Raw genomic sequence first — 60,105 nt, forward strand, 5'->3', positions numbered from 1 at the left:
CAAGGTGTACCCTGTTTTTTTTGTCCAGGGTGTACCCTGTTTTTTTTGTCCAGGGTGTACACTGCCTTCCTTGTCCAGGGTGTACCCTGCCTTCCTTGTCCAGGGTATAAAAGCCTTCCTAGTCCAGCGTGTGCCTTGTCTTTTTAGTCCAGGGTGTACCCCGCCCGAATGCAGCTGGGATAGGCTGCAGTCCCCCACGACCCTGAGAGGGACAAGCGGTAGAAAATGGATGTAGTTGTCCTAGCTGTTTACTGAAGCGACTCAGAATGTAGTGTGAGGTTTGGGGTCATTAAACGTTACAAATGAAATGAAGTTGTGAGGTGTCAAGTTGACCTCAGAAGTGTGGACTTGGTGGAAAAGGGATGACCAACAGTCAACAAGTCAGGGTTCACGGGTAACATGCTTCCTGGACTAGGAAGTGATAATTAGATGCAAGGCCAAACAAATGCAGAAAACTGAAATAGTTGCTGTTTTGGTGCAACTTCATAGAAAACACTTGCCTTGCTGAGCAGCTCAAAACTAGCTTTGTGTTGGCAAGTAACAGTTGACAAGGCAGGTGTCTCAGGTGTTAACACTACAATAGATCTTTAATGCATAATATTTATTTTGAGGGCAATTTGCTAATAAAGAGTGCGTAGTAAAGGAAATATGACTTTAAAATGCAGTTGTAATCAAAGCAAACATGGTGCCAGTGTTGTCTATACAGTGGTGCACCACGGACCGGTTTAATGTTGGCATTATTTTCAGGGACCGGCTTTCCACTTGTGCCAGATAAATACAGCGAACATAAGTGCATGAGAGATACAACTCACTATAATGCTGAATTAGTGGGAGCTTGTTTCTTTGCAAAGAGATGCAGATGGAAATCAGCCTTTGGCTACAATCTGTCACATTTATATTTGGTATGTTGGTAAATGTGCATTGTGTCATGTCACAAAGTTATAACAACTTGTTATGAGCAGTTTATTGTACATCTATAAACAAGCTTATGGTGTGTCTAGTGGCACAGGCCAAAGTCAATGCAGTCCTCTATAAATGATTTCATGTTTCTCTGGGCCTGGTAGTTGGCGACCACTGCTCTTTAGTCCATTGACATACCGTCTGGTGACATCTGGTGGTGAGTCAGTAGATTCTTCACAGGAATTTGACTCCGCTAAGTTGTCCACAGTAATATTACATTCATTAGAATACAAACCCTACAAAGGCTTGGAACATGTGTTTAAAGACAGATCCAGCAGCAGCGGCCACCTTGCAATGTGTGATGAATACATCTCAGAGGTGCAATGTGATGATTTGACCCTAAAGTTTGGTCACTTTCTCAACGTCTTCTCTCGTCCCCTCAGGGTGTGCAAGTCCTGGCTTGTCGGCTCCCGTGTGAAAGTGTGGGGAATGCTTGAGTTTTTCCCCTGATGCCTGTAGTGGATGGACAGGTTAGTCAGCCACACCTTTATATTTGGAATAATTGCAATACAAAATAGGGTCTGTGATCTCTACCTGGGATTTTCTGTTGCAGCCAAAACACAGAAAGTCACTTTTCCTCACAAAGAGATCGGGGTTGAGCTTTTTTTGCTTGCAGCCACCTAAAAACAACGAAAGTGTAACTTAATGCTGTCTTCTCTAATGCTGTGTAAGGTTTTGTGACCATGGGTAGTTCCTACCTGTGATCATGCTCACCAAGAGGCCACTCACAACTGTGGTCAGCGTGCCCAGCAAAGAGATGTAGAGGTAGGACAGAGAGTACCAGGAGTCTGCTAATGGAGGCCGAACACTGCTAAACACACAGGAGATCCTCCTTAATCACTCCATCATTAGTACATTTCTTTAAATCATTCACAATCCTTATGTAGGATAAGAACACATGTTTTTCTTTTTTTATGCATTCTAACTCGTAAATAAAAACTAGTAAGAGTCAGCTAACAATGGAGCCTATGGAAGTTGCTCTATTCCGCCCATAAAACGCTCTAAAAAACATCCAAACACCTCCATTAAGGTTTATATACACGCTGTAAGTATATATGTAATGTAGTAACATTTATAATCCATCCATTTTCTACCGCTTGTCCCTTTTGGGGTCGCGGTGGGTGCTGGAGCCTATCTCAGCTGCATTCGGGCGGAAGGCGGGGTACACCCTGGACAAGTCGCCACCTCATCACAGGGCCAACACAGATAGACAGACAACATTCACACACTAGGGACCATTTAGTGTTGCCAATCAACCTATCCCCAGGTGCATGTGGGTTCCCTCCGGGTACTCCGGCTTCCTACCGCCTCAAAAAAAAAAACATTCATAATAACATGTAATATATACATGATGTAAGTATATATGTCATGTAGTAACATTCATAATAACATGTGATATATATACATGATGTAAGTATATATGTCATGTAGTAACATTCATAATAACATGTAATATATACATGATGTAAGTATATATGTAATGTAGTAACATTCATAATAACATGTAATATATACATGATGTAAGTATATATGTCATGTAGTAACATTCATAATAACATGTAATATATACATGATGTAAGTATATATGTAATGTAGTAACATTCATAATAACATGTAATATATACATGATGTAAGTATATATGTCATGTAGTAACATTCATAATAACATGTAATATATACATGATGTAAGTATATATGTCATGTAGTAACATTCATAATAACATGTAATATATACATGATGTAAGTATATATGTCATGTAGTAACATTCATAATAACATGTAATATATACATGATGTAAGTATATATGTCATGTAGTTACATTCATAATAACATGTCATATATACATGATGTAAGTATATATGTCATGTAGTAACATTCATAATAACATGTAATATTTATGTATTTTGGTCATTTTAAGCATAAGGCGATGTAATAATTTCAAAAATGCATCACATTTGCTTTTTCCTTGACAACATCACTGATTTTTACTCACTGAAGACTTCATTAGAGACAACAAACATAACATAACATCACTTACTGTACAATGTCTGTTGTCAATTTATCGGATTGTATCCTCGTCCTTCTACTATCCAGGTGAGAGGCATGATTTATGATGAAGAATAAACAAAGCCTAAAATGTCAACACACAAGCTAGTTAGCGCCCTCTGACCACTGTGCCGCTAAAACTAGTTTGTCTGCTTTAGCGCTTTAAAACCAATATGACTAATACTTGGTGAGTATTCCAGTCAGGAAATGTAAATGGAGTATTGTTGGTGCTTTTAGATGGTTATTTAGAGGGCTTCTGTTAGCTCCACTGTAAGATGACTTTTATTTACATATATTTATGAGTTAGAAGGCATTCAAATAAATATATGTCTTCCTGTCTTACAGAAGGATTGTGAATCATTGGCAAAATTCACCCTAATAAGTCTAGTTCCCCTTTAAGGCAGTTGAAAAAAACCTGCATGATTTATAGGACTGGTCACTGGACTGGTTCAGTACTTAGTACTCACTCAGGTGGCATTGTCACTGGACTGGTCCAGTACTTGGTACTTAGTACTCACTCAGGTGACATGGTCAGTGGACTGGTCCAGGGAGCTGTTGTGGTGGTGTTGTACTGGTGTGTGCTGTTGCATCCCACAGTGCTGACTGGCAGAGGGTTTGTCTTGGCAGTGGTTGCCGGGTAAATCTGACCTCCGATCCCCACCCACAGGGTCAACACCAGGCCCAGGACCATTCCTGCCAGGCCTCCCTGCAGAGTCAACAGGTTGTCAGGTTGTCAGCTCAGTGTCCATGCATACTTCATACTCACCATGGAGTTGGATGTGCGGAACAGCATTCCTAACAGATAAAGGCCAAGAAGAGGCCCGCTGACCATGCCAAATATAGAGAGAGCGGCCTGCACACAGAAAAGTGTCAGGACATGTGTGCTTTGAAGAGTCCGTGGTAAGGCATGTCAGCATTACCTGCAGAATACTTCCCAACAGTGAAGCCACGCCAGCCATCCCGATGCACAGAGCGCCAAAGAATACACCTTGGTAGGAAAACAGCTTTCTTGACTTGGGTCAGACTTTGTGTACACTATAGTTTTTGTCAGGGAACCGTTTTATGAGGCAAGTAGATGGATGATTTGCTATTTTAAAAGGGTTCAGCCAGCGGGCTAAGTGCGGCCCGCCGACGTCTTCAGTTTAATTCGCGAGATGTCCCTAGTCTACTTAATTTGAACACTACACATGTGTCCAAATGCTGCAAGTGTGCCTCCATCTCTTAGACAACGCCAGTAAATCAGCTCAATGACCATGAAATGTAGTGTGAAGCCTGCTTAGCACACCATTGACTTATATGACCCGATCCAAACTACCTTTGCCACTCATGGCGCAAATTAATTGCAATCAAAACAAAAAGTCAACACACATAACACAACCTGCTCACTGAACTTTGTGGATGCGCTGTACTTTCTCTCTTAATATATATATATAACCCGTTAAGCTTTTCAATCTGACCCGCCGGACATTCCCAAATCATTTTTTTTAGATGTTTAAGATGTAAAGTGTAGCTGCCATTATGATGTGCACTCATCTTTTCTAATGACCGTAAGTCTTCAACTATACTAAGTCTGTCCATGCTTGGAATATGCGTGATATACTAGTTACTATGGTCATCCAATTAGTTACTATGGTCATCTAATTACTTACTATGGTCATCTAATTACTTACTATGGTCATGTAATTAGTTACTATGGTCATCTAATGAGTTACTATGGTCATCTAATTAGTTACTATGGTAATGTAATTAGTTACTATGGTAATCTAATTAGTTACTATGGTAATCTAATTAGTTACTATGGTAATATTAGTTACTATGGTCATCTAATTAATTACTATGGTCATCTAATTAGTTACTATGGTAATGTAATTAGTTACTATGGTAATCTAATTAGTTACTATGGTAATCTAATGAGTTACTATGGTGATTTAATTTGTTACTATGGTCATGTAATTAGTTACTATGGTGATCTAAGTCACAGCAGCTCAGACGAGGTACCAAGCAGTGTTTCCAGAGTGAAATGTAGGTGTCAGGGACAGATGTGGAAGGAGATTTTTACAACAAAGTTCTAAAGCTTAGTGATATATAAGATGTATCAGACAGTAGGTGTTTTTTTTTATTACCCTTCGTGTTCATATTTCGCCGTGTTTGTTGAATTTTTGTTGCATTTAGCTTTATTGTAAAATATGTGTGACAATCTGTCACTTCATTTCTGTTTGTGCTTCCTTGTTTTGCGTTTATTTCCTATCAGTGCTCTTATTTTGGTTCTATTTCCTGCGTGTCCCGCTGAGCGCTGTTTTCCCCTCACCTGCTGTTGATTGGCAGCCAGTCCACACCTGCTGCCAATCAACATGTTTCTATTTCTGCCTGTCCCGCGCACTCCTCGGTGCTCGAGAATTGACTTATGTTTTGAGAACTGTTACATGCAAGACTGCTTTATCTCTGTTTGAGTGAATTACGGTAAATCATCTTACCTGATCGTCACTCTCCTGGTTCCTGCATCTTGGGGTCACTACAATTGCAGCCATGCGAGTTCGCGACAATATGTGGATGGAGATATGTTGTCAATATTCAGTGTTTTAGTGAAGTGAATTATATTTATATAACGCTTTTATCCTTCATAGTTAATATTGTAAAACCCACATTCATTCTGGGTGTCTCATTCAGTAAAATAATGTAAAATTCCATTCTGTTTTTTAAAGCGGTCTGTCATAAAGTTTTTAGCATTCAATCAGACATTATTGTGAGGTATTAGTATTCCTAAAAATCAGATATTCGGCCCCCAGACACATGTTATTCTCTAAATGTGGCCCCCCGAGTGAAAATAATTGCCCAGGCCTGTTCTAACATGAGGATGACATACATATACATACTGTACATCAACTTGTGTAAGAGCTGTCATCTCTCCACACATGATTCACCTTGTGCTAGTTTACTCACAGAAGCTTCCAGAGATGACATTGTGAACACTTGTCACTTTATGACAGCCTGCTATGTTTCACTCACATTTTAACATCCTTGTGTTGTTTCAGGTAGCCAGGGCACCTTTCAACACAACTGATCTCACACTCCACTGTTGCCTTTATGTTGTGCTTCTTATGGTATGTGAAGATTTCACTGGGATTTATGAACATGTCAGCTTAAAGTGCACATCAGGCTGCTCTCCAAACAATTTGGACACGTTTGTACAGAGCAAAGTATGTGATTTCTGTCGTATTTGTGAACAAGGTTAGATAAGACTTACTCAGGCCCATGTTCAACCATGTCATCTGCTTCTGTGTCAGGTTCTTGCATATGGGACGGATGAAGTCTTCCACAGTGACAGCAACAAGAGCATTGATGCTGGAAGACACTGTGCTGAAGAACCCACGTGGAAGTTGGTCATATTTCTTAGGAACTGACTTGGTGAGAGGGAATGAACCACTCCCACACAAGTAAACATGCTGCATTGTTCTCTCTGACAGCACCAAGTAAAGCCTATACCCAACTGTTATGTTTGCTTGTGCAGGCGTGCATAACGTGTGCTCACCTCAGGGTTCCGCTGTATGCAGCAGCCACAAACAAGCCAGGGATTCCTGGGTAGACTGCCAAGATGTCCATGACAAGGTAAGGCAGCAACTGTTCTTATGAAGACAAAGCAGTTAACACACGCTTCACAGGTGACACTTGACTGGTTACCTGGTCAGTGGAGTTGATGTCATCATTGGTGAACGGGTCGCACTTCTTGTAAATGGAGAACATGGTGAGTCCGGCAAACACAGCCAGGCTCACAGTCACCCACAAACCCACCATGTTTACATACAAAGACCTGGGCGCAGTAAGCGAGCTGTCACAAAGATGTTACATAATGGTGAGGATGTGCGTGCAGGAATGCTCACATCTTTGCATGGCCCAATGTCTTGCAGGAAATGTAGCGCTGCACCTGGGACTGGTTGATGGCGTAGATGGATACCCACATCACGCTGCCACCGATTGTGATGGTCCAGAAAGTATGCCGCTTCAGTGGATCAGGGTCAAAGCTAAGTCCAATTACAACATTTTCATGTAGAGAATCAGCAAATTGAGTTTTTGCTATTTTGTTTCATCTTAAAGTTGGTTGTAGAGATGAATATATACTGTATAGGCCTGATTTACTCAGATCCAAAACACCACACGCTAAACAGCGTGTGCGATCTATAAAATAATGTGTACTTTTAGTGGGCGTGTTGCGTTTGATTTACTAAGACTACAACTAAAAAGTGGTGCAAAACGCCTTATTTAAATGAGGATTTTGCATGTACCAAATAATAGGCAGACTCATTTACTGCACATTCATGTGATCATGCTCATAACTTTGGTGTTTTACTATGTTTTCACAAAAGCAGCAGACATCGACCACTTTTTATGGGCGTTGTAGAAGCAGTCGTTCAGTGTACTCACATTGACATTTAGTGCTGAAGGTGCATGGCAGGATGGAGGCTGCACTGCTGTGCTCATGTTGCAAAATATGCATACTTCAAGAAGTTTTTATCGCAAAGGATTTATGTTAGTAACATATATTCTATGTGAGAAAACAAATGTCATTAAAACAATTAAATGACACCAAAACGCATTATTTAAATTTGTTTTAATTAGCCCCTTAAAGGGGAACTGCACTGGTGTTTGGAATTTTGCCTATCATTCACAATCATGAGAAACAAAAACAAACATGTCTTTTTATTTTAGGATTCTAAAAATAATTAAAAATAAACTTGCAAAATGTGGCTAATAAGAGTCACCAATGTAGCCTTCTAAGTCTGACCGCTCTCGCTGCTAACTTTATGTCTGTGTGCTTCTAATCGATTTACAGCTTTCGTTATTCCTTCTCCAACATATTTAACAGTCTTATCAAACTTACACTCTCTGTTTCAGTGCCTCACTTTCAGCTAGCTCGTTACTAAGCTAGCGAAGCTAAACTAGGTACAGTCCGAAGCTACTGTGCTCCAAAGGCAACAAAAACTTGACTCAGTTACTTTGTGCACCTTACTCATGGATAGCTCTACTCCAGGACCGTGTCCGCCAGTTACAGCAGAGTAATTTCATTACTTTAGACGTCGCGGACACATCTGCTAGCGTTAGCTGTAGCGAGCTAACTAGCCCAGCTTATAGCAGCCCTAAGCGGCCTATAAGCAACGGTGAACCGGTTGAGACGCATATTAGTTTTAGCCTTTTAGCTAGTCCTACACCCCAGTCTACCGGGAACCACACCTTAGTCATAGGGGACTCCATCACCCGAAACATAAAGCTTAGCAAACCAGCCACAATTAAGTGTATTCCCGGGGCCAGAGCACCTGACATTGAAGCTAATCTTAGGCAGCTAACTTGCTACAGGCCCAGTAAACACATACGACAGGCTAATCGCACCACTGGCGATGCAAACATAGTTGTACACGTTGGCTCCAATGACACTAGGATGAGACAGTCAGAGATTACAAAGAGGAACATAGCTAGAACTAGAAAGATGTCCAGGCATGGAGTACTTGTCTCTGACCCCCTGCCTGCGAGAAGCAATGTTGAGAGGTATAGCAGATTAGTCTTGTTTAGTTTTTGTAGAAAACAGGGACTAACGTTTATTTATAATTAGTCCTCTTTCTGGGGCAAACCCGGCTTGCTGATGAGGGACGGCCTGCACCCTAACCGGGAAGGCCCCATCATTCTTCCTAGTACATAGATTACTGTTTGGGTCACACTTGACTAACTAGACTAGAGCAAGCGTGGACACAGGCAATTACAGTGTCTGCTTGTCCGGGTGAGGAGTCAGTTAAGCTAGAACTAACCAACACCAGACTGGAAAATTCCTGCACATATAGCATTTCTCCTAGGATAATACACAACTCACATAATGTTTTTTCTGCAGTGACTGTGCCAGAGGTGGACATGCATTTTGAAGCTGAACATACGGAGGATGAACTACTGCTTATAGAAGCAGCACAAAGAGAGGCTGGAACCTTGGAGCAGACGGAAGCCTGTGTGACTCCGATGTTGTAAAAGTGGAGCTTGGAGGCAAGTTATGCCGACATTAGTTGTGTGCTTACCCAACTGTCCATGGAATGACTCACTATAATATTGATCATGATACATGTCATGCGCGTTAGTACAACTACATACACTGTCTGGATAGCTGTGTACAAACAGAACATGAAATAATAATTAGTTACTCCTCTCTGAGCTTCCACCTTATCGTGGTAGAGGAGTTTGCGTGTCCCAATGATCCTAGGAGCTATGTTGTCCGGGGGCTTCTATGCCCCCTGGTAGGGTCTCCCAAGACAAACACGTCCTAGGTGAGGGATCAGACAAAAAGTAGCTCGAAGACTTCTATGGAAATAAACCAACCAAGACTCAGTTTTTCCTCGCCCGGACGCGGGTCACCGGGGCCCCCCCTCTGGAGCCAGGCCCGGAGTAGGGGCCCGGCCAGACACAGCCCGAAGAGGCAACGTGGGTCCCCCCTCCAATGGGCTCACCACTCATGGGAGGGGCCATAGAGGTCGGGTGCAATGTGAGCTGGGCGGAAGCCAAAGGCAGGGCACTTGGCGGTCCGATCCTCGGCGACATAAGCTCGCTCTTGGGACGTGGAATGTCACCTCGCTGGGGGGGAAGGAGCCTGAGCTAGTGCGCAAGGTGGAAAAGTTCCGGCTGGATATAGTCGGACTCACTTCGACGCACAGCAAGGGCTCTGGAACCAGTTCTCTCGAGAGGGGCTGGACTCTCTTCAACACTGGCGTTGCACGCAGTGAGAGGCGACGGGCTGGAGTAGCAATTCTTGTTGCCCCCCGGCTCAAAGCCTGCACGTTGGAGTTCAACCCGGTGGACGAGAGGGTAGCTTCCTTCCGCCTTCGGGTGGGGGGACGGGTCCTGACTGTTGTTTGTGCTTACGCACCAAACAGCAGTTCAGAGTACCCACCCTTTTGGATACACTCGAGGGAGTACTGGAAAGTGCTCCCACGGGTGATGCCCTTGTCCTACTGGGGGACTTCAACGCTCATGTTGGCAACGGCAGTGAAACCTGGAGAGACGTGTTAGGGAAGAATATCCGCCCGGATCTGAACCCCAGTGGTGTTTTGTTATTGGACTTCTGTGCTCGTCACAGATTGTCCATAACAAACACCATGTTCAAACATAAGGGTGTCCATATGTGCACTTGGCACCAGGACACCCAAGGCCGCAGTTGCATGATCGACTTTGTAGTTGTGTCATCGGATTTACGGCCTCATGTTTTGGACACTCGGGTGAAGAGAGGGACGGAGTTTTCTACCGATCACCACTTGGTGGTGAGTTGGCTGCGATGGTGGGGGAGAATGCCGGAAAGACCTGGCAGGCCTAAACGCATTGTGAGGGTCTGCTGGTAACATCTAGCAGAGTCTCCTGTCAGAGAGACTTTCAATTCCCACCTCCTGAAGAACTTTGAACATGTCACGAGGGAGGTGCTGGACATTGAATCTGAGTGGACTTTGTTCTGCACCTCTATTGTCAAGGCAGCTGATTGTACCTGTGGCTGCAAGATAGTTGGTGCCTGTCGTGGCGCTAATCCTGGAACCCGCTGGTGGACACCAGCAGTGAGGGATGCCGTCAAGCTGAAGAAAGAGTCCTATCGGGTTCTATTGGCTCATAGGACTCCGGAGGCAGCGGACAGGTACCGACAGGCCAAGCGGTGTGCGGCTTCAGCGGTCGCGGAGGCAAAAACTCTGACATGGTAGGAGTTTGGGGAAGCCATGGAAAAAGACTTCTGGACAGCTTCGAAGCGATTCTGGACCACCAACCGCCACCTCAGGAAGGGGAAGCAGTGCACTGTGAACACCGTGTATGGTAAGGATGGTGTGCTGCTGACCTCGACTGCTGATGTTTTGGATCGGTGGAAGGAATACTTTGAAGACCTCTTTAATCCCACCAACACGCCTTCCTATGAGGAAGCAGTTCCTGGGGAATCTGTGGTGGGCTCTCCTATTTCTGGGGCTGAGGTTGCTGAGGTAGTTAAAAAGCTCCTCGGTGGCAAGGCCCCGGGGGTGGATGAGATCCGCCCGGAGTTCCTTAAGGCTCTGGATCCTGTGGGGCTGTCTTGGTTGACAAGACTCTGCAACATCGCGTGGACATCGGGGGCGGTACCTCTGGATTGGCAGACCGGGGTGGTGGTTCCTATCTTTAAGAAGGGGAACCGGAGGGTGTGTTCCAACTATCCTGGGATCACACTCCTCAGCCTTCCCGGTAAGGTCTATTCAGGTGTACTGGAGAGGAGGCTACGCCGGATAGTCGAACCTCGGATTCAGGAGGAACAGTGCAGTTTTCGTCCTGGTCGTGGAACTGTGGACCAGCTCTATACTCTCGGCAGGGTCCTTGAGGGTGCATGGGAGTTTGCACAACCAGTCTACATGTGCTATGTGGACTTGGAGAAGGCATTCAACCATGTCCCTCGGGAAGTCCTGTGGGGAGTGCTCAGAGAGTATGGGGTATAGGACAGTCTGATTGTGGCAGTCCGCTCCCTGTACAATCAGTGTCAGAGCTTGGTCCGCATTGCCGGCAGTAAGTCGGACGCGTTTCCAGTGAGGGTTGGACTCCGCCAGGGCTGCCCTTTGTCACCCATTCTGTTCATAACTTTTATGGACAGAATTTCTAGGCGCAGTCAGGGTGTTGAGGGGATCCGGTTTGGTGGCTGCAGGATTAGGTCTCTGCTTTTTGCAGATGATGTGGTCCTGATGGCTTCATCTGGCCAGGATCTTCAGCTCTCACTGGATCGGTTCGCAGCCGAGTGTGAAGCGACTGGGATAAGAAACGGCACCTCCAAGTCCGAGTCAATGGTTCTCGCCCGGAAAAGGGTGGCGTGCCATCTCCTTGTTGGAGAGGAGCCCCTGCCCCAAGTGGAGGAGTTCAAGTACCTCGGAGTCTTGTTCACGAGTGAGGGAAGAGTTGATCGTGAGATCGACAAGCAAATTTGTGCGGCGTCTTCAGTAATGCGGACGCTGTATCGATCTGTGGTGGTGAAGAAGGAGCTGAGCCGGAAGGCAAAGCTCTCAATTTACCGGTCGATCTACGTTCCCATCCTCACTTATGGTCATGAGCTTTGGGTTATGACCAAAAGGACAAGAATATGGGTTCAAGAGGCCGAAATTAGTTTCCTCTGCCGGGTGGCGGGGCTCTCCCTTAGAGATAGGGTGAGAAGCTCTGTCATCCGGGAAGAGCTCAAAGTAAAGCCGCTGCTCCTCCACATGGAGAGGAGCCAGATGAGGTGGTTCGAGCATCTGTTCAGGATGCCACCCGATCGCCTCCCTAGGGAGGTGTTTAGGGCACGTCCGACCGGTAGGAGGCCACGGGGAAGACCCAGGACACGTTGGGAAGACTATGTCTGGGCTGGCCTGGGAACGCCTCAGGATCCACCGGGAAGAGCTGGATGAAGTGGCTGGGGAGATGGCAGTCTGGGCTTCCCTGCTTAGGCTGCTGCCCCCGTGACCCGACCTCGGATAAGCGGAAGAAGATGGATGGATGGATGGATAGATACTGTAATATGATTGTTCATGTTTTTCACTCAGTACAGATTGTGTTGTGTATTACTAACTCAAAAGGCATTCAGCTGCTGACGTAGAAGCTAGTTTATGACTAATACTGTAGCATGCCGTCTCAAGGTGATGTGTTAGTATACTAGAAAAACAGTTTCTCAGTGTTCGCTCTTACAAAAATAATGTTGCTACAGTTTGGTTATAATGCAGGTTACATAATGTAAAGGAAGTATTGTTGACGGTTTTTTAATGCATTTTAAAGTGATTTAGAGGCAGAATGGATTGATCCCATTAGCTGCATTGCTAGCCACCTACAACAAGCTGATTATTACAAATTAGAATGCAAAAATAAAGCATGTTTTCTTCAATCAATCAATCAATCAATGTTTATTTATATAGCCCTAAATCACAAGTGTCTCAAAGGGCTGCACAAGCCACAACGACATCCTCGGTTTTCTTCTCTCTCATTAGGATTGTGAATGATAGGCAAAGTTCCAAAAAAGTGCAGTTCCCCTTTAAGTCATCTAGTAGCTAAAATGATAAAATAGTGTTACTGAGTAGAATAGTGATTAGTGTAATATTTGTATTTTATTTCTGACCATCCAAATATGTTGAAACGCACATGTAGTACATCCATCGTGTGTCTTTGCACTCCTCTCTCACAGCCATGTGTGTCCTTCTCACATGCGCTCAATAAAACTCCTAGTGCTGATGAGTCATGTAATCACATTGTGCGTGCTAGAAAATGAGAGTTGCATCTTCTCCTCCCCGTATTGTGGTTGTTTAGATGATCAGTATACAGTACAGGAAACACCTTCTCCTCATTCATTGTGTTTTCTTTATTTTCATGACTATTTACATTGTAGATTGTCACATCAAAACTATGAATGAACACCTGTGAAGTGAAAACCATTTCACCTCTTAAAGCTCATGGAGAGAATGCCAAGAGTGTGCGAAAAAGTAATCAGAGCAATGGGTGGCTATTTTGAAGAAACTAGAATATAAAACATGTTTTCCGTTATTTAACCTTTTTTGTTAAGTATATAACTCCACATGTGTTCATTCATAGTTTTGATGTGACAATCTACAATGTAAATAGTCATGAAAATAAACAAAACACATTGCATGAGAACTTTTGGCCTGTACTGCATATTTTGCATACTAATGAAGACAAATGCAAAAGCGTTTGCACACCTTATTCTGCTCACTTAAAAAATGCAATCTACTTTGCACACGTTTAGTAGATCACTTTGTGTGCTAAAAAGTTTGCACGTGTTTTAGTACACGCAAAGCTTCAGTAAATCATAGACTCCTATAAGTGCTTCAAAACATGCAGTTAAATCATTAAGTTTTCATACCCTGGCCAGTTAAAGTTATTTCATTTTATTTCTGTCTGATTGTATTTACTGTATTTACTGGCTGGAAGTAGGCAGAAGAAATAATTATTTGTATATATATACTGCACTATAAAAGCTTATTTTCATAAACTCTCCAGATATAGAATATCACTGGTGTGTCCAAGCCTAACTATGTATGACAAGTTGTGATCTTACTCAAAGGCCTCCAGCCTGCCTCCTCGCCTGGCATCTTCCCAGATGTTGGCCAGGCCCCCCTGCAGCACTGCCCCTCTCGCTATCACAGCCACAAAACCTGCCAACATAATCACCATCTGCAGCACGTCGGTCCAAATGACTGCTTTCAGGCCGCCCTAGGGACAAGATGAGCACACGTGTAGCATGAGCATCTAAAATGCAATGCTTGGAATAGATCATTAGTTAAACAAGGTTTGCACACAACTGCTGTGGATTGAAACAGTGTTTTACTTACCAAGGTGCAGTAGAGGATGCACACTGCCCCTGTGGCCACCAGCACTCCCCACAGGTCCAGTCCAGTGACTGAATCAGAAGAAAGTTTGGATATTGAGTCAGCACAGAGTCTGTCCTAGTTCCAGTTGCTTCCTTGTGTGTCCACATGTAGTGAAGTGAAGTGGATTATATTTATATGGCGCTTTTCTTTAGTGACTCAAAGTGCTTTACATTGTGAAACCCAATATCTAAGTTACATTTAAACCAGTGTGTGTGGCACTGGGAGCAGGTGGGTAAAGTGGCTTGCCCAAGGACACAACGGCAGTGACAGAAGCAGGGATCGAACACTCAGTAAACGTTTGGGAACTGAGGAGACACATTTTTGAAGCTTCTCAGGTGGAATTCTTTCCCATTCTTGCTTGATGTACAGCTTAAGTTGTTCAACAGTCCGGGGGTCTCCGTTGTGCTATTTTAGGCTTCATAATGCGCCACACATTTTCAATGGGGGACAGGTCTGGACTACAGGCAGGCCAGTCTAGTACCCGCACTCTTTTACTATGAAGCCACGTTGATGTAACACGTGGCTTGGCATTGTCTTGCTGAAATAAGCAGGGGCGTCCATGATAACAACATATGTTGCTCCAAAAGCTGTATGTACCTTTCAGCATTAATGGTGCCTTCACAGATGTGTAAGTTACCCATGTCTTGGGCACTAATACACCCCCATACCATCACACATGCTGCCTTTTACACTTTGCATCTATAACAATCCGGATGGTTCTTTTCCTCTTTGGTCCGGAGGACACAACGTCCACAGTTTCCAAAAACAATTTCAAATGTGGACTCGTCAGACCACAGAACACTTTTCCACTTTGTATCAGTCCATCTTAGATGAGCTCAGGCCCAGCGAAGCCAACGGCGTTTCTGGGTGTTGTTCATAAACGGTTTTCGCCTTGCATAGGCGAGTTTTAACTTGCACTTACAGATATAGCGACCAACTGTAGTTACTGACAGTGGGTTTCTGAAGTGTTCCTGAGCCCATGTGGTGATATCCTTTACACACTGATGTCGCTTGTTGATGCAGTACAGCCTGAGGGATCGAAGGTCACGGGCTTAGCTGCTTACGTGCAGTGATTTCTCCAGATTCTCTGAACCATTTGATGATATTACGGACCGTAGATGGTGAAATCCCTAAATTCCTTGCAAAAGCTGGTTGAGAAAGGTTTTTCTTAAACTGTTCAACAATTTGCTCACGCATTTGTTGACAAAGTGGTGATCCTCGCCCCATCCTTGTTTGTGAATGACTGAGCATTTCATGGAATCTACTTTTATGCCCAATCATGGCACCCACCTGTTCCCAATTAGCCTGTTCACCTGTGGGATGTTCCAAATAAGTGTTTGATGAGCATTCCTCAACTTTATCAGTATTTATTGCCACCTTTCCCAACTTCTTTGTCACGTGTTGCTGGCATCAAATTCTAAGTCAATGATTATTTGCAAAAAAAAAATGTTTATGAGTTTGAACATCAAATATGTTTACATCTAACACAATTTCCCAACTCAAATGGAAACGGGGTTTGTAGCTTCCATGCTATATTCACTTTTTATTTCCTTGTTGCGTGCCTTGCAGCAGTCCTCACCACCTTATCTCAGCTCCATTCCTCGTTGAACTCTAAACCACCTCACTGCACTTCTTGCTTTTCTGCGTGCACCTACCATGGTACTTGATTGCAGATATGGACTTCACCTCACCTTGGGTTTTTTTAGATGTTCTAGCCTTGTTTTACTGAGAAAAGGCATCACTGGGACATGTAAACGCTTGACAAAGTTGTTCTTTGTTGACTTACTCTGATTCAGTGCCAGGGCAGGAGCGTAAATGACCAGACCAGTGTACAGGGCCTGATAAGAGAGCTGCCATTAGTTGATTGGTTGATGCTTGTTATTCACATTCACACAAGATGTCCTTTTCCATAAAGCAAGAGGGGAACAGACAGATGTTGTTTGCTGTGCTTTTTTTCCAGTCTTAGTCCACATTCTCACAGGAGTAGTTTTAGGTCACTAACCGTCTGCACAATGTACATTGAAGTCCCTAATACTCGAATGGGCCGGCTGAAACGCAACTCCAGGTACTAGAAAGGATCAAACATTGTAAAGCATTTTAATTGATCTGTCCACGTGATTTGTTTTTCATTTCATTTATCAGCTTTGTTGTGATATTCAGGGATCCCAGATGTCCTCTATTTAATGACATTCTGCTATTCTTCTAGCCCAGTGATTCTTAAACTGTCGTGGTCGGCCATTCAATAAACGGCTCTTTTTTAGGTACAGGTATGGGAGAGTACTTGTAACTATGTCTCTGATACCATACTAATGTGTGTTGTGTACGAGATAAATAGAGTGCACACAAGCTAATAAGTCCGTTAGCATGCTAATGTTGTTACACAAAAATGACTTATTCTTCGCCTCTTTAACCTCCGGAGTGCGCGACCAGAGCAAACATCATGATGAATGACAGTGTGGCAATATTTCAAAGTGGAGTAGCCAACAAGTCGCACTGCAAAATGCAAACTTTGCAATGTTGTATCTCTGTATGGAGGGGTGGGTGATACAAGCATCTTAAGGAAGCACTTGACGCACACAATGAAGTTACCCTGACAGATTCATGCCAAGTTTACACCAGAGTCCCAACATTTGTGGTAAAGTAAAGGAATTCATAGTATTGTACGATCAAGCTAGTGAAGAATGTGGGATTTCACCGCTGGCCTCCTCATAAATACACTATATTGCCAAAAGTATTTGGCCACCTGCCTTGACTCACACATGAAGTTGAAGTGCCATCCCATTCCTAAGCCATAGGGTTCAATATGATGTGGGTCCACCTTTTGCAGCTATTACAGCTTCAACTCTTCTGGGAAGGCTGTCCACAAGGTTGCAGAGTGTGTTTATAGGAATCTTCTACCATTCTTCTAAAAGTGCATTGGTGAGGTCACACACTGATGTTGGTGGAGAAGGCCTGGCTCTCAGTCTCCGTTCTAATTCATCCCAAAGGTGTTCTATCAGGTTCAGGTCAGGACTCTGTGCAGGCCAGTCAAGTTCATCCACACCAGACTCTGTCATCTATGTCTTTATGGACCTTGCTTTGTGCACTGGTGCACAGTCATGTTGGAAGAGGAAGGGGCCCGCTCCAAACTGTTCCCACAAGGTTGGGAGCATGGAATTGTCCAAAATGTTTTGGTATCCTGGAGCATTCAAAGTTCCTTTCACTGGAACTAAGGGGCCAAGCCCAACTCATAAAAAACAACCCCGCACCATAAATCCTCCTTCACCAAATTTCACACTCAGCACAATGCAGTCCGAAATGTAGCGTTCTCCTGGCAACCTCCAAACCCAGACTGGTCCATCAGATTGCCAGATGGAAAAGTGTGACTCATCAGTCCAGAGAAGGCGTCTCCACTGCTCTACAGTCCAATGGCGACGTGCTTTACACCACTGCATCCCACGCTTTGCATTGGACTTGGTGATGTATGGCTTAGATGCAGCTGCTCGGCCATGGAAACCCATTCCATGAAGCTCTCTGCGTACTGTACGTGGGCTAATTGGAAGGTCACATGAAGTTTGGAGCTCTGTAGCAACTGACTGTGCAGAAAGTCTTTGCACTATGCTGACCTCTCTGTCAGTTTACGTGGCCTACCACTTGGTGGCTGAGTTGCTGTTGTTCCCAAACTCTTCACTTTTCTTATAATAAAGCCGACAGTTGACTTTGGAATATTTAGGAGCGAGGAAATTTCACGACTGGATTTGTTGCACAGGTGGCATCCTATGACAGTTCCACGCTGGAAATCACTGAGAGCGGCCCATTCGTTCACAAATGTTTGTAGAAACAGTCTCCATGCCTAAGTGCTTGATTTGATACACCTGTGGCCAGGCCAAGTGATTAGGACACCTGGTTCTCATCGTTTGGTTGGGTGGCCAAATACTTTTGTCAATATAGTGTATTTGAGCCAAACATCTTTATAAGACTGTTAGCCAACTGGTCTCTACAAAATGACAAGGCTTTTTGCTTCACTACAAGACATTTGGAGCAGTTTAATCAGTGATTATCTTAACGGCACATTGGGTCGTGTTTTTCTACACATGTAAGATAGGACTTCTAAAGCATCTTAAAAATGGAGAAATATCTTCCACCCCCAAAAGGGCCCTCTTGACCCCCAGTTGATATTTTTCAATAGTTTTTTACCTCGCTGGGATCCCTGAATATTGCAACAACAGTATTTGTGAAGTTGATCCACGGTCTCTTACCTCGTAGGCACTGGTGATCTCCAGTCTGTAGAAAAGGGGCACAAAGATCTCGGCAGTGAGGGTGGACATTATGGCGTAGGAGAAGCCAAACAGCCAGAAGGATGCCCCAAACAAGTACGCCTCGGCAGGTGTGCCGATGACGGTGATGCCAGACATAAAGCTGGCCGTTAAAGACATGGCCACCGGTACCGCCGTCATCTGCCGCCCGCCCAACAGGAACTCTTCGCAGCTGGTCTCCTTGCGACCTCGGATGGCTTGAAAGAGGCCGATGCCTGCTGCTCCCAGGATTGTCCCGGCAAACACCACATAGTCCCATACGGAGAAGGTGGCCACTGGACCACCTGTACCAACCATGGTTGGTTCAGACGAGAAGGTGCTGTGTGCCTTTCTACTTGAGGCTGCAGTCTTGTAGAATAGTCCAGTTAAACAACAACAGCTAAACTAAATCCCCATGTGGTTTACAGTGGCCAACACTGTTCACACTTACAACAGAAGCCGAGTCCGCCTGAAGTGCTCCAAAGACCATAAAGATCATATCCCTTTGTTAATAATCCATCAAGGACACTTGAGTGTCAGCCAGCATTGTAAAAAGCTGTTGTCAATGTTCTGATACAGCAGCTTGACAGTCAGACGTTTCCTGGAGTGGTCAATGAACAGCTTCAGTGTGCTCTCGACCTGCCGCTTATCTCAGAAGGCAGGGCAGGTTTATGCAGCCGGACCATCACATCATAATCACTCCTAGTCATGTCCCTGTCTCCAATGATGGAGACTTTATTGCACTTGACAGGAGACTATGGCAGGAAATCATGTTTATCAGAAGGACCTTTGGGTTGGCGTGTAATATTTGTCAAGGGCAGAGATTTGATGGGTGATTGATTTCAACGGACATAATGAGGAGAAACTCAATTGTTATTGTTTGTTGGTGTAAAATCGACTTTACTGTACAGGTCTGTCCATCTTCATTGCACAGAAATATACCACAACACTTTCCTATGTTGGTATTTGAGCAGGACAATGACGGAGTATGTGTGGCTGTGAGGAAAACCAATTCTACATTATCTTAGTGGACGAGACTTTGACTATCCTGGACAATCATTAAACTAACTCCCGTACAGAAGATATCCAGTAGCTCCATTGACTTTAAAACACTGGCTGATGATAGTTAGAATGGAATTGTGTTTGTGAGTGTGTGTACTTTTTACAACGCTGTGGTCTTTACTCACATTTGTAAGGTGACGTTATATGAAGACTACAGTTAATGTTTACACATGGATGGATATTCGAGAGACTCCAAGCAAAAACAAGGCTTATAGGAGGTTTGAACATGCATGAACTCCTGGAGGAAAATAATCAGTCATTCATGACATCAGTCTAATGGTCTCCTCTTCTTTCAGATTGGAGATAAGAGATGATTATTCCTGATGTGTAGACTATTTATGTGCAGGAGGCTGCTCAGGCACAGCATCACCACTTCCACCTGTCTCAAGTCGCTGATGCAGAAGAGAGCACATAAATAAGAAAAGTTCTCTTGTGACTTCCTTTGTTTTTTCTTTGCTAGGTCTGAAAGTGACTTGGAGCCTTCTGAAGATGAAGACTGCAGCGTTCACCTGCGGCCTCCTCCTCCTCATCTTCAACCCAGCAGCACCAACCTGCATGCCCACAGATTTCACTTTGTACGTGGAGAAGCCAGAGTGTGACTTTTGTGTGGCCATCAACACCACCATCTGTGTGGGCTTCTGCTACTCCAGGGTAAGTACCCTACTCTGGTTGACCTGCTACTCCAGGGTATGTACCCTACTCTGGTTGACCTTATACTCCAGGGTATGTACCCTACTCTGGTTGACCTTATACTCCAGGGTATGTACCCTACTCTGGTTGACCTTATGCTCCAGGGTATGTACCCTACTCTGGGTGACCTGCTACTCCAGGGTATGTACCCTACTCTGGTTGACCTGCTACTCCAGGGTATGTACCCTACTCTGATTGACCTTATAGTCCAGGGTATGTAACCTACTCTGGGTGACCTGCTACTCCAGGGTATGTACCCTACTCTGATTGACCTTATAGTCCAGGGTATGTAACCTACTCTGGGTGACCTGCTACTCCAGGGTATGTACCCTACTCTGGTTGACCTTATACTCCAGGGTATGTAACCTACTCTGGGTGACCTGCTACTCCAGGGTATGTACCCTACTCACCATGATGCTATTTTACTCACTCTTTCTGCTAAAGACTTTCACTTGACCAAAATGTGAGTATACTCATTATTTAAATACAAATAGTCATATCTCAAGCTGGAAGATCAGTTGTTTCTATGACACAGCTCGTATCCGTTAATCTGTTTTTATTTAGTTTTCTCTCTGCACCGCTCAGTTTATTACTTTATTTTGTATGTTTCTGCTTCCTGTCACCTGTCATTGATCCTACATGCAGCCTTGCCCTTGAATCCTGCGGTAACTCAATCAAATCATGATTATATAACAATGATAGCTGAGATAGGCTCGAGCACCCCGCCGCGACCCCAAAAAGGGACAAACTGTAGAAAATGGATGGATAAATGGATATTATTATTGTTGACAGTCCTAGCTAAAACCAATCCAATGTAAGTGACTATATGCCAGCTAAGCTAACTATAGGTGTCTGTAAGTTTGTGACACAGGTGACAAATGAGTAGTTTAATATTAAAAAAAAACATAGCTCTTTAGTAATAAGTGTTTTATTTTTAGAAAATGCTATAACAACTGTGCAATACTAGTAGTTATGCCAAATATTACAACATGTTTTGACATTTTACAGTGTAAATAACTCATGTCACAAAATATCTATCAGTGGTTTACAGTAGTTCATGTGGAGAAATATTTGTTTCTTCTCAAATTTAGTGGGTGCAGATTATAAAGTGGTGTGTTCTATGGTTCGGAAGATACAGTGGGTCTTGGGCACAGTTGGATGTTCCAACAGGACAATGACCCCAAACACACCTCAAAAGTGGTAAATGAATGACTAAATCAGGCTAGAATGAAGGTTTTAGAATGGCCTTCCCAAAGTCCTGACTTAAACTGTGGACAATGCTGAAGAAACAAGTCCAGAAAAGGAGTGGTCAAAAATTAAAGCTTGTGGATGGCTACCAAAAGTGCCTTATTGCAGGTAAACTTGCCAAGTAAGCAAATATTAACATCGTTGTTTTGACCCAGCACATTTGCTCACATTTTCAGTAGACCCATAATAAATTCATAAACTTCATGAATGTTTTTTGTGACCAACAAGTATGTGCTCCAATCACTACATCACAAAAAAATAAGACTTGTAGAAATTATTGAAAACTCAAGACAGCCTGACATGATGTTCTTTACAAGTCTATGTACACGTTTGACCATGACTCTGTATATATATATATATATATATATATATATATATATATATATATATATATATATCCCCGCCTTCCGCCCGATTGTAGCTGAGATAGGCTCCAGCGCCCCCCGCGACCCCAAAAGGGAATAAGCGGTAGAAAATGGATGGATGGATATATATATATATATATATATATATATATATATATATATATATATATATATATATATATATATATATATATATATATATATTTATATATATATATATATATATTTATATATATATATATATATATTTACACATATATTTATTTATATATATTAGGGCTGCAACAACTAATCGATTATAAAAATAGTTGGCGATTAATTTAGTCAACGATTCGTTGGATATATGCTATGCGCATGCGCAGAGGCTACTTTTTTTTTTTTTTTTTTTTTTTTTTAATAACCCTTTATTTATAAACTGCAACATGTACAAACAGCTGAGAAACAATAATCAAAATAAGTATGGTGCCAGTATGCTGTTTTTTTTCAATAAAATACTGGAAAGGATGGAAATGTCGTTTGTCTCTTTTATCCGATAATTAATCGATTAATCGAAGTAATAATCGACAGATTAATCGATTATCAAATTAGTTGTTAGTTGCAGCCCTAATATATATATATATATATATATATATATATATATATATATATATATATATATATATATATATATATATATATAAATAAAAAATAGCAACAGTTTCACAAATGAAAGTGTTCCATGTTCTTTGTTCCATGTAAAGAGCTGCTGTGTATCTTCACAGGACAGCAACATGCGGGACATATTTGGCTCACGCTTCCTCATCCAGAGAGGCTGCACCTACCAGAGGGTGGAGTACCGTACGGCCCAGCTGCCCGGATGTCCCCTCCCCACCAACGCTGCCTTCACCTACCCGGTGGCCCTCAGCTGCCACTGTGGAGCGTGTCGCACTGACAGCGACCAGTGCGCCCACAGGGCCGGTGGGGGCGGGGCTAGATGCTCTAAGGCGGTCAGACACATGTTTACTGACACTGACAGTCTAATGCTCCCTCTTTGACTCTTTTGTTGACACGCTCTATACCCCATGTGACTCATTCAACTCACTAAGTCGCTCTCAGACTCAATTAAAGTCACTTAGTAGCTCTCAGACTAAGCCCTGCTCTTCTGTTTCCTACTTCAACACTGGACATTGTCATCTTGGTGACTTGCTTTACTGCCAGTCAATCATTATCAAGGAGCACCATTATTAAGTCTTAAGTCTAAGCTATGACAGGAATTTCCACTACATACTCAAATATTAACACTGAATGAGTCATCCTACTCTTGATTTGAATCATATTCAATAATCACACTTACACTTACCACCTGGTTCAATGATATGAAAGCATGTGTTCATCACAAAGATTACTATTTAACACATTAAACTTAGGCTTAGGTCAGGCTGATTACAAAAATAGATACTGCATAGAAAGGGACTCATAAATGACTTAGGAAAATAAGTATGTAGTGCTAAAATGTATGAACTAAATTAATATTAAATATGTTTCCTGACTAAACTGTCAATAGAATTAGAGTGGAAATGAAAATACACCTTTACCACTTTAGTCATATTTTTTGCGCTGCAGATGCTTCTCTATGACACAAGTGGTAGAAAAGTGTATTACAACTGAGTACGGGCCAGAGCTGAGGAACATATTTTTAGTGGGGACTGCCCTATGGTTATGAAACACTGAGCTAGAACATATCCCAGTAGACTTTGGTGTAGATCCACCCTGGACTGATCACCTGTCAATCACAGGAGAAACAAGCAAGCATCATTGACAACTACATGTGTACAATGAACTTGTGGCCGGGCCCCAACATGTTGATCACAGAGTGCTAGCTAATGAGCTAAAAGCCATTGTCCAGCACAGCTCCTGAGGTGTGACTGACACAACGTACTATTGCACAGCCACACTAGTTGGCATCCGTTACGCTCACCTCCCGGAACGTCACTCCCATGTGGGTCATGGCACCGTCGTGTCCAGCCCCGCCCCCTGCCTGGGCCCCAACAAGGAGCTAACCTGAATGTAGAAGAGCAGCCAGGTACAGGTGACAAGATGCATGCACACAGGAGATACATCTGCTCATTTATTGGGAGAGGCTCCAAGGTTACACTGAGGTGTTGTCAGCAGGGGGCCAAGGGGGCAGCTTGAGCATATTAATAGACGGGGAGAATGCATGATGCACATTGTCGTGTCAGTGAGACATCATGGGACGCCCTAAATTCCCCTCTTTCTTCTTCCCGGTAAGTATATTTATATAGGATGTAACTCCTGATACCAGCCCAGCTCTTTAGGTTTGTTGTGTCAACTTGTCCTTAAAAACAATAGATTAGAAAGTAATTCTCTACTTGGACTCCTCATTGTTGACAGAAGAATTCATGCACCCAGGCAGGGACGTGCCACTAAGTTGTCTCAGGGGCCACTTCACTGTTAGTCCTATTTTGTGTACCCTACAGTAGACATGCTCTATTTATTTTGTCTGACTTTCAGGAGCCATCTGCTGCTACTTAGAAGCAGGTCAAAGATCATCTGGGTGACATCTCCTCCGGTCTTCTAGGAATCTGCTGAGAAAATGTGAGTGTCATGTTTTTATGACTGATCTCACGGGCCTGCAGTAAAATAACAAACTACAGAAGTTGAATAAATGAAAAGTAAAGAATGAAGCTACAACAACAATGTAATGCTCTTTCCTTTGTGGGTTCTTTTGGACCAATATAACTGATGCAGGCCGCTGTCAGAGTGTACACGTCTCTTTTATTTTGCTCTTTCGTGCAATCGTCGTCTTTTCTCTTCCTCTTCCTCCTCTGAGTGTCACCGCGCTCCCCTCACGGTCTCTGACGCTGCTAATAAAGAGACAGGTGATTAGATAACTCGTTCCAGCTGAGGTATCTCCTCACCTGTCAGTTGCTTCACAGCCGGCTGGTGGACTACGCCCCTTCCACAAACACATTAGTCACATAAAGACATCACACACAAAAAGTACTTTGAGGAACAGTTATGTCAAACACCTTCCAATCGCAGTTTGCTGGTGTAACCCCTGGGAATCTGGGTTGTCCACAATGAGAGACAACGTGCTAAAAGCTGTGGCTGTACAGCGCTGGCTCTTAAAGGGGAACTGCACTCTTTAGGAATGTAGCCAATCATTCACAATGTTTATGTGAGACATGAACATGTTGCATTCTAAGTCGGAAATAAACACTATCAAAAGTCAGCTAACAATGCATCATCACATCATTGTCTATTCCGCATAAAGAGCGCTCTTAAAAACCTCCTAGTTTCATTTACACGCTGTAAGTATAACTACGTACAGTAAGTAAGTAACGTTCATAATAACATGCAGTATTTACATATTTGGATCATGTTTGGCATCCGGCGACATTAGTTTCACACACGCACCACAACGTTTGTGTTCCCTTCAACAACAACAAGACTACTAATCATGGCAGACTTGATGAGAGACAACAAAGACTTTTTTAGGATAAATGATGATCCAGAAGCTTCTATTTTTGAGCCTGAATATAAGGAGGATGATCTACAAGTTTTACTGTACAAGCTGAGTGATGAGCAGACCCATCAAGTAGCAGTGTTGCTAAGTTCTAAACAACATATACAAACTCCGTTTCCATATGAGTTGGGAAATTGTGTTAGATGTAAATATAAACGGAATACAATGATTTGCAAACCCTTTTCAAGCCATATTCAGTTGAATATGCTACAAAGACAACATATTTGATGTTCAAACTGATAAACTTTTTTTTTTTTTTTTGCAAATAATCATTAACTTTAGAATTTGATGCCAGCAACACGTGACAAAGAAGTTGGGAAAGGTGGCAATAAATACTGATAAAGTTGAGGAATGCTCATCAAACATTTATTTGGAACATCCCACAGGTGTGCAGGCTAATTGGGAACAGGTGGGTGCCATGATTGGGTATAAAAGTAGATTCCATGAAATGCTCAGTCATTCACAAACAAGGATGGGGCGAGGGTCACCACTTTGTCAACAAGTGCGTGAGCAAATTGTTGAACAGTTTAAGAAAAACCTTTGTCAACCAGCTATTGCAAGGAATTTAGGGATTTCACCATCTACGGTCCATAATATCATCAAAGGGTTCAGAGAATCTGGAGAAATCACTGCACGTAAGCAGCTAAGCCCGTGACCTTCGATCCCTCAGGCTGTATTGCATCAACAAGCGACATCAGTGTGTAAAGGATATCACCACATGGGCTCAGGAACACTTCAGAAACCCACTGTCAGTAACTACAGTTGGTCGCTACATCTGTAAGTGCAAGTTAAAACTCTCCTATGCAAGGCGAAAACCGTTTATCAACAACACCCAGAAACGCCGTCGGCTTCGCTGGGCCTGAGCTCATCTAAGATGGACTGATACAAAGTGTTGTGTGGTCTGACGAGTCCACATTTCAAATTGTTTTTAGAAACTGTGGATGTCGTGTCCTCTGGACCAAAGAGGAAAAGAACCTTCCGGATTGTTATAGGCGCAAAGTGTAAAACTTTGATAACACCCCCATACCATCACAGATGGTATGGGGGTGTTTTAGTGGCCAAGACATGGGTAACTTACACATCTGTGAAGGCGCCATTAATGCTGAAAGGTACATACAGGTTTTGGAGCAACATATGTTGCCATCCAAGCAACGTTACCATGGACGCCCCTGCTTATTTCAGCAAGACAATGACAAACGACGTGTTACATCAACGTGGCTTCATAGTAAAAGAGTGCGGGTACGAGACTGGCCTGCCTGTAGTCCAGACATTGAAGATGTGTGGCGCATTATGAAGCCTAAAATAGCACAACGGAGACCCCCGGACTGTTGAACAACTTAAGCTGTACATCAAGCAAGAATGGGAAAGAATTCCACCTGAGAAGCTTCAAAAATGTGTCTCCTCAGTTCCCAAACGTTTACTGAGTGTTGTTAAAAGGAAAGGCCATGTAACACAGTGGTGAACATGCCCTTTCCCAACTACTTTGACACGTGTTGCAGCCATGAAATTCTAAGTTAATTATTATTTGCAAAAAAAAAAAAAAAAGTTTAAGAGTTTGAACATCAAATATGTTGTCTTTGTAGCATATTCAATTGAATATGGGTTGAAAAGGATTTGCAAATCTTTGTATTCCGTTTATATTTACATCTAACACAATTTCCCAACTCATATGGAAACGGGGTTTGTAGTTCCTGAACACTAGCGCCTATAATAGCTATAATAGTTAATATTCAGGTAATGAGATGTAAATGGAGTTTTGTTGGCGCTTATTTGATGTCTTTTTAGAAGGCTTTATGGGCGCAATAGATCTATCTGTATTGTTAGCCGCCTCCTACTTGCCATAGTGTATGAGTTAGAATAGAAGAAAAACATGTCTTACATGGGGATTGTGAATGATTGGCACATTTCCAAGAGAAAACTGCAGGCTGTGCAGGTTTACTAACGAACACATGCTCCATTAGCAAGGTCAAAGGTCAATGCAATGTGCTTACCTGCTGCAACTTCCTGCATACTACAGGAGCACTTTGCTGCAAACTTGTTTGTCCACCAAGGTTTGAACTGAACTCAGGGGCCAGGAAGGTGTCATTTCTGAGCGGGATTTGGCCCCCGGGCCACCAGTTACGTAGACATAAATGAAAGTGTGCTGGATGCACATAGGACTGAGTCATCCCTTTGACAAGATGCTTGCAAAGGTCTATTGGATGTGACACCTTCTTAAACTGCACATTGATTAAGTCTACCAAGCATACTGCATTGCACTCAAAGTCAAGGCTGAGGATGTAAGATTGTTCAGACCTGTCCTGACACGTGCAGCCTCCAGGCAGACTGTAGCAGTTATTCACATTCATTTTTAACCTGTCAAACTAGCAACAGGAAAACAGAATAAACTGTGGTGATAGCAAGATGCTTGCTTTTATTCTGTATGGAACACAACAAGGGACAAGCGGTAGAAAATGGATGTAATCATTGCTGTTGACATGTTACTAAAGTGTCCTCCACGCGGGACTTCTTCTTCTTCTTCTTTTTTGTTTTTTATGGCGGTTGGCAAGCAACCTTGTGGTGTGCATTACCGCCACCTACTGTATTGGAGTGTGGACCGAGGTGGATCCCTACTCTATATTCTTTTATTTAACCCAGTATGTTTTAAATATGTGCAAATTGCTTTATAACCTATGTGTTCTGAGTGCAGTCCTAATATATCTTCCACTGCTAACCTAATATTCTCTTTCGCTAACTTACTTTCCAGTATTACCCTTTCTCTATTATATTTCCTACAATATATTAAAACATGTCCTACACTTTCTAGCTGTTGGCAAGAATCACACAGTCCTGTAGTATGTTTCCCTATTAATTGTAATGAACTATTTAGATATGTATGTCCTAATCTCATTCTAGTAATAATGTCTTCTTCCTTCCTATTTCTATTGCCTCCTCTCATTACACCTACTCTCCTCTGGACTTTGTAATACTCTCTACCTGTTGTTTCCTTATTCCAATTATCCTGCCACTTTTTATTGTGTTCCATCTTAATTATGTTCTTCACTTCCTCTTTACTGTGCTTAATCTCCATGTTTACTTCTGTTTTAGTGGTTGCTTGTTTTGCGTATTTATCCGCTAGTTCGTTCCCCTCAACTCCTACATGAGCAGGAACCCAAAGAAATGTTACCACACCTCCCGCTTTATTTATTCTGTAATTTGCCTGAACTATTTCATATACCGGTACTAAATCTTGTCTTGTTTCTGATGCTATGTTTTTTATGCTCATCAATGCACTGCTTGAGTCCGAGCACACGACTGCTTTTCTTGCTTTATTTTCTTCTATCCAATGAATTGCCATATAAATTGCTACCAATTCTCCCGTAAAAACAGATAACTTATCACTAATTCTTTTATTTAATACTATGTTTCCTTGTGGGATAACAGCTGCTGCTCCTACCTTATTATTTATAGTTTTTGATGCATCTGTGTACACCATGACGTTTCCTCAATCCATTGTTCTATCTGGTAACTATTTAAATTTCTATTCTTTAGTAATTGCATGTTTACATTTGGGTTTTCATACATCCACGGTGGTATTGCAGGGATTGGTACTGTAGGGCTAACTTTAATATTATCAATTTGAGCTTTATTACATATGTCTCCTATCATCCACCCGAAACTATTCATTTTTTTCTTCTCTTTTTCTTGGCAGTTTAGTAACACTTGATGGGTTGGATGTCCTTGCTTGGACCCTTTTAAGTTTGCCCAATAAACTGCTGACAATTGATCTCTCCTCATATCTAAAGGTTTTTCATTCATCTCTACTTGTAATGCTGCAACTGGGGTTGATTTTGTAGCTCCACAACATAACCTTAAAGCCTGTGATTGGATCCTGTCTATTTTCCCAAGTAATGTTTTTGAAGCAGATTGATAAATAATGCATCCATAATCAATAACAGAACGAATTAAAGTGATATATATTGCTTTCAATGTCTGCCTATCAGCCCCCCAATCTTTACCCCTCAAAGCCCTCATTATATTTAACACCTTTTTACTTTTCTCCACTATTTTGCTGATGTGGGTTGACCAGTTAATATTTTTATCAAACCATATACCCAAATATTTAAAAACTTGTACCTCTTCTATATTTTCTCCATAGAGTTTAATTTGGAGCTTGTTTTGTACTTTCCTCTTTGTAAAATTTATGACTTTTGTCTTTCCAACAGAGAATCTTAAACCCCAAGCCGTTCACCATTCTTGAACATTATTTACCGCTTTTTGAATCTTCTTTTCTATATGATTAGTATTTCTACCTCTCTTCCACATCACACCATCATCAGCAAACAGTGCCACATCCACTAACCCTTCTACTTCACTAAAAACTTCATTTATCATTATTGAAAATAATACTGGACTTATTATACTTCCTTGCGGGGTCCCATTTTCCACTTCATATACTCTGCTGTATTCATTCTCTATTTTTACTAATATTTTTCTACTTGTTAAGAAGTCTTTTATCCATCTATACATTTTCCCTCTAATCCCAATTTTATTTAGTTTTATCAGCAACCCCTGTTTCCACAACATATCATAAGCTTTCTCTATATCAAAAAATACTGCAATAATACTTTCTTTATTTATTTGTCCCTTTCTAATTTCCTCTTCCAGCTGCACTGCTGGGTCGTTTGTGTTTCTTGCTTTGCGAAATCCACTTTGGTAATTTTTTATTATTTCTTTTGACTCTAAATAATATACTAGTCTTTCATTAATCATTTTTTCCATTACTTTGCCCAAATTTGAGGTCAATGCTATCGGCCTATAATTACCTGCCTCTTCCGGATCTTTCCCTGGTTTGCATATTGGAATTATTACAGCTTCTTTCCACTCTGCTGGTCATTTTCCTTCTTCATATATCCTATTATATAATTTCAAGACCACTTCTTTGCCAATCCTACTTAGGTTTTTGATCATTTGATAACTCACCTGGTCTTTTCCTGGTGTTGTATTTTTAACCTTTTTCAATATTCGAACCATTTCATTCAAAGAAAATTTCATATCTATAGTGTTGGTTACCCTATTATCGTTGTCTTCCATCATTTCCCCAATATTTAAACTAATTGTTTCTTCTCTCTTTTGTATTTCTACATTTCTCAAATTATCATTACTGTGCACTTTAACAAATGTTTTTGCTAAAAGTTCTGCTTTTTCTTTATTTTCTACCACACACCGTGTCCCATCTTTCATCACATGATTTTTATGTTCATTTCTGATCCCTGACATTTTCTTGATCATTCCCCACACTTGGCCTAAAGGAGTAGTTCTATTTAATGATTCACAAAACTTTCTCCAGTAGTGTTTTCTTGTCTTTTTAATAACATACCTTACTTTAGCTTGGTGCCTTTTATATTGGATCATATCTTGGAAATTATGTGTTCTTCTCAATATTCTAAATGCTCTATTCCGTTATTTTATTGCGTCTGTGCACGCTTGTGTCCACCACGGCACTATCTTCCTTCTTTTCCCTATACTACTCCTTGGTATGCTCTTTTTGGCTGCTTCCATTATGCACTTTGTAATATCTGTATTCAGTTGTTCAATATCTTGATTTATATCCACTTCCTTTAATGTCATGTCGGTACTTTCCCTATATTGTCCCCAATCACCGTGATTATACTTCCATCTTCCTTCTATTTTAGTGCTTTCTGTCCTTTGGTTTATGTTTATGTGAATGAATATTGGGTAGTGATCACTTCCTATAGTGCTGTCTTTATTTACTTCCCACTCTACCTTTCCTGCTAACCCTTGTGACACTAGTGTTAAATCTATTGCTGTTTCTTTACCCGTAACTACATCTAACCTTGTTCCCGACCCATCATTCACACACACCAGTTCTTTTTCCTCCAAAAATGCTTCCAATGTTTCCCCATTCCAGTCATCCCTTTCACCCCACATTGTGCTATGTGCATTAAAGTCACCACACCAAATGATATTGCCACTCCAGTGCTCGACTATTGTTTCTAGTTGATGAATTTGTAATTTCTTGCACGGATTATAGAAGTTTAGCACTTTGTATCTTTCTTTATTATTCCATACTTCTACCCCTACTATTTCTAGTTCTTGTTTTTCTTTTAATATTGTATATTGCATATCTTCTTTAATAAATATGGCACATCCTCCTCCTTGCCCATCATTCCTATCTTTACGTATTGTTATGTATCCTTTTATTATAAAGCTCAATTTTGGCTTCAGCCAGGTTTCTTGAATACATAGTATATGTGGTTTATTTTTCACATTATTAATATAACCCTTTAGTTCCTGTCCGTTTGCTATTAAACTTCTGGCATTCCACTGAACAATTAACATGGCGTTGGATTGTGGTAACATGACTCGGTCTCGTCTACTCTCTGTAGTTCACCTTGTACCTGTTCCCAAGATAGTTCTTTTAAATTTAAGAACTTTGCTGCTGCTTTGACAATTATTTTGATCTTCTCAGTTTTATTTCTTGCCTGTTCTGTGCAGTTTATTACATATGCCAGGAACACAACTAGCTTGTCCAGGGGCGGATTAAGAAATTTTGGCCCCCTGGGCCTGACATGGTCTTGGCCCCTCAACCCCGTGCGTGCACGCGCACACACACGCACGCACTATGCAAGAAATACTGTATACTGTGAACAGACATGCACACTGTACTGTACAGAAGAGTGCACATACTGCACACACACTATTAGGTATACCACACAGACAAGCACAGGTTTCACACAGACACAGGTAGGGGGAGGGGATAAATGGCCTGAAAATAAAAATTTTGGAAAATGATTACGCCCACTTCAGTGATGGTGCATTGGGTCATTTGAGAGATATTATGTATTGGAAGTTGGTACCTATCATGAAATAAACCCCCCACCCCACCCAAAAAACTAAATTGGACATGATTTTTGCCCCCTTTTCCTCCCTTCTAGCATTAAAAATAAAATAATATCTTAGGAAAACACTTTGGCATAACGGCAGCTGTGCAGCAAATTGAGGCTCAAAGTCTGTATCTATTTTGTGGGAAAGCTTGAGGAGGAGAAGGAGAAAGGTAAAATGATAACACATGCATCGGAGAGCACCACAAAGAAAGGTGTAGGCCAGTTCATGGTACAAGGGCTGCATGCAGGTCAAGATAGCCCATTTCCTCTGCCTGTCTTACCCATTCACCGAGAGACCACTGAGGACATAGAAATGCAAGTGGATATGGGGTTCGAAATACTGGCGTCGGTCAGAGGAGTCAATGTGGAGGATGTTTATAAACTTGTAGATGCACATATGACTGACAGCACAGAGCACAACAAAGGCTTTTCAAAGCTGTTGGCAGAGATGAACAACTTGGAAAAACCAGCAGGGCAGATCTTTTGTGGCACCCACACTACACTGGGCTTCAGCAGTGCCATGAATAAAGTGATGCGGTTGGCGGAGGCCGATATGAAGATGGAGCAAGTGCTACAGAGTTTCATGGTGGATCTGGATGTAGACAGCAAGAATGCTATAGTGGCTGGACAGGCACTGGACATGTCCTGAACTCAGTGTCAGACGTGGCTGCCGAATACTTGGATGAAGTGAAGCAGCTGACAGATCTCATGCTGCCCCATCTGAAGACTGTCCTGGCCAGGCAGAGGATGGACTATGGGATGGATGAGGAGACCTTCCCAATGGACCCTGTCAGTGAACAGGCTAGTAACATTGATGGCACCCCTGTGCACAACATTGGGATGGAGAGACAATGTGGCAAGGTGGACTACAGACTGAAGAAGTTGGGCACACTGAACGCAGTCAATAGGTCAATAATTTTACAGAAGAGCCAGGAGCTTCAGAGGTTTCAAGGCAGCAGCACAAGCAAAAAGAGAGGTTGAACTCAACTGGAGTAAACTCATGAAGGCAAAATTCGAGAGTTGGGCTGACGAGAAACAAGAGATGGCTCAAAGACAGGAGAAGAAGAGACTAGACATGCTGGACACACTGAAATCTTTTGGTGGCCCCTTCACGATAGTGGGGAAGTTGAAAAGTTCCTTGTCGATGAAAGTCTGAACAAGAATGCAAAGCTGCAGAGAATGAAGTTTGAGGTTCAGTTTGCCAGAGAAAGCACCAAGCTTCTGCCTAAAGTCAATCCTATCTTCAAAATCCAGGTGACAGACAGTTCCCAGAAATGGCGAAAGTGCAATTCTCCCAGTCATAATGGATACTTAGAATTTTATGGTGGTGGTGGTAAGTATTCATGAAAACAGGTAGCCTAACATTAGTGAATGGGTGAATTCTGGAAATAACAACCTAAAAATCTTACACAGTGCACCTTTAAGCAAGGGGTTTCTTTCGTGCTTTCAATTTCGCAAAATCATCCACCACATCATTGAAGTCCAACTCTCTTGTCAGCTCACTCTCAATTGCCATTAGAGATAACGCATTTAATCTTTTCTGAGTCATTCTTGTGCGCAGCTCATTTTTGACTCTTGACAAAAGAGAGAATGAGCGTTCTCCCTCACAGTTACTGACCGGTAGAGTGAGAAAAATCTGTAGCGCAATGTATGTATTAGGAAACGTAGGCTGTAGTCCAAAATGTATTATTGTTTTGAGCAGTCCTGAAGGGGTCCTCTCCTCATCAGTGTTGTTGAGCTGTATAAAAGATTTGAACTGTATAAGCTCCTGTCCAAGACTTTCATTGAGGTCAGATGAGTATGATTCAGTGAGAATCTTGGCCTTGTGAAGGACTGAAGCATTGGACTCTGTATCCAAAGAGAAAAGGACACTGAACAAATTGTTCAGATGTTTGTAGGCCTCCAGACGGTGATTAAGGCTTGAACTCAGTTGATCAATAGAGGCAATAAATGTCTCTATTTGAAACAGTTGCCTTCCCTCAAGCACAACATCTGGGGATGCTGATTCATCAGCAAACTTTTTACGTTTCTTCGTCCGTTCAGCCCTGTAAGATGGGGTGCCACCCAACATGTTTAAGGCTTTCTGCTCAAAATGATCAAATAGATCTCTTTGGGAGAGAACAAAGGTGCGCAGAGATTCCAGCAATCTAACTGCTGTACCAAGGTCCATGTCTGCTTTTTGAAGTTGCAGACTTGTGGCCTGAAATCTGGACAGAACAGAGTCCCAAAAGCCTGCCATGAAGGCCATCTCAAGTGAATCCAGCTTCCGCACTAGACTGTCAGCTTCAGTTTGTGTGTCTCGTTTCTCTGTGTCATCAGTGGAAATACCCTGTAGTGCTGCTGTTATTTTACTGTAGTTCTGCCACAGTGCTTTGGTAGATTCTGCACGGCAACTCCAACGCGTGTTGGATAAAGCTTTAAGTGTGAGATCTATGTTGGAATTGCCAAATACCCTGTCCCATCGGTGTGTGGATGCAGTTGTGAAGTTGTAAATAGACTGAATCAAGTCAAAATACTTAGAGACTTCATTTCCACATCTGTCAATGCTGTTGACTCCCACCAAATTCAAAGAGTGAGCTGCACATGGAATGTAGTGTATTAATGGGTTGCTTTTCTTTAAGTGAGCCTGCAACCCATTATACCTCCCTGACATGTTGCTGGTATTATCATAAGCCTGCCCCCTGCAATTTGACAGCTCTAACCCTAGATTTTCCAACACAGACATGACACAGTTAGCCAAACTTTCACCTGTATGGCTAGTAATGGGCTCAAAACCCACAAAGCGTTCAACAACACTGCCCTCTTTGCTAACAAAACGGAATATGAATGTCAATTGGTCGACATGAGATAAATCTGGGGTTGAATCCACAATGATAGAGTAGTATTTGCTTGCTTGCAGTTCATCTGCTATAGCCTGTTTGGTTTTTGCACCCATCAATTCAATGAATTCCTCACAAATGGTGGAGGACAGATATGAGGTATTACCTCGACCCATCTGCCCAAACTTTCTGATGTGATCCTTTAGAAAGGGATCAAATTCAGCCAGGACCTCCAGAATACCAAGGTAGTTCCCATTGAGAGGAGACCCTAACGATTAATTTTTACCCCTAAATGCAAGGCCCCTTTCTGCAAGGAATTTAATGACTGCAACAACTCTTTGTAACACCTGCCTCCAATAGCTGCTCTCTGCCTGAAACTGTTTGAACAGGTCTGCATCAACTGTGGCACCTGTGGCGCGATTCAAGACTGCTTGCATGCAGGTTATGTGCTCAGCACTTCGCTCATGTTCACCAAATCTTTCTGAGTGTTTCCAATCACAATAGCCTGTCACAAAAGAATGCGTTTTTGGGGAAAACAGTTTGCATGCAAAGCAGTAAACATTACCAGTAGAGGGAGAGTACATCATCCACTCTCTTTGTACTCGTTGTCCATTGGGCAGGTGTGAAGTAAAATGTTCATTGTTTAGGCATCGGGTTTTGCCTCCTAGCCCACTGTTCCTCACAGAAGCTGGATAATGGCTGTGACGGTTGTGAAATGATTTTGCACCTCTTTGAATAAGAACTTCCTTCATTGACTCAGTGAGGGTATCAGCCCATTTAGCGGTATCACTAGGTAGAGTTGTCACTGTAGATGGTGTTGAAGAAAGATTCAACTCATTTTCTATGCTGTCCAGAGGTGCAGTGACCTCACATTCATCCGAGCAACTGGCTACTGCTGAGTTGGTTGAATCATTAGCATCCGAAGCATTTGGTTCAGTGCGTACACTTGTAGTGGTCTCAGGATCTTGGGAGCTACATGCTAGCTCAGGTGCATTGCTAACCTTAGCTGAATTTGCAGTAGCATTTATAGAATTGCTTTCAGCAGATGTCTTTGTACTGAAGAAGCTGGAGATATTTGGAACACTCTCAAGTAAAACTGATTCCTTTTTTTTCTTTTCTTGCTGAATTTTTTTTCTAGCTCCTCCACTTAGACGTTTATGATCCATATTTCCCTTCTTTCTGTGCACATTGGCTCTTTGCCTATCACAACAGCTTAACCAACTGTGTGTGTGTGTGTGTGTGTGTGTGTGTGTGTGTGTGTGTGTGTGTGTGTGTGTGTGTGTGTGAGTGATGCAATTTTCAAAACTAGCAATCTAGCATTAACAGTCAAAAGCAGAAATCAGCTGATTTCTATAAGAACTGATAACAGATTTCCAATCAATGCTAAACTCAGACAGCGAAAGTCACTAGATGACGTTTTGAGTCGCCAGTCATGTATGGCCAAAAGTCTCTAAATCGAATGCCAACGTTGCTTAATCGCCAACACACTGGGACTCACTGAAGGACTGACAGTGAATAAAAAAAGATGATCAAGATAATTGTGTACTTTTCTCTTCTGATATTTTCACTAAGGACCCCAAGCTATCTGCATGCAGCAACAATGTCTGACAGACAGGAGAGCGGAGTGGTCAGTGATGAATGGCAAGGGAACAGACTGATTTGTACTGAGGAGAAAGAGAGAGCCAATTACAGTGAAATAAATTTCAAAAGAGCCAAGTGACTAGCTGAAGGCAGGGACAAATGCCTTGGAGTGACCAACAAGAGTGCAAAGTACCAAATGGCAAAATGTGGCAAGACCAACAGGCAGATCTGCTTTTACCACTTATCTTCACAACCAAAAAGTCGCTAAATGATGTTTTCAGTCGCTAGCCAGGTATGGCCAAAAGACGCGAAATCTAGTGGTAAAGTCGCTCAATCACACTGACAGTGAAACAAATAATTTTTAAAAAGATAGTAATCGTACAATGTCTTGTACTTTTGTCTTCTTTCTTAATATTTCTCAAAGGACACCAAAATGTCGCTATCTGCAGGCAGCTTGCTAGCTATGATGGCAGCAACAATGTACTTAGAGTGACTGACCAACAAGAGCTCAAAGTACCTAATGGCAAAATGTGGAGAGACAGACACAATAAATTGCATTAAGATGAAGAGAACTGTTGCTATTATTAATTTTAACAACAACCAGAAAGTCGCTAAATGTCACCAGCCAGGTATGGCCAAAAGTCGCTTAATTGGCCACACACAGTAACAGAGAAACAAACAAACAAACAAAAAGATCATAAAGATAATAGTTGTACAACTTTGTGTACTTTTGTCTACTTTCTAAATATTTTCACAAAGGACACCAAAATGTTGCTATCTGCAGGCAGCTTGCTGGCTATGATGGCAGCAACGATGTCTGCCAGACAGGCAGAGGTGGGTAGTAACGCGCTACATTTACTCCGTTACATCTACTTGAGTAACTTTTGGGATAAATTGTACTTCTAAGAGTAGTTTTATTGCAACATACTTTTACTTTTACTTGAGTATATTTATAGAGAAGAAACGCTACTTTTACTCCGCTACTTTTATCTACATTCAGCTCGCTACTATTTTTTATCGATCTGTTAATGCATGCTTTGTTTGTTTTGGTCTGTCAGACAGACCTTCATAGTGCCTGTGTTTCAACAAATACAGTCACTGGTGACGTTCACTCCGTTCCACCAATCAGATGCAGTCACTGGTGACGTTGGACCAATCAAACAAAGCCAGGCGGTCACATGACCTGACTTAAACAAGTTGAAAAACTTATTGGGGTGTTACCATTTAGTGGTCAATTGTACGGAATATGTACTGTACTGTGCAATCTACTAATAAAAGTTTCAATCAATCAATCAAAAGTGTGAAGGAAAAAAGACCCTTTTATTTCAACCGTACATCCCGTCAAAAGCCTAAAGACTGACTGCACAGTTCCTGTCTTCACAATAAAAGTGCCGCTCCATCGCGCCTGCGCTTTCAAAACAAGAGTCTCCGAAAGCCAGCGCAAACAAGCTAGCAAGATACGGAGTTTGCCGCCAATGTATTTCTTGTAAAGTGTATAAAAACGAATATGGAAGCTGGACAAATAAGATGCCAAAAATCAACCACTTTCATGTGGTATTAGACAGAAAGGAGGAACTTTTTTCTCCTCCATTTGAAAACGTGGACGCTATCAGCACTACTGTCTGATTCCAATCAATGCAAGTCATCAGAATCAGGTAATACACCAACTTATATTCTTGTCTTCATGAAAGAAAGGAATCTATATGTGTTAAACATGCATGTATATTCATTAAAACACCTTTAACATGTAAACAAAAACGGCAAAATAAATAAATATAAATTATATACTGTATATATATATATATATATATATATATAAATATATATATAAATAAATGTGTGTGTATATATATATATATATATATATATATAAATAAATGTGTGTGTATATATATATATATATATATAAATGTGTGTGTGTATATATATATATATATATATATATATATATGATATGTGTGTGTATGTTACTCATCAGTTACTCAGTACTTGAGTAGTTTTTTCACAACATACTTTTTACTTTTACTCAAGTAAATATTTGGGTGACTACTCCTTACTTTTACTTGAGTAGTAAATCTCTAAAGTAACAGTACTCTTACTTGAGTACAATTTCTGGCTACTCTACCCACCTCTGCAGACAGGAGAGAGTGGTCAGTGACGATCGAATCGAGAAAATGACAAAATGGGTCAAAGACCAAAAAGTTATTAACTGACAGCAGTGACAAATGTCAGACTGTAAACTTTTTTGAAAGAAAAGGACAAAATGGGAAGATGCTGATAATAACAGCAAAATGGAAAATATAAGAATTTCCAAGTAATGCTCAACTCAAGTGTGTGTGTGTCGTGTGTGTGTGCGCGTTAAACTTCTTGTGGAATGATTTCAAATCATCTCTGAGTCTGAACTGAGGGAAAGGAAACCAAATTTTGAGCAGTCACTCACGAGTTCAAAGTACCAAATGAGGAGATTCTAAAAGAACAGACCGGTTTATGAAAGACTCGATGGGGGGGGGCACAGCTAAGAATACTTGAGTGAGATTCTGTGATCCAAATTCGAGATAGAGCTTTTTGATAATGATAATTTGTCAGAGTAAGGTTGTGTAATCAAAATTTGAGAATGAGCTTTGCCAATCAATCAAGAATATTTGCATTACGTTCTGTGATCAAAATTCAGAAACAACCTTTAATAATTGATAAAGAATATGTGAGTGAGGTTGTGTGATCCAATTTGAGAATTAGCTTTGATAATAATGATTGAGAGCCTCTGGCCCTCTGTGGATCGTGGCCGCGGGGCCAAGTTGGCCTGGCCCCTTGGGGCCTCTGACCCTCTATGGATCGGGGCCAAGTTGGCATGACCCCTCGGGGCCTCTGGCCCTCTATGGATCGTGGCCGCGGGGCCAAGTTGGCCTGACCCCTTGGGGCCTCAGGCCCTCTGTGGGTCGTGGCCGCGGGGCCAAGTTGACCTGGCCCGTTGGGGCCTCTTACCCTCTATGGATCGTGGCTGCGGGGCCAAGTTGACCTGGCCCCTTGGGGCCTCTGGCCTTCTGTGGGTCGCAGCCGCGGGGCCAAGTTGGCCTGGCCCTTTGGGGCCTATGACCCTCTGTGGGTTGTGGCCGCGGGGCCAAGTTGACCTGGCCCCTTGGGGCCTCTGACCGTCTATGGATCATGGCCGCGGGGCCATGTTGGCCTGGCCCCTTGGGGCCTCTGACCCTCTGTGGGTCGCGGCCGCGGGGCCAAGTTGACCTGGCCCCTTGGGGCCTCTGACCCTCTATGGATCATGGCCGCGGGGCCAAGTTGGCCTGGCCCCTTGGGGCCTAAGATTACCGGTATTATTTTTGCAAAAGTAGTTTTGCATGCGTCGCGGCCGCGGGGCCAAGTTGGCCTGGCCCCTTGGGGCCTCTGGCCCCCTGGGCCTGGGCCCGGTAGGCCCGTTCATTAATCCACCTATGAGCTTGTCCATGGAAAGTCCTGTATTTGCTGCCTCTTGTTTTTTATTACTTGAATTATTGTCACATCTGTCTTGTTCTGATCTATTCTCACTTCTATCTTGTTCTACACTTTCTTTATTTCTTACTTTAACTGCCTCTGCGTATGTAATATTTCTTTCTACTCTGATTTGCTGTACTTTGTTTCCTAATGACACATCCTCCATACGCTGCTGTGTAATTCCCGCCACAGTTACAACACTTGACCAGTATATTGTCTCCACATTGTCCGTATTCATGCTCTCCTCCACACCTTCCACATCTCAACTTAGCATGGCACACACTGGCTATGTGCCCATAGCGTTGGCACTTGAAACAGCGTACTGGGGGTGGGACGTAAGCTCTAACGTAAAAGCTTAAAAACCCAATCATAATTCTTTGCGGTAGGACTTCCTCGACAAACTGTACTAATACAGATTCGCTCTCCGTCTTTTCTCCATTTCTAAATGCCATCATTCTTGTCATCATCTTGACAGTACCCCCTTTTATTTGTCTTTTCAATTCTTCTAAATTTTCACCCCTTGGGATTCCTGTCACTACTCCTCTTGCCCCCTTTCGTTCCCCCACTTCCATTTTTTCCTTTATTATCTTATTGCACAGTTTTTGCAACCGCATTGCTTTGTTCTTTTGCTCTCCATTTTTGCATTTAATCAAAAGTCGTCCGTCCCTGAGCACCTTCGCTATCTCCACCTCTCCGATGTCCTTCTTTAACCCCTTAACCAGTGTCATCAAACTTATGTCATTCATGTCTTGACCTGATTTAAATGTATATATGATCCTGTAATTATCTTCCATAGTCTTTTTCCTCTTTTCTACTTCTTCATCTTCTTCGTGTACTCTTTTAGCACTCGATTTTCCTTCATGCCCTCCACTCCCCTTCTTTCCTCTCTCCCCTCTAGTCCTATCCACGTCCATACTTTCCTCATAAATCCCGTCACTTTGAGCGACAGGTCGACGGCCCAATGACAACGGCAGCTTAAGGCAGCCAATCAATGCCTAGCATGGAAACTACCGCCGCTCTGATTGGTGGGTTTGTGGCGAAAGGGGCGGTCTTATTCCTTTAAGTATCAATGGAAATTTCCATTATGCTCGATTTGAACAAGAGGACGAAGCAGTTGACGAACTAATCTCAACGCCAACCAACTATCACACAAAAAGATCAACACAGTATTTAAGGTGAGTGTTTTTCACTTACGTGTGCCTTTTAATGACTAACGTAGCGCTTTGAGGTTGTTTTCGTCACGTTTCTATGAGGCTTACCGCCTTCACTCATTCATGCAATGTTAACTAACTACATGTTCTTTGAAATAACTTCCTCCATATTAGTCATTAGTAGCATCGTTGCTGTTATCTTTCTAAGAGAGGTTGGTCATGTCCGTATGTTAATTGTGTTAAAAGTGATCGCTTCTGCACGATGTATTGTTAATGACGCTGCTAATTGCACGAAGGTTTTAACTTTGTTGTAAACTACTAATTCATTTGGCCACCATCAAAAGTAACTTGTGCGACTCATGTCCATTTATGGTGTTCCGGAATGCGACGCCCCCCGGTTGTAACGTAGTGACGTCACTAAATGAATACAAGCCCTCCTGTGTGTCATGTCTACTGAGAAGATCCGTGCAGTGCTGTGACCGAAAGCAACTTTTAACTCTGATCCTCCAGGACTTGTCCACTGCTTCCACATAAATCTACTCCTAATCATCATGTCTCAGCAGCAGATCAGGTATGTATATAGTCTTTAGCTCCAGGGTTTGCAAGGATCTTCTTTTGGAACAGTTGTCCTTCAACAAGGCTTTTGCTCCTCACAGCCTCCCTGCCAAGCTCATTAATGGCGGCATTGCCGGCATTGTGGGGGTGACTTGTGTCTTCCCCATCGACCTGGCAAAGACCAGGTTACAGAACCAGAGGCAAGGTCAGCAGGTCTACAAGAGCATGTGAGTATATGGTTTTTAAATCCTTTTACCATGGCATCACACCCACACAGGGCCCCACTTTTCAATGCAGCCTTAGTCTGGCTAATCCAGTGTGGAAAGAAGGGACCGTGTGATGGGGCACATTCCTGGAATACTTTGAAGTGACTGAGCACTTGCCTGATGTACCGTATTTTCCGCATCATAAGGCGCCCTGGGTTAAAAGCCGCGCCTTCAATGAACGGCATATTTCAAAACTTTGTCCACCTATAAGCCGCCCGGTGTTGTAAGCCGCATCTAACTGCGCTAAAGGAATGTCAAAAAAAACAGTCAGATAGGTCAGTCAAACTTTAATAATATATTAAAAACCAGCGTTCTAACAACTCTGTTCACTCCCAAAATGTACGCAAATGTGCAATCACAAACATAGTAAAATTCAAAATAGTGCAGAGCAATAGCAACATAATGTTGCTCGAACGTTAATGTCACAACACACAAAATAAACATAACGCTCACTTTCTGAAGTTATTCTTCATTCATAAATCCCTCGAATTATTCTCCTTCGTTGTCCGAATTGAAAAGTTGGGCGAATGTGGGATCCAAAATGTCGTCTGGCGCTGTCTCCCTGCCTCCCTGTCTTGGTGAACGTCACGTGTGTTCGCCTTCTGTCATCCACTGTTCCCACGCAGTTAGCAGTCTAGCTTCGAATGCCCTGTTGACACCAATATCTAGCGGCTGGAGGTCTTTTGTCAATCCACCCGGAATGACGGCGAGTATTGAATTAAGCGCGTAAACGTGTCTCTTAATGTGATGTTATGAGCTAGCAAATATAACAACTACACTACCCAGCATGCAACGATAGTGACGAGCATGCGCGGTAGCCCTGAGAAGCGTTGTTGTATGCTGGGAGTTAGAATGTGGTTATGAGCACGCTGTGAGTAAACGTTGAGAACTCAGTTAACACGCCTCGTCTGCATTATTTATAATTAGACAAACAACACACTTAATAGGAGCCATTTTGGGGTCTTTACATAAACACACAAATGGAAATGAAACGTCACATATCCCAGCATGCACCGCGCGCTTCTTCTACGGGGAAAAAAGATGGCGGCTGTTTACCGAAGTTGCGAGACCGAAACTTTATGAAAATGAATCTTAATATTTATCCATATATAAAGCGCACCGGGTTATAAGGCGCACTGTCAGCTTTTGAGAAAATTTGTGGTTTTTAGGTGCGCCTTATAGTGCGGAAAATACGGTAACTATTGTAGCTGATGATGCATCAGAGCAGGGCTGTCACACAGGAGGGCCACTTGGGAATAAAATGTAGGATAGCCTCCTTAAACAATTTGCAGGTGATTTTTTTTTAATGGGTAACTTGCTATGAAATCTAAGTCAACTTGACAAGCAGATATTCATGTATTTACTTTTGATAACTGGAAATCTGGTTGCATGCACAGATAATATTAGTTTAAAATACACGTAGATACACTGTATTGATTACATTTTCAATATGTATTCATTGCCAAATAGTTTTTTAAAATAATCACATTAGAAACAACTATTATTGATAATATTATTCATACTGGTGATTTTATAGATTTTTTTGTATTAAGTGCTGTTTAAACTTCCATCCTTAGTATCGTAAAGCTGGGGTTGCTCTATTGTCATTTATTATTTTAACATTCTGTGATTTTTGTAAATACAATTTAAAAAAATAAATATATATATATATATATGTATATGTATGTGTGTATATATATATATATATATATATATATATATATATATATATATATATATATATATATATATATATATATATATAATCGTATTTTTCGGAGTATGCGTCGCATTGGCCGAAAATGCAAACAGGCTGAATAAGTGTACGTTATGAGGCATAAATAACCAACTGGTATGTTAACGTAACATATTATGGTAAGACTCATTGAAATAACTATAACATATAGAACGTGCTATACGTTTACCAAACAATCTGTCACTCCTAATCGCTAAATCCTCGTTGTCGCTCCTGGTATGCGCCGCTCCCTTTCTTTCTGCTGCTCGATCGCCGTTTTCTGCTGCATATTTCACTACGTCCAGCTTGTAATCTGCAGTATATGATTTCCTTTTCGGTGCCATTTTTGTTCAGTCCTTCTCAGTTTTTATAAGTTACCGTTGATGTGATCCATTTTAATAGCTACGGACGTGTAGCAGTTAGCATCCCATGACCCACAATGCACTTCTGCCATGACCCGCCCCCGCCGAATTCTTATTGGTTGTGTGTGTGTGACGATTGCTGACATTTGCTTCGTCTCTTACGTGAATGAGATAAATAATATTATTTGATATTTTACGCTAATGTGTTAATAATTTCACATATAAGTCGCACCCCCGGCCAAACTATGAAAAAAATGCGATTTATAATCCGAAAAATACGGTACCGTATTTTCCGCACTATAAGGCGCATCTAAAAACCACAATTTTTCTCAAAAGCTGACAGTGCGCCTAATAACCCGGTGCGCTTTATTACGATTCATTTTCATAAAGTTTCGGTCTCGCAACTTCGGTAAACAGCCGCCATCTTTTTTCCCGGTAGAACAGGAAGCGCTTCTTCTTCTACGCAAGCAACCGCCAAGGAAAGCACCCGCCCCCATAGAACAGGAAGCGCTTCACCCGCCCCCATAGAACAGGAAGCGCTTCACCCGCCCCCGGAAGAAGAAGAAAAAACGCGCGGATATCACCGTACGTTTCATTTCCTGTTTACATCTGTAAAGACCACAAAATGGCTCCTACAAAGGACAAGGATCCGGTTCATAAAAAGACGCAATCTCTCCATCCGCACACGGATTACTACCGTATTTCACAGCAACTGAACCGCACTGTGGAACGGGAGCACGTACGGTGAATATTCGCTCCACAGAGAATGAGAAGTCATCCTTCACTGTGGTTCTAGCTTGCCATGCTAACTTCCACCCAGGGTGATATTCAAAAGGAAGACCTTGCCAAAAGAGACCTTTCCAGCCGGCGTCATCATAAAAGCTAACTCGAAGGGATGGATGGATGAAGAAAAGATGAGCGAGTGGTTAAGGGAAGTTTACGCGAAGAGGCCGGGTGGCTTTTTTCACACAGCTCCGAAGGCGAACACACCTTCACTAAGACGGGCAGACAGCCTCGGACGACATACGCCAACATTTGCCAGTGGATCGTAAATGCTTGGGCAGATATTTCGGTCACAACTGTGGTCCGAGCTTTCCGGAAGGCAGGATTCACAGAACAACAGCGACACTGACTCCCGATGACTTCTACGAGACGGAACCGGCCATTTTGGATCCCACGCTTGCGCAACTTTTCAATTCGGACACCGAAGACGAAGAATTCGAAGGATTTACGAATGAAGAATAACTTCAGAAGGTGAGCGCTATGTTTATTTTGTGTGTTGTGACATTAACGTTCGAGCAACATTATGTTACTATTGCTCTACACCATTTTGAATTTTACTATGTTTGTGATTGCACATTTGCGTACATTTTGGGACAGAGTTGTTAGAACGCTGGTTTTCAATATATTATTAAAGTTTGACTGAACTATCTGACTGTTTTTTTGACATTCACTTTAGCGCAGCGTTTTTTTGACATTCACTTTAGCGCAGCGTAGGCGCGGCTTTTAGTCCGGGGCGGCTTATTGGTGGACAAAATTATGAAATATGTAATTCATAGAAGGTGCGGCTAATAATCCGGTGCGCCTTATAGTGCGGAAAATACGGTATATTTATATATTTTTTAAACACATTTTTTAGCCAACAAAACTTGTACAAAGTTGTATGTCAGCAGTCCAGAGGATCTTTTGTTATAATTGATGTACCAGAAAATATATATGAAGAATTGTGTGGAATTGAATTGTCATCCCAAGAATCAACAGAGTGTCCAAAGATTCTAATATTCAGTTTGTTTTTCTGTCAAAATGAAAATAACAAATCTATTTAGGCAAAAAGTATTTCTTTTAGTGACACACCTGGAGTTTGACATGGGTGCCTTAGTCACTAGTTAAAAAGCCACCATCCAGTTGTACTAAACTCAACTTTCAGTGACTCGGTTGTCTTTCTTGCGGTCTTTTTGTTGTAGGATGGACTGCCTTGTCAAGACAGTTCGATCAGACGGCTACTTTGGCATGTACAGAGGTAAGACGTCTACACACACACACACCATGTGATAGCACTAGATAGAACTGGTAAGAAGACATTATTAAGAGAGAACATGACTGGGATAGTGATGTTACAGTGGACACTTCAAAGTCTACACACACACCATGTGATAGCACTAGATAGAACTGGTAAGAAGACATTATTAAGAGAGAACATGACTGGGATAGTGATGTTACAGTGGACACTTCAAAGTCAATCAGTCTAAACAAAGTTAAACTGAAGTCATAAAAAACCTTCAATAACAGACAAGTGATGTTTGACATCATAGAATATTGTTGTCATACATTTATAAAGAAAAGCCAGTCGTTTAAAAAATGAAACTAAAAAGAAAACCACCTTCAGAGCCATAGTGTATCGTAAATGTGTATTTACTCTGCTTGGTTTAACTCTTGCAGACAGACCGTAAGTCTTAATTTCCTGTTTTATGGTCAAAATGGAATAATGTTGAGGCATATTTTATGTTTGACTTTGGAGGATCCACTGTATAAAGAAGGCATTGATGTCAGATAGTTTAGTGTATGATGATCACCAATCTGTCATTTGAGTGGACTTAGTGGTCCATTGAGGTCCTTCATGATGTTGGGTCTCTGCTTGTGTGAGGAATGCTCTGTTTGCATCTGTGTTCTTCATATTACAGACCTGGTCCCCCTGGGATGGTATTGAAGGCTAGCCGATAAGGCGCAGCCGCGCTGGAGGCAAATCATTAATGGTTCTTACTATATTGCTCTATTCCAACTACAGGCAACATATGTTGTTTTGCCATCAAAGTGTCTTCATGTCATCAATGTTCTTTCTGCTCCTTTCCTTCACCACTATGATGTGTCTTTGTAAGCTTTGGTTCAACTTGCAAACTCACTAAGAACCTTTTCCCAGTTTGTCACTGACTCGTCAACTCTGTCTTCTCTCAGGCTGGACTAAAATATATTTCATTAATCAGCATATTGTCTGGACTGTAGAGCCACACCCACTAAACTTTAGAAGAAAACATAGTTTTCTATAAGCTGCAGATTTATACTTTGTGAACTGAGGTATTTACACAGAAATATTCTGTAAATGTTTATTTACGTGTTTCCAAACGGTGGCTGATCAAACAAAACATGAGTCATACGGTGTCTGTAAGACGGCTGATCAAACAAGTCATGCAGCCACTATTTCTACTGAATATGAAGCAAGGACAGCAGTTGTGACTTAAACCTCCCAAGTGCCCCAAATAAACCAATAGCACACTTCAGCCTTCACAATAAGATCCCAGTGCGTTACTTCCTTTCTGACTAAGCTAACAAAATAAGTGTCTTAGAATGTGGTGTGCGGATCGATACCAGATCTTTATGCTCTGATATCCATTCTTGTATCAAAAGTGTCGATATTTTGATACATTATTACAGGGGTGCCCTAACTTTTTCCACCAAGGGCCGCACAGTTAAAGGTCAAAGAATGCGAGGGCCCTTTGAAATGTTGAATTACAAAAATGCTAAAAGCAGATTGTTTCAGGTTTGTGATATAAGTGACTGATTACATTATTATTCATTATTAGTTAGAACATTTCAGCTTAACCTGGTGTCAAAAATGTTTATAGTTGTCATTTTTCAAATTGATTACTTTATAAGTTTGTATTTCATTTTTTGATTAACTAACTCAACGTTTATATTTTAAGTGTTTTTTTTAATTCTGAGCGCTTAATATTTTAGACAAGGGGTGTCAAAACTTGTTTAGTTTAAAAAACAAAACAAAAAAAAACGGAGGTATATTTGTATCCTATCAGTGATACCAGTCTGCTTTTTAAAATAAAATTTGTGATCTTACATGTTTACAGACATAATACTTAAATGTCATTTAATGACACTTTTCAATAACAATTCCTTGTTTCAAAATGACCCTTTGGAGTTTGAATACACTGCAGTTGGAATGTAAAGTTAAAGTGTAAGAAAGAAAGAAAGAAGCATGATGTCCAGCCCTGATCACTAACTTCTTTTATTCTGCTGTCTTTCACCATGTTGGTTGTTCATCTTTGCATCCATGTCTGTCTCCTCTACTCTTATCTTTCTACTCAATGTTGATTCTCTTCACATAGGACATATTAGTGCAGTAATGATAATGGTGGGCAAGGTTTGTTTTGTTGGAACGCCCAAATGATTCTCTCCCTTTGTCCTTCCTCAGGCGCCGCTGTCAACCTGACACTGGTGACTCCCGAGAAGGCCATTAAGTTGGCTGCAAATGACTTCTTTCGACAACACTTTGCAAAAAAGGGGTAAGATTCTTCAGGCGTCCGCTGTAGCTGTCCTACATAGGACCTAGTCCAAGGACATGGTGCCATTTGCTGGTTGTAGTCCACATGTATGTCTTTTCCAACTCTAAATCTCATCAAACGCATACAGGACTACCGCTTTTTTCAGAAAATCCTTTCATATCACAAATGTGGACAGTGTGCCTCCTTTGTCCCACACGCCATCAAGACTCCTTTGTCCCACACGCCATCAAGACTCCTTTGTCCTACACGCCATCAGACTGTACAACTCCTCTCTGGGGGGGTTACTAGGATAGCAGCGGATGCAAAACAATAATAATACTGAAATAAACTGCAACAAAAAAACCGTGCAATACATTTTCCTAACATGGTCACTACTGCCTAGTTTCGCTTGTTATATTCCTATTTTTATTTCCATTTATACCCTCATTTACTTTTTAAATTCAATCTCAATTCTGTACCCTGCTGCTGGAATGTAAATGTTCCTAAAAGAATGAAAGTACTATCTATCTTATAACTCTGATGCATGTATTTAATCTGCTTGTGCTTAGCCACCTCTAAGCAATGTTATTTGCTACACGGTGGAATGATAAGTGTGACCAGTAGATGGCAGTCACACAAGAGATACCTGTGGACTGCAGGTTGACGCCTGTTCAATAAATGAAGCGAGCAAGTACCTGCAAGGTGTTTCATTGAGAATATAGAACATCACAAACTCTCAACATGTTTTTGTAGGACTTTAGTAAGGTACGAAGACGCACCGCTGGATGGATTGTGAGAGCATTACGACTACCAAAGTCAGACGTACTGTGCTTCAACATACGGTATTATTATGGTGTGTATAAGGACCCAAAATTACTCCTATTAGGAGACATATTGTCTGGTGTTTTTGTTTGGAAATATTATGAAAAAACAACTTTTCTTAGCTATTAGTACCTGCTGATGTGTAAGACATAAGTCCCCAGAGTTATGAGACATACGGTAAGTCCCCAGATTGTGCACAAATTGTAGTCAATAAGCTGCTCATCCTCTTGTTGTGAGGCATTCATTGCCTTTTCTAATCAATGCTGGCGTACACTTCTAACATGCACACTCTATGGAAGTGCTAAAAACTAGTGCTACAACAAAGATGACGGGGAGAAGACACTGTCAAAGTGGGGGCACGTAGATAAGACCGCCTACAAAACGGCACTTCCCGAAGAGACTGTCAGAAAGTGACTTGAAGATGGTGTGTAAGAACAACATCTATGCATGACATGTTGTGTAGACCACAAGGATGTGAAGAAACAACATCATGAAAAAGGGACGGCGTGGCGCAGTAAAAGAGTGGCCGTGCGCAACCCGAGGGTCCCTTGTTCAATCCCCACCTAGTACCAACCTCGTCATGTCCCTTGTGTCCTGAGCAAGACACTTCACCCTTGCTCCTGATGGCTGCTGGTTAGCACCTTGCATGGTAGCTCCCTCCATCAGGGTGAATGTGGAAGTAGTGTCAAAGCGCTTTGAGTACCTTGAAGGTAGAAAAGCGCTATACAAGTATAACCAATTTATCATTTATTTATTTATGACACCTTTTAATGTTAAATAGACCCAATCATCCTTTTTTCTATGCAATATGAATAGATATTAAGAAACTGTGTTGACTGCTAGCCTCTTAGTTAGCTAACCATCCAGCTAGCTTACTTGTTTGCTCTTTGAGCCACAACCTTGTTAGTAATCATATGTGGATGATGGCAATCCCACAGCCTTGTTAATCATATGTGGATGATGACAATCCCACAACCTTGTTAGTAATCATGTGGATGATGACAATCCAACAACCTTGTTAGTAATCAAATGTGGATGATGACAATCCCACAACCTTGTTGATGACATCCCACAACCTTGTTAGTAATCATATGTGGATGACATCCCACAACCTTGTTAGTAATCATGTGGACGATGACAATCCCACAACCTTGTTAGTAATCATATGTGGATGATGACAATCCCACAACCTTGTTAATCATATGTGGACAATGACAATCCCACAACCTTGTTAGTAATCATATGTGGATGATGACAATCCGACAGCTTTGTTAGTAGTCATATGTGGACGATGACAATCCCACAACCTTGTTAGTAATCATATGTGGATGATGACAATCCCACAACCTTGTTGATGACATCCCACAACCTTGTTAGTAATCATATGTGGATGACATCCCACAACCTTGTTAGTAATCATGTGGACGATGACAATCCCACAACCTTGTTAGTAATCATGTGGATGATGACAATCCCACAAACTTGTTAGTAATCCTATGTGGATGATGACAATCCCACAACCTTGTTAATCATATGTGGACAATGACAATCCCACAACCTTGTTAGTAATCATATGTGGATGATGACAATCCGACAGCTTTGTTAGTAGTCATATGTGGACGATGACAATCCCACAACCTTGTTAGTAATCATATGTGGATGATGACAATCCCACAACCTTGTTAGTAATCATATGTGGATGATGACATCCCACAACCTTGTTAGTAATATGTGGATGATGACAATCCCACAACCTTGTTAGTAATCATATGTGGATGATGACATCCCACAACCTTGTTAGTAATCATATGTGGATGATGACATCCCACAACCTTGTTAGTAATCATATGTGGATGATGACATCCCACAACCTTGTTAGTAATCATATGTGGATGATGACAATCCCACAACCTTGTTGAAGACATCCCACAACCTTGTTAGTAATCATATGTGGATTACATCCCACAACCTTGTTAGTAATCATATGTGGATGATGACATCCCACAACCTTGTTAGTAATCATATGTGGATGATGACATCCCACAACCTTGTTAGTAATCATATGTGGATGATGACAATCCCACAACCTTGTTAGTAATCATATGTGGATGATGACATCCCACAACCTTGTTAGTAATCATATGTGGATGATGACATTCCACAACCTTGTTAGTAATCATATGTGCATGATGACATCCCACAACCTTGTTAGTAATCATATGTGGATGATGACAATCCCACAACCTTGTTGATGACATCCCACAACCTTGTTAGTAATCATATGTGGATGACATCCCACAACCTTGTTAGTAATCATATGTGGATGATGACATCCCACAACCTTGTTAGTAATCATATGTGGATGATGACATCCCACAACCTTGTTAGTAATCATATGTGGATGATGACAATCCCACAACCTTGTTAGTAATCATATGTGGATGATGACATCCCACAACCTTGTTAGTAATCATATGTGGATGATGACATCCCACAACCTTGTTAGTAATCATATGTGGATGATGACAATCCCACAACCTTGTTAGTAATCATATGTGGATGATGACAATCCCACAACCTTGTTAGTAATCATATGTGGATGATGACAATCCCACAGCCTTGTTAGTAATCATATGTGGATGATGACAATCCCACAGCCTTCTTAGTAATCATATGTGGATGATGACAATCCCACAACCTTGTTAGTAATCATATGTGGATGATGACAATCCCACAGCCTTCTTAGTAATCATATGTGGATGATGACAATCCCAACACATATTTGGTAGTAGGCAGCCAGAAGGTCTAGTTTCATGTCAAGAGAGGTCACAACACAGGAAGTAGATGAGCTGAGGGGGCGGGGCTACAGGGGAGAGTTAGCAAATAAGAAGTCAGTCACTTGCATTACATGAGTGTCAAAGGTCGGGAGGTGAGAAGAATTCCAATGTCAAGTCACAATTGCAGCAAATGCAGTCTTCTTTTTCAACATTCTTTCAGAGTTTGTGTGGCAGTACTTTGTGTTGATAGAAATGTTTGTGTGGCAGTACTTTGTGTTGATAGAAATGTTTGTGTGGCAGTACTTTGTGTTGATAGAAATGTTTGTGTGGCAGTACTTTGTGTTGATAGAAATGTTCCTGTTTTTTCTGAAAAGGCTCACATGCTAGTTGTCAATGTAATCAAGTGAAGTGTGTTGAGTACAAATGTATGTGTCAGTGGATGTACTTACTAACTCTATGATGTTGTCAGTGGATGTACTTACTAACTCTATGATGTTGTCAGTGGATGTACTTACTAACTCTATGATGTTGTCAGTGGATGTACTTACTAACTATGATGTTGTCAGTGGATGTACTTACTAACTCTATGATGTTGTCAGTGGATGTACTTACTAACTCTATGATGTTGTCAGTGGATGTACTTACTAACTGTATGATGTTGTCAGTGGATGTACTTACTAACTCTATGATGTTGTCAGTGGATGTACTTACTAACTCTATGATGTTGTGGATGTACTTACTAACTCTATGATGTTGCAGCCAGGGCTTGACTGTCTTCAAAGAGATGCTAGCTGGTTGTGGTGCAGGCATGTGTCAGGTCATCGTCACCACACCCATGGAGATGCTGAAGATCCAGTTGCAGGATGCTGGCAGACTGGGTGAGAAGACTTAACAATGATGGAAACTATGTTAGAAAAGTATGATCACACCTGTATACTGTTTGAAAAGTATGATCACACCTGTATTAATCATTACCTTGTCATCTACCATAATGCTAACCCTAGTCAGTGTTGCACCATTATGCCTAAAATAATTCTCACCATTATTGTGATTCAATTTGAAATCACGATTAATAACACAAATAACCATTCATTTGAAAACAGTATTTTTGCACCACTGATACACAACTTTAAATAATAAAGGATATACATTCGTAATGAATACACAAGTAAAATAATGTTAGTAATAGCAATAAAGTTAATAGCAATTTTTTGAAACCTTTATTTTGTAAAAGCCGTCAGACCAGAGCGTCGCACAACACTGTTATTGTGGAGAGAGGAAGTGTGTGGCTGTTGTGGAGACTACTTGTCATACACAACAGATGACATGTGTATGATTGTTTGTACATTGATGTTACATCCATGATGTCGTTCATAGCAACACAACAGATCACATGTGTTGTGTGTGTATGATTGTTTGTACATTGATGTTGCATCCATGATGTTGTTCACAACAACAGATGACATGTGTTGTGTGTGTGATTGTGTGTACGGTACATTGATGTTACATCCATGATGTCGTTCACAACAACACAACAGATGACATGTGTTGTGTGTGTATGATTGTTTGTACATTGATGTTGCATCCATGATGTCGTTCACAACAACACAACAGATGACATGTGTTGTGTGTGTGTGATTGTGTGTACATTGATGTTACATCCATGATGTCGTTCACAACAGATGACATGTGTTGTGTGTATGATTGTTTGTACATTGATGTTGCATCCATGATGTCATTCACAACAACACAACAGGTGACATGTGTTGTGTGTGTGTGATTGTGTGTACATTGATGTTACATCCATGATGTCGTTCACAACAACACAACAGATGACATGTGTTGTGTGTGTATGATTGTTTGTACATTGATGTTGCATCCATGATGTCGTTCACAACAACACAACAGATGACATGTGTTGTGTGTGTATGATTGTTTGTACATTGATGTTGCATCCATGATGTCGTTCACCACAACACAACAGATGACGTGTTGTGTGTGTATGATTGTTTGTACATTGATGTTACATCCATGATGTCGTTCACAACAACACAACAGATGACGTGTGTGTGTGATTGTGTGTACATTGATGTTACATCCATGATGTCGTTCACAACAACACAACAGATGACATGTGTTGTGTGTGTGTGTGTGATTGTGTGTACATTGATGTTACATCCATGATGTCGTTCACAACAACACAACAGATGACATGTGTTGTGTGTGTGTGTGTGTGATTGTGTGTACATTGATGTTACATCCATGATGTCGTTCACAACAACACAACAGATGACATGTGTTGTGTGTGTGTGTGTGTGATTGTGTGTACATTGATGTTACATCCATGATGTCGTTTACAACAGATAAGATGTAATTTTATGTTACAAAAAGTTGTAATGATAATGTGATGAATTGTGCGATCTACACCAGCAGAGTTTTTCTTGCCCAGCATGCATGTTGAAAGTGTGTTGTGTTGTTCTCTCCTCAGCGGCCCAACAACAAAAGCCCGTAATGGCATCTCCCACCAAGCTGGTGGCCCCCACCACTCTGCTCAGCCGGTCCTACAACTCCTGCACCGCAGCCACGCCTCCGCGGGCCGTGTCGGCCACGCAGATAGCCAAGGAGCTCCTCCAGACTCAGGGTATCCAGGGCCTCTACAAAGGCCTGGGGGCAACACTGATGAGGTACCTACTTGTCCCCCCACCAAACATCTACCCCGTCTTCACATCTAAAGCATGCTCCTTCTTCTCAGGGACGTCCCCTTCTCCGTGGTCTACTTCCCCTTGTTTGCTAACCTCAACAAACTGGGCCAACCAGGTCCACAGGAGTCCTCACCCTTCTACTGGGCCTTCCTCTCAGGCTGTGTGGCAGGTTCTGCTGCTGCCGTGGCTGTCAACCCCTGTGATGGTGAGTCTCAGGTCTGACACCAAGTGCTGAGTCCTCATCCTCCTAATACTCTCTGCTTCCAGTGGTGAAGACCAGACTGCAGTCGCTGACCAAGGGCTCCACCGAGGAGACTTACAGCGGAGTAGTTGACTGTGTGAGGTGAGACACCCGTACCTCAACATCACCTGGTAGTCCGAGTAGAGAACCTCTTGATGATCTAGTCATGCTTTGTGTCCACAGTCAAATCCTACCTGGTAGTCCGAGTAGAGAACCTCTTGATGATCTAGTCATACTTTGTGTCCACAGTCAAATCCTACCTGGTAGTTTGAGTAGAGAACCTCTTGATGATCTAGTCATGCTTTGTGTCCACAGTCAAATCCTACCTGGTAGTCCGAGTAGAGAACCTCTTGATGATCTAGTGATACTTTGTGTCCACAGTCAAATCCTACCTGGTAGTTGAAGTAGAGAACCTCTTGAGGATCTAGTCATACTTTGTGTCCACAGTCAAATCCTACCTGGTAGCCCGAGTAGAGAACCTCTTGATGATCTAGTCATGCTTTGTGTCCACAGTCAAATCCTACCTGGTAGTCCGAGTAGAGAACCTCTTGATGATCTAGTCATACTTTGTGTCCACAGTCAAATCCTACCTGGTAGTCCAAGTAGAGAACCTCTTGATGATCTAGTCATACTTTGTGTCCACAGTCAAATCCTACCTGGTAGTCCAAGTAGAGAACCTCTTGATGATCTAGTCATACTTTGTGTCCACAGTCAAATCCTACCTGGTAGTCCAAGTAGAGAACCTCTTGATGATCTAGTCATACTTTGTGTCCACAGTCAAATCCTACCTGGTAGTTGAAGTAGAGAACCTCTTGATGATCTAGTCATGCTTTGTGTCCACAGTCAAATCCTGCGCAAGGAGGGGGCGTCGGCCTTCCTGAAGGGTGCTGCCTGCCGGGCCCTGGTCATCGCCCCGCTCTTTGGAATCGCCCAGGTCATGTACTTGGTGGGTGTTGGAGAATACATCCTGGACAAGTGTCCATGAGACCAAGTCCTCCTGAAAGCCCAGAAGAGAGCAGCAAGTGGCAGCTTCCTGCTTTCAGTTGACCTCCCAGAAGAAGGAAGACTATGGTGACTGAAGTCAGGTGGCCATGGTCCACACTTGCACTGGAAACCTGTGGCAGCCTTCCTGGCTCCACTGACACTCTTAGTCCTCTTTGCTCCTCTGATGAAGACCAAGGAACTAGGAGCCACCAGAAGTTATTTCCTGTCAGAATATTCCACTTGTGTAGTTTGTGTTGTCATGTTACAGTGAAGATCTCCTTACATCATCAAAGTTTGCGTGAGACATCAATGTTTGCGTGAGACATCAATGTTTGCGTAAGATATCAATGTTTACATGAGACCATGCTGCTGCCAAATCAATCGTGAATCCTCAAAGATGCAGCCATGCACGTTGTGTGTTACATTGTGTCTTTATCAATGTTACATTGTGTCTTTATCAATGTTACATTGTGTCTTTATCAGTGTGTGTTACATTGTGTCATTACATTACGTATTTTGGAATGTGTTCCATTGTCTTTATGAATGTGTCCGCATCATCAGGTCCATTTCTTATGCACATTGTCATCAAAGTCCTGTCATCCAGGAGCAATGCCTTGGTGAAATATGACTGAAACTATTTTTGTACTGTTTATGAAGGTATACATTAAACATGCAATACACTTCTCTCTGTGCTAGTGAATTTATTGGATACCAATTACAGTGCTACTTAAATTCCTGTATCAAAATGGTTGTTCTGGACAATCACTCGCGCATAAAATGTGTTTCTACAACTAATATATAAGTATACATATATATAAACATGTATACATATGTGTGTATATATTAGGACTGCGAATCTTTGAGTGTCCCACGATTCGATTCAATATCGATTCTTGGGGTCACGATTCGATTCACAATCGATTTTTTTTTTTCCGATTTAACACGATTCTCAATTCAAAAAGGATATTTTCCCGATTGGAAAGGATTGTCTATTCATTCAATACAAAGGATTTCAGCAGGATCTACCCCAGTCTGCTGACATGCAAGCAGAGTAAAAAGCTTTTATAATTGTAAAGGACAATGTTTTATCAACTGATTGCAATAATGTACATTTGTTTTAACTATTAAATGAAGCAAAAATATGACTTATTTTATCTTTGTGAAAATATTGGACACAGTGTGTTGTCAAGCTTATGAGATGTGATGCAAGTGTAAGCCACTGTGACACTATTGTTCTTTTTTTATAAATGTTAATGATAATGTCAATGAGGGATTTTTAATCACTGCTATGTTGAAATTGTAACTATTATTGATACTGTTGTTGATAATATTCATTTTTGTTTCACTACTTTTGGTTTGTTGTGTGTGGTGTTTGTGTCTCCTCTCAATTGCTCTGTTTATTGCACTTCTGAGTGTTGCTGGCTCGGCTTTGCTTTTGGAATTGGATTGCATTGTTATGGTATTGCTGTGTATTGTTTTTTGGATTGGTTAATAAAAAAAAAAAAAGGATTTAAAAAAAATGAGAATTGATTCTGAATCGCACAACCTGAGAATCGCGATTCGAATATGAATCGATTTTTTCCCACACCCCTAGTATATACAGGTAAAAGCCAGTAAATTAGAATATTTTGAAAAACTTGATTTATTTCAGTAATTGCATTCAAAAGGTGTAACTTGTACATTATATTTATTCATTGCACACAGACTGATGCATTCAAATGTTTATTTCATTTAATTTTGATGATTTGAAGTGGCAACAAATGAAAATCCAAACTTCCGTGTGTCACAAAATAAGAATATTACTTAAGGCTAATACAAAAAAGGGATTTTTAGAAATGTTGGCCAACTGAAAAGTATGAAAATGAAAAATATGAGCATGTACAATACTCAATACTTGGTTGGAGCTCCTTTTGCCTCAATTACTGCGTTAATGCGGCGTGGCATGGAGTCGATGAGTTTCTGGCACTGCTCAGGTGTTATGAGAGCCCATGTTGCTCTGATAGTGGCCTTCAACTCTTCTGCGTTTTTGGGTCTGGCATTCTGCATCTTCCTTTTCACAATACCCCACAGATTTTCTATGGGGCTAAGGTCAGGGGAGTTGGTGGGCCAATTTAGAACAGAAATACCATGGTCCGTAAACCAGGCACGGGTAGATTTTGCGCTGTGTGCAGGCGCCAAGTCCTGTTGGAACTTGAAATCTCCATCTCCATAGAGCAGGTCAGCAGCAGGAAGCATGAAGTGCTCTAAAACTTGCTGGTAGACGGCTGCGTTGACCCTGGATCTCAGGAAACAGAGTGGACCGACACCAGCAGATGACATGGCACCCCAAACCATCACTGATGGTGGAAACTTTACACTAGACTTCAGGCAACGTGGATCCTGTGCCTCTTCTGTCTTCCTCCAGACTCTGGGACCTCGATTTCCAAAGGAAATGCAAAATTTGCATGGTTGGGTGATGGTTTGGGGTGCCATGTCATCTGCTGGTGTCGGTCCACTCTGTTTCCTGAGATCCAGGGTCAACGCAGCCGTCTACCAGCAAGTTTTAGAGCACTTCATGCTTCCTGCTGCTGACCTGCTCTATGGAGATGGAGATTTCAAGTTCCAACAGGACTTGGCGCCTGCACACAGCGCAAAATCTACCCGTGCCTGGTTTACGGACCATGGTATTTCTGTTCTAAATTGGCCCGCCAACTCCCCTGACCTTAGCCCCATAGAAAATCTGTGGGGTATTGTGAAAAGGAAGATGCAGAATGCCAGACCCAAAAACGCAGAAGAGTTGAAGGCCACTATCAGAGCAACCTGGGCTCTCATAACACCTGAGCAGTGCCAGAAACTCATCGACTCCATGCCACGCCGCATTAACGCAGTAATTGAGGCAAAAGGAGCTCCAACCAAGTATTGAGTATTGTACATGCTCATATTTTTCATTTTCATACTTTTCAGTTGGCCAACATTTCTAAAAATCCCTTTTTTGTATTAGCCTTACACAATATTCTAATGTTGTGACACACGGAATTTTGGATTTTCATTTGTTGCCACTTCAAATCATCAAAATTAAATGAAATAAACATTTGAATGCATCAGTCTGTGTGCAATGAATAAATATAATGTACAAGTTACACCTTTTGAATGCAATTACTGAAATAAATCAAGTTTTTCAAAATATTCTAATTTACTGGCTTTTACCTGTATGTATTCATGTATATATGTTCTGTCCAGCCACTCAGACAAATCATATTGTTGTCAATGATCATATCTGTGTAACGTAGTTAAAAATGCACTTTATTAATATTTCGGAATGGTTTTATTTGGTTATTGAAGTATTGTCCATCCATCCATTTCCTACCGCTTGTCCCTTTTGGGATCGCGGGGGGTGCTGGAGTATTGTGTTTATGTAAATTTGATCTCAAAAGAGTTCCTTCTTTTTTTGTTGACTCCTCCCCTTCCTCCCCACTTCCTGCTTGCGATGCTGAGTTGAGTTGTGTCCAAATTGGTGTCCTTTTCCAACAAAAACAAACGGTTTATTTTTGTCATTCTTGCCGCATATTGATTACTTTTTAGGTACCTTTTAGATATGAAGTCTTTTTGTGTTATTGTAACCGTTTTGTTTGAGTGACAGTGTTTGCCGTCATTTGTTTGAAGCAGTCCCCTTTGAAGTCACATGACCACTACTTCCTGTTGGGCGAAAGTATGTTTTCTATCTTTCATGTCACGTGACCACTACTTCCTGTTTGTCAAAAGTACGTTTTCTATCTTTTATGTCACGTGACCACTACTTCTTGTTGGTCAAAAGTACGTTTTCTATCTTTCATGTCACGTGACCACTACTTCCTGTTGGTAGAAAGTGTGCAGGAAGCAGAGGGTACAAGGAGACACAGAGAAGGAAGTGACGTCATGATCAGGTACGTGTAATACTGTGAATGTGCTT

General features: G+C 41.7%; 3 protein-coding genes across 5 annotated transcripts; 2 read left to right on the forward strand and 1 right to left on the reverse strand.

Annotated features, from left to right (window-relative positions):
• Window positions 1–949: 949 nt before the first annotated feature.
• slc5a8l (solute carrier family 5 member 8, like) lies at window positions 950–20,199 on the reverse strand. 2 transcript variants are annotated; one of them, XM_061936883.2, is made up of 15 exons: window positions 18,615–20,199; window positions 16,379–16,444; window positions 16,163–16,214; window positions 14,338–14,405; window positions 14,064–14,218; window positions 6,886–7,026; window positions 6,686–6,815; window positions 6,537–6,625; window positions 6,252–6,364; window positions 3,928–3,995; window positions 3,774–3,860; window positions 3,526–3,713; window positions 1,659–1,768; window positions 1,495–1,580; window positions 950–1,413 (listed from the first exon to the last, which is right to left on the reverse strand). In XM_061936883.2, exons 1-15 carry the CDS (start codon window positions 18,966–18,968, stop codon window positions 1,300–1,302), a joined length of 1,821 nt encoding a protein of 606 aa, XP_061792867.1. In that variant the 5' UTR covers window positions 18,969–20,199; the 3' UTR covers window positions 950–1,299. The 2 variants fall into 2 exon arrangements, with proteins under 2 accessions (XP_061792867.1, XP_061792859.1); XM_061936875.2 differs by having other exon boundaries at window positions 1,659–1,771.
• Window positions 5,732–23,088, forward strand: tshba (thyroid stimulating hormone subunit beta a). The gene is made up of 7 exons (XM_072912831.1): window positions 5,732–6,204; window positions 6,292–6,412; window positions 6,516–6,613; window positions 6,667–6,749; window positions 6,913–9,028; window positions 20,173–20,363; window positions 22,777–23,088. The coding sequence occupies exons 6-7, from the start codon at window positions 20,202–20,204 to the stop codon at window positions 23,047–23,049; spliced, it is 435 nt and encodes a 144-aa protein (XP_072768932.1). The 5' UTR covers window positions 5,732–6,204; window positions 6,292–6,412; window positions 6,516–6,613; window positions 6,667–6,749; window positions 6,913–9,028; window positions 20,173–20,201; the 3' UTR covers window positions 23,050–23,088.
• An 18,294-nt stretch (window positions 23,089–41,382) lies between these two features.
• Window positions 41,383–56,860, forward strand: slc25a55a (solute carrier family 25 member 55a). Of its 2 annotated transcripts, XM_061936932.1 has the most exons (10): window positions 41,383–41,486; window positions 41,973–42,033; window positions 42,119–42,244; window positions 46,345–46,400; window positions 48,582–48,672; window positions 53,010–53,128; window positions 54,739–54,934; window positions 55,003–55,157; window positions 55,220–55,295; window positions 56,037–56,860. In XM_061936932.1, the coding sequence occupies exons 2-10, from the start codon at window positions 42,014–42,016 to the stop codon at window positions 56,176–56,178; spliced, it is 981 nt and encodes a 326-aa protein (XP_061792916.1). In that variant the 5' UTR covers window positions 41,383–41,486; window positions 41,973–42,013; the 3' UTR covers window positions 56,179–56,860. The 2 variants fall into 2 exon arrangements, with proteins under 2 accessions (XP_061792916.1, XP_061792933.1); XM_061936949.2 differs by lacking the exons at window positions 41,383–41,486; window positions 41,973–42,033; window positions 42,119–42,244; window positions 46,345–46,400 and adding an exon at window positions 46,434–47,133.
• Window positions 56,861–60,105: the final 3,245 nt, after the last annotated feature.

The sequence above is a fragment of the Nerophis lumbriciformis genome, linkage group LG03 (assembly GCF_033978685.3).
Source record: "Nerophis lumbriciformis linkage group LG03, RoL_Nlum_v2.1, whole genome shotgun sequence".
In the NCBI taxonomy this organism is placed as follows: domain Eukaryota; kingdom Metazoa; phylum Chordata; class Actinopteri; order Syngnathiformes; family Syngnathidae; genus Nerophis; species Nerophis lumbriciformis.

What these genes read in the sequence shown, in the direction of transcription:
- slc5a8l (XM_061936875.2), bottom strand. Translation starts at nt 18,968, where the DNA reads ATGGTTGGTACAGGTGGTCCAGTGGCCACCTTCTCCGTATGGGACTAT. An exon ending in GCATCCTCTACTGCACCTTG is followed by an intron (nt 14,219 to 14,337) that starts GTAAGTAAAACA and finishes TCTTGTCCCTAG; the next exon opens with GGCGGCCTGAAAGCAGTCAT. An exon ending in GCATACAGCGGAACCCTGAG is followed by an intron (nt 6,365 to 6,536) that starts GTGAGCACACGT and finishes TGGGTTCTTCAG; the next exon opens with CACAGTGTCTTCCAGCATCA.
- tshba (XM_072912831.1), top strand. Translation starts at nt 20,202, where the DNA reads ATGAAGACTGCAGCGTTCACCTGCGGCCTCCTCCTCCTCATCTTCAAC. An exon ending in TGGGCTTCTGCTACTCCAGG is followed by an intron (nt 20,364 to 22,776) that starts GTAAGTACCCTA and finishes GTATCTTCACAG; the next exon opens with GACAGCAACATGCGGGACAT.
- slc25a55a (XM_061936932.1), top strand. Translation starts at nt 42,014, where the DNA reads ATGTCTCAGCAGCAGATCAG. An exon ending in ATGTCTCAGCAGCAGATCAG is followed by an intron (nt 42,034 to 42,118) that starts GTATGTATATAG and finishes TGCTCCTCACAG; the next exon opens with CCTCCCTGCCAAGCTCATTA. An exon ending in CAGCAGGTCTACAAGAGCAT is followed by an intron (nt 42,245 to 46,344) that starts GTGAGTATATGG and finishes TTTTTGTTGTAG; the next exon opens with GATGGACTGCCTTGTCAAGA.